Genomic DNA, 72089 nt, shown 5'->3' on the forward strand with positions numbered 1-72089 from the left:
ACTGTGTGGCCTGTACCGGTTGGTGTCACCTTTCGTTTGTTTATTTGTCCTCCCGCTCGGTTCGAAGTCTGTCATGAATATGTAATAGTTTTTGCAACACAAAAAATAAAATAGAAACACAGCATTGAATTGTACAGTTTTTTTGAGGACGCATGTAGGGACTGTTTGTGCACTGAAAAACAAAATGAATATAGTACTTTCTGTTATTTATCTTTTCACTGTCTAACCCGTCTTGGGCTTGTTTTCCTTCGTTTTGTATCATTGTTCTCAAATAGTTGATAACTGCTGTTAGTTGTTCTGTTGTCAGTTACATCAGTTATTTCATATTTGAAATTTATTCATAACTAGCATGTTTTCCTTTGCTTGTATTTACAACAGTATATAACTGTTCGGCAACGAATGATCTTAACTAATACTACTGTTCCTAATTAGAACTCGTTACGTTATTCTAGGCATTTTAAACAGAAAACAAAAACAACAGATAATAATAAAAAAAAAAAAAAAAAACAGACACGATGTCCGTTCTGTGAGCTGTGTTATCTGTCCTTCTTAGAAACCATGCCAACCTTCTTTCTATCTCCACCCTATTAACCAGATGCTCCTGCATCAGGCTCCCGGGGTAAAAGATTTTCCTGGCTCCGTTCCATGAGGTCCTCCACCGAATAACCAGCCTTTTGTATCTGTGCCGCGTCGAGCCATGAGCTGTCCTCCATTGGACGGTCTCTCCACTTGACGAGGTAACACAGATATTCCTTCCTGCGCGTCTTCTTGGCTACCTGGGTGCTGAGGATCCCTTCAATCTCATGGGTCCAGGTCGAAGGTAACTGTTTCTTCCAAGAACTGCCTCCAAATTTGGTGTCCCGTTCTGGCTGTACCGCACTATCATCCTCTGCTTGGGTATTATATGGGAATAGATCCGCCACATTAAAAATAGGTGATATGCCTATGTCCGGTGGCAGTTGAATCTCGTAATCGTTGGCTGAAAACTTCCGTAGGATCTTGCATGGACCAATTTTCTTATATTTTAACTTATTATATGTGCCCTTAGGAAACCGTTCCCGGCGCAGATGCGCAAGGACCTCGTCTCCAACATTAAAATGCACCTCTTGGCGCTTTGAGTCTGCTTGCTGCTTGTATTTTTGTACGCTGTCCCGCAACCTTAGTTTGACTTTCTCATGAAGCTCGCTCATTGCTTCTGCAAAATCTTCCCCATCCGCGCTTCTCCGTTCCAGCTTTCCCAAATCTCACAGTTCATGTATTCCCTGAGGATGCATGCCATACAAAATCTGAAATGGACTAAGTCCGGTACTACGATTGGGTGAATCGTTATAAGCGAATTCTTCCTGGGCAAGAGCTCGATCCCATAATCGTGAATTTTCTCTAGTCAAACTCCGTAATAAATTCCCCAAGCTCATGTTCACCACTTTCGTTTGTCCATCAGTCTCCGGATGATACGCAGAGCTGAAATTCAATTGCGTGCCCAACTTTTTCCACAGGGTGCGCCAAAAGTGCCCCGTGAACTTTACATCCCTGTCTAAAATGATAGTTCTGGGTAGGCCATGTAATCTAACAACCTCTGTGAAAAACAGGTGTGCCACATACGTGGCGTCACTAGTTTTTCGGCAAGGTATAAATGAGCCATCTTCGAAAGTCTGTCTACCACCACCTTTACCGAATCATACCCCCACTGTGTTCTAGGCAGTCCGAGAAAAAAGTCAATGCTGACCGAGTCCCATGGCCTGCTTGGAACAGGTAGTGGTGTGTAAAGTCCAGTATTCTGACTGTGTCCTTTTGACAGTTGGCAGACTTTACACCTGTTTACAAATCTTTGTACATCCTTGCTCATTTTAGGCTAATAATAATAATGTCCGAGTTGCTCCAAAGTTTTGTTGATGCCAAAATGTCCCCCTAATCCACCACTATGCTTCTCCCGTGATATATTCTCCCTCATTGAACAGTCCGGGATACATAACTGCCCACCTCAGAACAATAATCCTTCCTGTAAATTATAATCTAACAATGGGCTTGCATTCCTCAACACGGGATTTTGGCAGGCTTCAAAAGCTTCCTTGAAATCTGTGTCCATCCGGTACAAATCCTTCAGATGTTCGAATCTCATCACTTGTATGCTACTTTCCTGTAAGAGCAAGGCTCTTCTGCTCAAAGCATCTGCCACTTTGTTGGCTTGCCCACTTATGTGCTTTAACACGAAAGTAAAACTCTGCAAGTATTCTACCCACTTGGCGTGCTTATGGTTTAACTTGTGCTGCTGCATTACATATTGTAATGCCGAATTATCAGAAAACAAAACGAACTCATTGCCCAGTAGGTAGTGTCTCCAATGTTTTAAAGCTTGGACCACTGCATAAAATTCCTTGTCATATGAGGAATATTTCTGCCGACTCTCATTTAGTTTTTCACTAAAAAATGCCACTGGTCTGTCTTCCTGACTGAGCACAGCGCCAATAGCTGTCCCACTTGCATCACATCGAACCTGAAAAAGTTTATTAAAATCGGGCAGCCTCAAGATTGGCCTCTCCGTGATCTTCCGCTTCAAAAGCTGAAAACTGTCTTCTGCCGCCTTGGTCCAACAAAAAGGTTGACTCGCCTTTTTGATGGTCTCTAACATTGGTGCGCAGATTTCACTGAAATTTCTAATAAATTTCCGATAAAAACTTGCCAGTCCGTGAAAACTACGTACCTCAAATAAGCTCTTTGGTGACGGCCAATTTATAATTGCTGCAATCTTTTCTGGGTCCATCTTCAATTCATTTTCTGCAACTACAAACCCCAAATAGACCAGCTCCTTCTGTAGGAAAGTGCATTTCTTCAAGTTTATGAGCAGTTTGTTCTGCTGTAACTTCTCTAACACCTTTCGAACATGTTGAAGATGTTCTCCTTTCGTTCTGCTGAAAATCAAGATATCATCAAGATAAACTATCACGAACTTGCCAATAAATTCCTTTAACATCTCGTTCATCAATCTCATGAAGGTACTAGGAGCATTGCTTAATCCAAATGGCATGACCAGCCATTCGTATTGTCCTTCGTTGGTTTTAAACGTTGTCTTCCACTCATCTCCTTCCCTAATCCTGATCCGATGATAACCACTCTTTAGATCTATTTTTGTAAAATAAGCTGCCCCACTCTTTAGTCCATCATGTCGTCCATCCTGGGTAAGGGAAATCTGTATCGAATCGTGATTTTATTAATAGCCCGCAAATCTGTACACATTTGCCATTCTCCACCCTTCTTAGGTGCAAGTACTGTTGGTACTGCACAAGGGCTCAAACTTTCTCTAATCAGTCCCTTATCCAGCAACTCCTGCACTTGTTTACGAATTTCTTCATTGTCTTTCGGACTCATCCTATACACTGCCTTGTTTGGCAAGCTTGCTCCAGGTATAAAATCAATATGATGGCTGATACTCCTCTTGGGAGGCAACTTATCTGGTAGATCGTCGACTACAATGTCTTGGAATTCGTTCAACAAATTCTGAATTTCTATAGGCAGCTCTGATTTTTCTGTGTTCAGCAACATTGGTCTTGTCCTCCTTATAATTGCATAATTGACCTCATTTTCCTCAATCTGCTTCACAAACTGTTTCCCTCCAATTAACAGTGCCTTTGTTCCACTCGATTCCGCTGCATCCTCCTCCTTGATGGGTACAAGCGTATGTTTGATCCCATCTTTCACAAATTTATAACAATTTGTCTTCCCATCGTGTGTCACCTTTCGATCATACTGCCACGGTCTCCCAAGCAGTATATGGCACAATCCCACTTTCTGTCTGCTTGGACACTATCCCACCATAGGGCAGTGTGTCCTTTTAACTTGGTCGCAGCAAATCTAACTCTTTTGTCTTCACTGATCTCCTCATTTTCAAAATACTTGTCTAATTCACTTACCGAATCCAGCAAGACATCTGCGGACAGACTACCATCATAGTTAGGGATCTTCGGTTTGGGTTTGCTGCTGGCTAACAGAACTTATCGCAACAACCTCAACTCTGGGGCTTCTTCCTCTGACCCATCTGTAACAGTTGCTGCCTCATCTTCACTGTCGTCCCCAAGTTCCGGGTCTCTTCGCCTACCCGCCTCTACTGCTTCCAAGCGAGCAGTAAGGGTTCTCAGTTGTTCTCTCAATCTTTCATCTGCTCCTTTGCATGCACCTCTCCCATGTCCTCGTCTTTGTACTTCCATCTTCCTCTACTTCCTCAAAATGCTGCTCTGATACCACTTGATGGGGACAGCCCACGTGGTCCCGCCGTTCCAAAGCATACGTGTAACACTCTTATGAACCGGACAGTATTACAATTGATTTGGCAATAAATTTGGTTTGATTTACAATCACCTTGGGTTACGACATGGGTACTGGGATGGTCTATCGGGCGGACAACTGTCCCTCCTCGAGATCTGGGAAAGTTTCCTCGGCTTGAGTTTTACCCTATTCGCACCCTCTGGGTAGTCATTGTTACCCTAGTCGTTCAGCTCTGCAGTCTCTGGCGATTTTCTTTGTGACTGTTGTAATGTCCGCGGTGAGGTATGCGAACCTTGCCTGCTCGGTCGACTATGTAGCAAGCGTTTGGTTGCGGTTGTGGTTTCTGTTGTTCCAAGTCTGGGCCTGTATATTTTCAACAGTCTGGTGTCACTTTGGTAAGGTTCGAGCTACGGTACTGTTTATATATATGTTTCCTCTGTCGTTGTGGTGTATTTTCCGGCTTTGATGTTTGTCACGGTACTTTTAGTTCATTGTCTGTTCGTTTCTCTCAAGAGTCCATGGTTATTCGAGAACTGTAAAGTTAATGGAACATTGGTTACAGTCCCGGTTTGTCAGCCTCCAAGTTCGATGGTTGCGCAGCTTGCTCTGTTCGACCCTCTGCTATCTTAGCTGGTAAGCTCCCATTCTTTGCTGGACTTTGTTTTCACTGTTTGTTTTGGGACTAATGGCCCGGCTCCTCTGTGAGCAGGGGTTCGTCCATTTGAGGGGTTTGTTCTGCAGCTGCGACTCACCTTCAAGTAATGTTCCTTGTTTACTCTCTCAATAATCCCTTTCAATTTCTCAGCTTCTTGGTTTTCTTCGATGGATGGTAACTGACCCTTTCTCTATTCGTCCCTATGCAGGTGGAGCCGTTCGTTGGGTCGAACGCTTTGGGCTTCCGGCCAACCTGGATAGCATACAGGTAGAATTGTTCTTTACTTCGACTGTACTAGGTTGGATTCTTGTATGGACTGTTGGTTTGTTTGTTGGGTACTGTGTTGGGTAACTTCTTACTGTGGGCTTTTGATCATAACCCTGTCAATCCCTATGCCTGTGAACTGGGTAGGGTTTGAAGTTACGTTGAACAATAATTTGTAATGCTGAGATAGACTTTTAATAATTATATTTATCCCGTGAATTTATGTGGAAAGAAAATCTTGAATCGCCCTTATGGTTTCGTTTGCATACCTTTGAAAATGTATTTGCCTGAGACACTGTAACTGCGTGGCCTGTACCGGTTGGTGTCACCTTTCGTTTGTTTATTTGTCCTCCCGCTCGGTTCGAAGTCTGTCATGAATATGTAATAGTTTTTGCAACATAAAAAATAAAATAGGAACACAGCATTGAATTGTACAATTTTTTTGAGGACGCACGTAGGGACTGTTTGTGCACTGAAAAACAAAATGAATATAGTACTTTCTGTTATTTATCTTTTCACTGTCTAACCCGTCTTGGGCTTGTTTTCCTCCGTTTTGTATCATTGTTCTCAAACAGTTGGATAACTGTTGTTAGTTGTTCTGTTGTCAGTTACATCAGTTATTTCATATTTGAAATTTATTCATAACTAGCATGTTTTCCTTTGCTTGTATTTACAACAGTATATAACTGTTCGGCGACGAATGATCCTAACTAATACTATTGTTCCTAATTAGAACTCGTTACGTTATTCTAGGCATTTTAAACAGAAAACAATAACAACAGATAATAATAAAAATAAATAAAAAAACAGACATGCTGTCCGTTCTGTGAGCTGTGTTCTCTGTCCTTCTCAGAAACCATGCCAACCTTCTTTCTATCTCCGCCCTGTTAACCAGATGCTCCTGCATCAGGTACAATATGACCTTAAATGCTTACAAGATCTTGATACCAATGTAGAGGAAGATAGGTGTGAATAGAGATGTTAAGTTCAAGGAGAACTTAACATCTAGGAAGTCTAATGACTCACCACTATTATTGACCGAGGACAAGTAGCATGAGGCTTTGATGGTGGAGAATCATGCAATATCTCGTTTTAGTTTTGTCAAGAGATTTAGGTGGTTTGAGTAGACATTGAGGGATGTTCATGAGCATATGTATGTTCATAGGAGCACATTCAAGGAGTGCATACTTTTAAGGAAGTTTCTAAACTACATAGCACTAATGAGAAACATCATCCAAGAGAAAATATACTTGGATATTGTTGGAGGAAATCCGTCATAAAGGAGGATGCATAGGACATTGTGTCAAGAACAAAAAGACAACAAGTTTGAGGAAGAAGTACCTTCAAGAAGTACATTTAGGAAGCTCCTTAGGAAGTACCTTCCTCATAATTAGGAGGGAAGTGTTGATGATCAAAGTAGTTTGGGCAGATACTTTCACATAGGCTTAAGTTCCTAGGCATGTAGAAGTCACATAATTAACCCTTAACCTTTGCAATTACTTTAATTATTAATGTAATTGACCTTTATTAAAAAATGACTTACTCCAATAAAATGTAGAGGTTATTTGTATTAGTTAATTAGAAGGGTTTCAACCATTTATATGAGGTGATGATGAAATCTAATAGCAAGAATCAATGACTTCGGTGATTAAAATTGAGGTTATAGTCAACAACTCAATTTTATAAAAAAAATAATTGTCCAGGCTACTAGAGTTAGAAATTAAGAAACCAATGATTAAAATAACTCCATGTTGCAGCTTTCATAGGACATAATTTTCTGTGAGCTACCTTCTGGAGCATTCTGTACTACAAAAGAATGCTTTGACATAATCAAAGCCATTCGAAACCAGTAAAAATTAAATTTTCTGGGAATTTGAATGCTTTAGCTTACACTACTTACGAAGGACGATTTCAGGCTAAATTGTTTCACCTGCTCGTAAATATTCAATATCCAACTTTTAACGATTTGACAATTTTTCAAAAGCTGCGAGTTGTCCGGCTACAAAATTCAAATAAACTATGGTATTCACACAACCATATCACGATATGGATGAAATTCCCTGTGCACTATATTATGAGTATCAACTATTAAACTTAAACTGTATAATAAATAAGAGAGAAATGTCTACCTGTTTGGCCTGATGAGGGTGTCACATTTGCAGCAGATGATTGGACAGAAACTGAATGCCTTGCTGCCGGTTGTGGAAGAGAAACTGATTGCGTAGCTGCTGATTCAGAAATTGCAGTCGTTTGTTGAACAGAAACTGATTGCGTGGCGCCTGATTCAGAAATTGCAGTCGTTTGTTGAACAGAAACTGATTGCGTAGCTGCTGATTCAGAAATTGCAGTCGTTTGTTGAACAGAAACTGAATGCGTAGCTTCTGATTCAGAAATTGCAGTCGTTTGTTGAACAGAAACTGGATGCGTTGCAGCCGATGGTTGAACAGAATCCGAATATGTTGCAGCCGGTATTTGAACAGGAACTGAAGCCGTAGCTGCTGATTCAGATGTTGGGCTTATAGTCGAGGAAGTTGCTCCAGAGGGTCTTCGATTGGCGCAAGCATCCTTAAATTTCTGTGAAATGAGAACCAACTGTGCGGAATTGTGTGAATATATTACATCGTTTTGTTTGTGTGAATATTTTACATCGTTTTGTTCGGGATTAGCCTGCAGAATATAAATATTCAGAAAGAAATTATATTAGAGTAGAATCCAAATATGTGAGGGAGCTCTTAAATCATTTCCAGTAGAAGGTTGCGAGATAGGAACGCAGAATAGGTGCATATATAAATAATTCTCAGACTGGTAAATATTAGAAATTCATTAGGTAAAAAGTCTGTTCCTATATAGCATGTACCCTCGGGAAGAGAAGCTCACTGCTATTATTGCCAGCAGAATACACAATATAAATATTGAAAATGAAACTGATATTTGCAAGGTCTTACCGCATTATATATCGAAAAAAATTCTGGAAGATTTCGAGGGGAAATTATTGATAAAGAAACACCACACTGACATAGAAGTACAACAACATTAGCATGTACAAGTAAATGGGCATGAATTAATTAAAGATATTTCACAAATTCTAAAAGCATAATGTGAATCAAAGGTACTTCAAAAATTCTAAAAGCATAATGTTACCATATCACTAAATGTTGTTAGAAAGACTAATACATGGACATCCCATCAACATACCTCACCAAATGCCTTGGCAATTGTTTCTAGATCAACCTTCCACGCCTGTATTACTGGTTCTTCATTTTCATTCTGCTGAGTTACGGGTTCTTCATTTTCATTCTGCTGAGTTAAACAAGCTGGCCGAGTAATTACCATTGGAAGTGGAAATGGCTTAGATGCTGCAACGAGCACACAATGCATTTTTACTGTATGTGTCGTTTGAGTTGCAGTTTGGCCATAAGGACAGATCTGATAATCCCGAAACATTGAGCACATTTCAGAAATTACATAAACCAAATAAATGTGTTAGAAAGTAAACATTTGAACATTACAGAAAACCCATAAAGACTCTATGTTTTAAGTAGCATCATTTTGAAAAAAAACATAAATGAATTTGTTGATGGACATCATTTTCAAGCTCTACTATTTTTCTAAAATGAACATTTCTAAAGCAGTTGCCTATAATGCGATTTTTTGGAAGCTTTTCCGGTGGGTTTTTCCAATCAAAATCCGGCAGCAATTTATTGGAATCGCAAGTTTGATAGCTAGTTTCTGCACCATCAAAGCGTCCTAGGATTTTCCAGGGTGCTGAATCGAAATATACAATTTAAAATTTAACCTCAATTTCTTCGGCAAAATTCTATCACCAAAATCTCCAAAAAAAAATTCCATTATAAACAACTCCTTTCTGAAATAAAGCACTTACTGCTCATGCAATTTCACCATTCATAAATTAATACCGTACTAATAAAATGGTTTTTTTAATGTGTTACTGGATATAGTTCCGACAGTATCGAGATATAAGTTGATTAAAGCCCACTCTTCTGGGCATATAATGGTTGGGAAGTTAAACTTTTGATCAGCTAGACAAGGAAATAAAGAATCAATGCTTTCATATATAAACCTTTTGGGATTTAAACAATATCCTTAACTTTTCCAAAAATAACAATTTTTTTTAGTATTCTTAAATGAACATTTACATCTCTAACTGATAGTTCTGAACCTATACCTCTCATGAAAATCTTTGTAACTCTTAAAAAAAGTCATTTTGAGTTTCATTTAATTTTTAAAAAGTCATTTTGAGTTTCATGTAAGTCGGTAGCTGAATTTCATTTAATTTTTAAAATAATATTTTGTGGAATAATTTTATAGTTGAGTATTTTATATATATATATGGTTGTGGCTATTACTTGGACTTTGGCTTTTGTCAAAGTTCTTTATTTTATAAATCTATATTGTATTATGTTTGGTACCGCTATAAATTTTGAAGGTTTCGTAAAAGAGGGTACCATAAGTTATTTTGGATATTTTTGTATAGTAAATATATTTATGAAGAACTTTACTCACATTAATTTATGTATTGTGTATAAATTTGTTAAGAGTAAAAATGTATTTTTTAAATTTAGAGTGTATCAAATTTATGTAAGTATTTGTAAAAAATTTAGTAAGATTATGATTGATGTTCTTAATTTGAATGTCATTTTAAAATTTGATGGTGAGTATTCAATGAGATGATGATTATTGAATGCATCCCCATCATTCAATCCTGAAGCTCTTTTTCAATGGAAAAATATACATGCCTATTTTCATGATAATAATATAATAACCTTCATAATAATAATATAATGCCTATACCTATACATTCCTATGTTTGGCATCAACATGGAACTCCATATGTAAACTTTATTTCCACTCTACTAGTTTTTCAAATAGTTCTCATCCTCCTATGATATGCCACGTGGCCCCACTGTCTAGTAGCCACATACCAATCGGTATGATACTCAAGGGAAGGTAGGAAACAAGTCATAATTATGTCTTAAACTTTTGTCCCATCCTGTTTCTTTGGAAAATAAAAATGAACATGTACAAATGAAGACAACTTTAGTAAAGTGCTTCTTTTGTGACTATGGAGCTGACTCCTCACTCTCTCTTGAACCTTTTCCCTCAAGTCTACAAGGTAGGGATTAAATGTATGTCATAGTTGATAGGATGACTACATTCACACTTTTCTTTAAAATTCAAATAGATTATAAGTCCACATAAGTAGTAGAACTATTCCTTAAGGAGTTGTTTAAAGTCCATGGGCTACCTAAAAATATAGTTAGTAATTGAGATAGTGGATTTATAAGAAAATTTTGGTAGGAATTGTTCAAATTGGTTGGTATGGAATTAAACCCTATTACTAGCTATCATCCTCAAATGAATGGACACACAAATATTGTGAATTAAAGGATTTAGAGGTATCTTCACAATTGTGTCATGGCAATGAAAGGCGTGGATCAAATCGTTACATATTTAGGGGTACACCTACAATATCACTTATAATATATCTATTGGGATGATCCAATTCATGGCATTGTATGGATACAATGCCCCATCATTTTTTGATTTGGAATTTAAGGATAGTAAGGATTAAATATCCAAAGATTGGATACATGAAAGCCCAATTATCCTCATGGAACTTAAGGAGAATTTGCAGATTTCCCAAAATCAATAAAGGATGTATATAGACATAAATAGAGTAGAGTGCAACATTGAGGTGGGAGACTTAGTTTTCCTAATATTGCATCCATATAGACAATCTCTACAAAATAAAAATAATATAGAGATTAGTTAAGTGGAATATGGGATAAAGTTTCTAGAGGGATGAAGAATCCACAATGTCTTCCATGTATCATTACCTAAGGAGACTTTTGATCAACATTTTACTACTTTAGATAAGCTATCCCATTTGGATGAGGATGGGTTGTTAAAATTTATTTGATAATCTATTATGGTTTTCCAAGAGAGGAGACTCAGAGGAATAATGATCCCAAATCTCATTAGGTAGAATGATTTACCTGAAGAAGACACTATGTGGGAAGGAGAGTGGACCGTGCAACACTTAAATTTTTAATTTCTTGAGCACATGCAATGTTTCGAAGGGGGGAATATAATGTCCTATTCTAATTACATCACACAAGCAATGACTTACTAGCCTATTTAACCCCATAGGTTATCATTTCTAAAGGGGCAACCCATTATTCTATGTTACTAAGCTAGAATGAGATAAATTGGTGCAAATGGAGGGAAACTAGATATATAATTCAAATTTGGGGAAACTACAGGGAAACTCGTTAGGCATTGAAAACTAAAATTAGGAGGAAAAACACCAAAGGGAATATATTAAAATGAGAGAGGAGATCCATTTTAAACATCAGGGATTGTTGATCCTTCTATTTTTGGGTTGAAGTTGTTGGACTGTTCAAAGACCCCTTTAGTATGATTGATTTCTTTTGTTGAAAATTCCACCCTACCCAATCCTCCTATTCCTCTTACTACAAGAGAAAAATATCCTTGGTATAATTATCTCAGGAAATTTATCCATTTTTCAATAGTGAGGGTTCTTGAAAAAGCATCCTATGGAGCTGAGGATTCTCGTTGAAGTATTATGTGGAAACAAGGGTTTTTGAGGAAACATTCAATGGCCTTGATAGGGTCCCTTCTTGAGCCTTGAGCCTTGAAGCATCCCAAGTCTACCTAAATTTGTCTTGTCATTCACACCACATGAAGGGGTTTGACCCCAAGGTCAAATCCACCTTCTCACAAATATAAATTGGTAGTCATTGGACCTCATTCGAAATCACATTAACGATATTGGAAACCCATTTTTGATACAAGGGATTGTGTTTAGGATTGCATGAGACCTATACAAGTCTATCTCAGGTAGAGGATAACTATGAAGTAATCACGTGTAATAGCATATGATAAAAAAACTAATTCTAAGGTTGTGGGTAGAAAAAAAAAAGTGAAATGAGTACTGAATGATTGGAGTTTGAGACAACTAGTGCTATTAATAGTGTGGAGCAACCAACAAGATTGACTAGTGTGGTTATGACAAGGGGGATGGCACGGGTCTCTAATTGGTGACACTTAGATGTAATTTTTGTAAAATCAAAAGGCATCCATATATTAGGGAAATCTCTAGCAAACATTTCTGTGTAGAAATCAATTACAAATACCAATGTAAGAATGAACCTTTTTCTCACAAAATGTATTATTCTTGATACTCACATTGTTTAGATTAGGGTTCTTAAATCAATGGAAGCTTCAACACACTCCTTCCTTGTTATTTATAAATATCTAACATGGAAGGTAGGCTTGGTATTTTGGGACGTATTGTTGATGATTTTCTTCTAGAAGAAATAATTATGTTTTTCAACATCAAGATAAACCTAATTTATCCAAAATTATGGAACAAAATTTAGCCTCCATTTGGAAATAATGTTTTTTTTCTTCTAATTAGATAAGTTTTCATTACCAATGGAGGTTGACATGGGAATGGTTTTCTCATGCTATTTATAGTTTGAACATCATAATTAGAGAGAAAGTATATGAAATTTCATGGGCTTATAATAAATTTATAGGTTTGTATAGAGAAAAAGATGGATATCAAGCCATCATGGAAGGCCTTGTACTTCATTTGGTTAGATGTAACATCATTGTGTCACCCTTGTTTACAACATCAAAGATGAGCCCCTATTATATCTCATGCATTATGTTTAGAACAACACATAGTCTTGTTATAATATGTCTTCCCCTCAGTGTATGATACCCATCGTGTATTGCTACAGTTTGACCTTTAGATGCCTTATTGGTTTACTAATATGTAGTTGAAAAGACTCTATGTAAGGTTGGAGGTTTCTTCAAGGAGATGGGGGCTTCCTGTTATAGACATTTTTGTGCCTTACAGCATTGAGCATGAAATTTCCATAATCTAAGGGATCCAAAGTCCCTAAACATGTTGTTCCTACCCCTAGAGGAACAAGGCTAACAAACCACAGCAATTCACAGAAGTTCTTCACTAGAAACTGCTCAAAAACAAGTCAATTCAGGATCAATTCAGTGGCTCCACTAGTTGTCTGCACTGAATGTCAAAGTCAACACTGGCTACCTGCACTGCAACACAGGTAGAAGCACTACCAGGGCGCGCTGAGCGAGAGTTGACAAGTGGCAAGTTCATTCATCAAGGTGTCAAGACCCAGGAAGCTTCCAAAATCTTCCTCAATGACACTTGCCTCAGTGAATTCGACTATGATGAGTAAGAGGTTCCAAATCTCCAAGTGGAAGCAAGAACTTCCAAGTGGAATCAAGAACTGACAGAGGGAGAGGACACTAGTCAGATCTCAAGTTGACTCATCCTCTCTCCAAACATCTATATATGGATCTCCCCTCCATGAGATCTGGGGGCTGGAATTTTGTTATTGCAAAGAATTGTTGTTGGTTTGAGATTGGAATCATTGGGTGCTTAATGCTTTGAAGGGAGGCGAAGATAGGAATTCCATTTTGCTGGGAAGGAGATGCTGGATTGGAGCCCTCTGGGTTGTATCTCTTCCTGAACCTTGTTATTCATCAATAAAGCTATCTTGGTTTCTCCTATATACTGATGCATCTTTGATGTATGATTGCATTAGTATGTTTAGTTTATTTCTAATCCTGAACTAGTTATGAGTATGAATCTATGTCTTTGTGTAGTGTTCTTCTCTTGTGATCTTGCAGAGACCTGTTGAAGCTGGGCGAGCAAGAAGGCAAGTAGCTGGGAACTCCCAAAGAGAAGAGAAGCCGGATCGAGGGACAAACGTAAGACACCGGTTAGTCCATCCATCTCTCTTCATTCTTAATTCATAAAGGAAGAATACTAGAATAGATGTCTCTGTTTGTTGCTAAGGCACTGTCACACCTTAGGTGGATAGGATCGTCCTGCATAGGCATTTTTCCCCACAACAAGTTGGCGACTCCACTGGGGAGATCTGTTTAGTCATTTTATTTGTGTCTCTATCATTGTTTGTTTCATAGACTCAACAGCAACAATCGAACTGCATCTGCTATTCTCAGATGCAAAGTAGACAGCTGCTGCTTTGATCCAATCACTGGATTTGTCTATGATCTGAACAATGGACTCACAAATGATTTGATGATCCTTTGTGATAGATCTTAGTACTCCCTCAAAGCATCCCTTTGATTATACCTTGCTTGTTGCTTTTATTTGGCCTGAAACCGTTGATTAATCAGCAAACTGTGACCCAGAACCCAGTGAGAAACTTTCGTTTCTCCTTCAGCGCGAACCCTGTGAAGAGGTTCTACATTTCAACGCAGGTCCCGTGAAGGCTACCTGCGCTGAATGTCAAAACCCCTGTGTTGAGGTTGCGCTGATCCAGTTAGGCCTTGTGCAGCTGGGGTTCTCTGCTCTGTTTTGCCTTGTTTTGATCTCTGTTTTTTGCAGCCTGTAACCAGCATAGGTACCAGTCTGATAACTCCTTTTCTCTGCTTAAATTCCGCCTCCTTTTGTACAAAAATAATGTGAGTGCTTTTATGTGTTTGTGGCGTCATTTACAGTTTTCCTTTGCATGAGTGAAATAATCATACTGTAGCCCTTGATTCAGATCTGCTGATTGTGATCTTAGGAGAGAGTTCATTGGCTGTTTACAGTTGATTATACATTTGCTTTTGCTTTTGGTTTGAGTTTGTCTCTTTTAAGTGTCGAAACAAGTGTTCATTTCGAAAGTCGTAAAGTGTTGTATTCTCTTCTACCCTTTCTGATTTCGAAAAAGTAAACTTGTTTGTATTTGTCATTTAAAAGCAAATTCAAAGTTGTACAAAAAGCTTTCTTTGTAGGTGTCAATACTAAGAAAGCGGAAAACAAACACCTGCATTGTGCATTTGCATCTTGATAGTTTGCATGCTTGATTTAGGAAAAGTGCATTAGAGTGTGCTGATTGCTCTTTGAGAAAAGATGGTGTCTTTCTTTTCCCTTTGTAGCTAGGATTTTCATAGTTGAAAAGATATAAAGCTTGCTTATCATCTTTAGAGTGCATTTAGGAATTGTATCATACATCTCGTGGTGATCCAGAAAGGCAAATTGCTAAAAAGATCAACTTAAAATAAACTGAATGAACTTAACAACGCTTTGCAACATAACGCACAACATAGAGGTCTAGGCTAGAGACGTGTTCCAGCGTCGTAAAGCCTGGTGACTGTCGATCTCATTGAAGGTGGGTGATTCCTCCTGAGGGACGATAGCGCCAGTACGGATTGTGCTCCCACGTACCGTCGCGTATATATTGGGAGACCCCTATAGGAATATAACCTTTATCCTTAGGAAGCCGTGTCGACCGCCCTACTGATCGCAATGCACTGAACACAGCATTCAGGAAGATCGACCACTCGTACCCTAAAAGGTATTCTGCGGTTTTGCGAAAAGTTTGGCACACCCTCTGCCTAGAACTCCAGAGCAGTTCCTTTTGGCCTTTTTCAGACTCTATAACGGAAAAAGTCCATCCAAGCATTTGTCACTTCGGGATCGTTAAAACATCGAAGGAGACTAGAGTCATCTTTAGCTTTTTCTCGACTCTTTAAAAGTGAAAAAGCAAGTTGTGTCTAAAGCGTCTAAAAATTCATTCAATTCAGAAACACACTTTCCCCTTTTTTGTATTTTGGTTGATCGAGTAATCCGCAATCGTGGAAGAAATTCAATTGAAACCCCGTCATTCGCGGAGGCTTACGAGTCAACCGTCTTTGTCTCCGGAATCGAAAACAGTACGGACAAAGCGAACTCGTTTAACCGGTTCGAAATCTCCTATCAAAGTTAGAACAAGTGTTCCAACAATGAGATTCCGGTTACTCCAAACATTTCTGGAAACCCTGCCTCTATAGAAGAAGTTCAACAGCCACAGAGGGACAGTGACACTGATCCTAGTCTGAGAGCAAATACTTGCGTTACTAAACCAGTTCCATCTGCGACTGGTTCACAGAATCTTGCTCCTCAGACAACTGTCGCTGTCGAAGCAACCCCTTCTTCGGCACCATAAATATTTTATGGACCTGACGGTCTTCCTCTTCCACCTGGTTTGATTGCGATAGAGGAAATTGTAGAAGATCCGCAAGCAAGTACTCCAACACATTTTGGAGTAGGGGTCACTCTATTTCCTTGTACATCAGAAGTTAGTCTATCACCAGTGGAAGTTCCTGTAGAATCGCTAGGCAATCTATTGGATAGACTCAAAATGTCTGAACAACCGTCAACATCTAGGACTGTGTCGAATGACACAGCGACATCAGAACTCCCTGCCGTCACTCCGACAATGTTTGCCGGCGTACCATCTGTCCCAACTAGCTCGCAACCGCTAGAAGGAGTCCACCCAGGGACTATTTCAACAGTGTGGTCCGTTCCAGTTTTTTCCTCCGGAATAATATCCAGCAACTCTTATGTTGAAACTCGCCAGATTGATCCCTTTGGAGGTCAATTTGGGCAATCCAGTCCCCAAGGTCAAACAATCCCCTGGAGTACCGGATTGCCACCGTATGGGGGGCAGTATGCCCTTTCATTACCCCCTCTGGGAGGATATCCATACGGGAGTTCTCAACAGTATTCAGGTTATACTGGAATTACGACAAGTGGTTGGGTACCTATACTACCCCAACAACCAAGAGTTGTGTATTCTATGCAGCAATGTGTACCTATGTCGAACATCCCGACAAGACCAGCTATTGTAACAGTGTCACAAGTTCAAACGATGCCTGTTGTATGTCAACCTCAGATTTCTCAGGTTGTAATGCAACAGCCCCTTGACCCTGTGACTCAACCACAATCGCCAACTGGTGGGGCGACACAGGTCCAAACGGGTACAATTACCCCACATCTTGGTCCGTCGGTTAGTATAGCGCAACAGAACATGGCTTCACAACCATGGCTGGTGCAATACCAACAACCACAATTCCAGCAAGTGTACCAAGGTTCTGAGCAGCAGATCTTTGCGAACAATGGACAACCGTACATTCAAAACGGTCAAAACCAACCGCTTTACAGTGGTCAAGTCCACCAACCGTATCAGTCATACCAGCATCAATTACATTATGCTGGTATGCAAAGGCCAACTGCTCAGGCAATTCCGTTGTACCCTGGGTATGCTTCACCCAACCTGAATCAACAGTTACCATTCGTGGCAACTTTAGAGTTACCCGATTTACACCGGTTAACAAATGATCCAATTGCTTACGCCCCTTGGTGGCCAGCGATCCCTCACAAACTTCCATCGGACATTCCTAAATTTAATGGAAATCCAGGCGAAGACCCATCGAATCACGTGATGACATTTCATCTGTGGTGTTCATCAAACACCCTGAACGATGATTCGATAAGGCTTCGCCTTTTCCAGAGGACGTTAACGGGTCCACTGGCAAAATGGTATATTGAATTACCTAGAGCCTCGTTCGACAATTTCAGCTCCCTAGCCATGACTTTCTTAACCCATTTTCAATTACCGATAAGGTATGAAACGGGAACGGAAATCTTAACCAACTTCAAACAGACAACGGCCACTCATATATCCGATCATATACATGAGTGTCGTCATCGTCGTAGGATGGTGAAAACGTACGTTCCCAATCAGCTATTAGCTGAATGGTTTATCAAGTCGTTACTTCCTGCCATAAAGGAAGATGTGGCCAAGGGGGGAGTCGTAATGGAGGAGCAAGTTATTGCTCATGCACAATATCTAGACTTAGTCTACACTCAGTCTGGCACGCTCTACGACAAAATACCTGACGCCCCTAGACCGGAATTCTCAATTCCTCCTCCTCCTAAATCAAATAGTGACTCTCATGTCGGCGATGGTGTGATTGGCACGACAAACGCGAAATCGACAAAGGCTTCGTCTAAGAAAGCCCGTAAGAATTCAGATCAAAATGCAAAAGAAGAAATTCTTGCTTCGGAAGCAAATGTCGTATCAGCAGATAAAGGCAAAGAAACCAATCAACCAGGAAGCAAGAAGAAACAAAACAAAGGGAATAAGAAGAAACAAGGTGAGTCATATCCCGGAAAAACTTCTTCAAACCCTCCTCGGAAAGGGAAACCAAAAATTCCATGCATGATATGTGACGAGGATCATTGGACAGCCGATTGTCCATACAAAGCTGAGCTGAAAAGGTTCTTCAAAAGTTCGCAAACCTCAGCTGTGTTAACTGATCTGTTTCCCAATCCAGGTCAAAATCTGGTTGATAGTGGGAATGCTTCCTCGTCGCAAGTGCTAATGTTGTCGATCTCCAAGCAACAAAATGATGCTTGGATTTCGACAAGGAACAAAGATTACGGGAATCTGCAGCTGTCGAACGACAAAGGTAAAGATCAACCAAGTAGTTCGACAACAACAACTTCGACAGAAGTTGTACCGCCCATCATTCCTGAATTAACAATAAAACCACCAAAGGGAGTAGTACACAAGTCGACATTTAATCCTCGCGCCAGAGCGGCGCAACATTATAACATAGTGGAAGATTTGGCCCAATCGCCATCCGCTATGTCGACTCTTGAAGTGCTACAAAATTGTCCATCCCAAAGGCAGGCTTTGTTATCGGCTATTGGTGGGGTTGATCCTAAGGATTCCAATCTTGTATCCTTCGACCACAAAGGATACGATCCTCAGTTACCTGCTCAACTAGCTTTCCTTATTCAAGTGAAAGCCCTCAACAAAATTGTTCACCGAACAATTATTGATGAGGGGGCATCTACATGTATTATGTCGATGAGTTGCTGGAAAACTTTAGGGTCTCCAACCTTGTCGCGATCTTCGACGACATTAAAAGCATTCGACGGAAGGGCGTACACTCCGTACGGCATCCTAAATAACTTGAAGGTTGAACTGGGGGGAAAAACAGTAGAAATAGATGTTGAAGTCATCGATGGGAATCTTGATTACAACATCCTACTGGGAAGACCATGGATATATGCCATGGCAGCTGTAGTGTCGACCTATTTTAGAAAGATCGCATTCCCTTTTCAAGGGGGGATTACGATCGTCGACCAACAAGACTTCCTCCCTAATGGTTCACAAGTTACAGGAAGCATTCCCATGATCCATGGAAGCAACCATTCGCTTCAAGATATCGGAGTAGGCCTACTGAAAGACCCCACATTAATGGGAACTTTCGCACTCCCACCTCCAATCTACATAGGAGAAGTAGCGTTGGTAGGAGCCTGCAACATGATATCTTCCACGAAGATCTCAAAAGACGATATCAACATGGATCATGGAATGGTTTTGCCCCCAAGCCCAATAGAAATATTGTAGCAATCAATGTTTCGGGCATGGGAGGCGAACCCAAATCAACGCTCATCAAGCGTTTAGGTAGATAGGTCTAGAGAATATGGTACCCCATTAGATCCTTGGTCGAAAGTGCATGGGACTGACAAAGGAATCCTACAATCAATGTTGATTGAGGGGGCACCATGGAATGATTGCCACCATCATTCCCTTCTTCCAGATTATGAAGAAGATACCCAACATGACCTTTATCACCCTTCAGTTTTTGAATTCCTATCAAATACTGTAAATACGGTGGATTCCGAGCGAAACTTATCCAATATTGAAGAGACTATAGCCATAAATATCTCGACTAAAACAAATGTTGTAGAGAATATTTATGTTGGCAAAGGTTGTTCTCCTTCAGAACTGGAAATATATAACGCTCTTTTTCGCGAGTTCAGAGATGTCTTTGCTTGGTCATATGATGAAATGCCAGGCATTGACTCGAGTATCATTGAAAATGAAATTAAAATGTATCCTGATGTCAAACCAGTAAGACAACGGCTTCGGCAGGTGCACCCCAAGAAAGCCGCTGCCATTAAGGCAGAAGTTGAAAAGCTTCTCCATGCTGGTTTCATCTACCCAGTTCCTCTAACCGATTGGGTATCAAATATTGTCCCTGTTATGAAGAAACAAGGGACAATTAGAGTGTGTGTCGATTATAGGGATGTAAACCAAGCTTGTCCGAAAGACAACTACCCTACACCCTTCATCGACCAGATAATTGATGAATGCGCCGGATGTGAAATCTTTTCATTCATGGATGGATTTTCCGGGTATAATCAAATAAATATCCGCCCACAGGACCAGTCAAAGACTGCATTCATTTGTCTGTGGGGCACATTCGCTTATCGAAAATTACCCTTTGGTTTAAAGAACGCAGGGGCGACGTTTCAGAGGGCGATGAATTATGCCTTCCTTGACGTCAAGAACATCGTTCAACCATATCTCGACGACCTTCTGGCTCATTCGCGAAAGCAGACTGATCATCCGCAGCATTTAAGAGCGATATTTCTACGTTGCCGACACTACAAGATAAGACTCAATCCGCACAAATGTGTATTTTGCGTCGGTTCTGGTCGTTTACTTGGTTTTGTAGTCTCTAAGGATGGGATTCATCTCGACCCTTGCAAGGTTCAGGCAATCATTAATTTGCCTCCACCTTCAAATTTGCTTCAGATTCTGAAACTCCAAGGGAAAGCAAACTTTCTGAGGAGGTTCATTCCAAATTATGCAGAACTTGCTAAAGGTTATACTCGTCTTTTGAAAAAGGATGTACCTTTTGTCTGGGATCAGGTGGCGCAAGCTTCCTTTGACGCTCTGAAAGATTCTCTAGTAAAAGCATCATTAATGTATGCCCCGGACTATCAAAGATATTTTAACCTGTATCTGGCTGCAGCAGATACGACCATTGCGATGGTTTTAGTTCAAGAAGTCGATGGAATTGAACATCCTATATATTATTTAAGTAAAAACTTGAATGATACGGAAAGAAAATATTCTTATGTTGAAAAACTAGCGCTTGCAGCTGTTCAGGCGATTCAAAGATTTCGACATTATGTCCTCTTTCGGAAAACTACCATTTTATCAGATTGCAACCCCATGACTTATATATTGTCGCGACAGTTGCTGGGGGGCAAATATTCAAAATGGATAGCGATCCTTCAAGAGTTTGATATGGAATTTGTAAAATCCAAATCAAAGAAAGCTCTAGTTTTCGCAGAATTATTGTGCGATCTCCCATCGTCGTCCAACGATGAAACATCCAAAGAATCAATCGTGGACGAGAATTTGTTTCTGATATATACAAGCAATGAGTGGTATGGAGATATAATAATTTATCTCCAAACCCAAAAGTTCAGGCCTAACACCTCGCACTCTAAACAAAAACGTATACGATACCAAGCAAAAGACTAAATGATCGTCGGTGATACGCTTTACCGTCGTGGTATCGATACAGTTCTAAGGAGGTGCCTCACGCATGAGGAGGCCGAAAAAGCCCTGAATGAGTGTCATTCGGGTGCGTGTGGGGGGGCATCAATCTGGATATGCAACAGCACAAAAAATCTTACGAGCAGGATACTTCTGGCCAACCATGTTCAAAGATTGCATAACCGCAGTCAGAAGTTGCCATGCTTGTCAAATTTTTGATAGCAAAACCAAAAGACCACCCGCACCTTTACAGCCAATATTTGTTGTTGGGCCTTTTGCCAAATGGGGCATCGATTTCATGACATGTAACCCCACCTCGACCGGGGGGCATGGGTATATCATAGTCGCCGTTGACTATTTTACCAAATGGGCCGAGGCGATGCCTACATTAGATAACACTGGTGAAACAGCTGCCCTTTTTTTTTCAATCATGTAGTCGCCAGGTTCGGCATACCACAGGCCATAGTTATAGATCATGGATCGCATTTTCGCAATCACATGATGGTTGAATTAGCTGCCAAGCTAGGGCTATCTCACGACAGCTCTACCCCGTATTATCCGCAAGCCAACGGACAAGTTGAAGCGATCAACAAAGTCCTGAAGCGTATGTTGCAAAGGATGATCGGAGTTCACAAAAGAAGGTGGCACCTAATCCTGTACTCAGCCTTGTGGGCTTACCGAACATCAGTAAGAAATGCGACCGGGTTCACACCTTTCCAACTGGTGTATGGCCTGGAGGCAGTCTTACCAGTCCAGTGTGAAATTTCGTCTCTTAAACTCGCAATTGATCTCCTCCCCGGAACTTCAGAAGAAGAGGCCCGTTTCTTGGAATTAATCCAATTGGATGAAACCCGCCGTGACGCTGCTTTGGCTAACGAAGCCCATAAGAAACGAGTCAAGGCGCAGTTCGACAAGAATGTCAAACCCCGTGTCTTCTCAGAAGGTGACTTGGTCTTGCTTTACGACCAAGAATCCGATAAATTGGGAGCAGGTAAATTTATTTCTTTATGGATGGGCCCCTATATTGTTAAACGAGTGTTAGCAAAAGGAGCTTACAAGTTAATGGATTACGACGGAATTCCACTGGCGCAACCTCGTAATGGGTTGTACCTCAAGCGTTACTACGCCTAGTAGTAACTAATCGAGCAGTTTTAGCACACAGTTCATGCTCGTTAAAAAATAAACGCAAGATTCGAGCAGTTTTAGCACACAGTTCATGCTCGTTAAAAAATAAACGCAAGATCTGAGCAGTTTTAACGTGGACTTCATGCTCGTTAAAAAATAAACATAAGCAATGAGCAAGTGTTTCCACCAGCGTTTAAGCTCATTTTAAAATAAAAAATGAACCAAATTTCCGGTAAATAACCACTGTGAATGTAAATTATCAGCCATTAAAGCCTTGGTCGTGTTTGCACCGTCACCTCCACTTTTCATTTGGCCGATCGTTCACCTCCATATGATTGTTTACCCATTTTGAGGAACAGCTGCGAAGAGTGATTTCACCTAGCCATCCTTGTGACACTGCCGTGATTGGAAAATTCCAACCTGTACCTGGAATCAGCTGCTAACCCATTTTATCACTCGTTCCTCAAAAGACGAGTCTTCTTTAAGCTCTTTTCATCTGACTCGTAAAATATGAAAAGATTGCCGAGTCCTTGGCCTTCCAGCTTGTTAAAGGGACAGGAAGTGCTATCCCTCCTCTAGATTTTAATCTTTTTGGACCTGAGGGATTATTGCACAAAACGATCGAGCGCTTGTTTTGTTCGGCTTGTTAAAACTATCGAAAACTCATCCCTTCTGTATTGTTTTATACTTTTTCGGACTTAAGGGATTAGATGACGAAAAAGGACCTTTGGAGTTAACTTTATGTACCTTTTCAGACTCTCTAAAAATGAAAAGGACCGAGTTATCTTTGTTGTTAGACTCGTTAAAATCATTAAATAGCGAAAAACTTGTATTTAGACGAGAACGAGTTTCACTATCGCTAGGCTCGTTAAAACATAGCGATGGGCTTGCCCGAAGGGCAGGTTATAGAACAAGCATATGTTATCCTCCTCAAGCTTGACAAAAATAAAGAGGTACTGGTCAGCAATGACTGGGGAAAAATTGGGAGAAACTCAAGAAAACTTTGATGGTAGCAAGTCGCTCTTGAACATGACACTTTTCCTCCGTACCACAATCGGGTTGGGTTGTTTCATTCACCGGTCACATCACCATGGTCTCGCCATACCATCCATATTTGGGGTAATGCTACCGATCCATCACATCAGTGTTGCCATATGTTCAAGAGAAGTCATTCAGAGAAGTCAACCGTGTCCCATCCACTGCCGTACATTATCCTTCATCCTTTCATGACCGCCACCCTGAATCATATGTCACAGATCGTTTTCACCTCCATAAAAATCATTAGCTCCGTTCCGTGTCATTGATGTGGGATTCATTAAGGCCCTCCTTTGACGGATTGCTTCTTTTCGACATCAGCTCATTATCCAAGAAGTTGATCTAGGAACACCCCCTTCAGTACTTTGAAGCTTGCATGCCTCAATGGCAAGTTTCTCACTTCCGGCGACAGGTATACATCAATGACCTTCGACCGAAATATTTTGCATGGTGTTCGACGCCAGGTCCTTTATTCACACCACGTGAATTGTACTGCAGTACCTTGAGGGTCATTATCATTATCGGTGATTCCTCTCGCGCTTGTTAACGGTTTACCTCATTGACCGGTAATCAAGCGATGTCTTTCCATGTTCGACTTCAGAACATTTCTCACATGGATCGACTTGTACTTAGAGTGAAGATCGAACGAGTTTGAAGACCCCGGATCTAGTTTCATCCATCCGGGCTGCGATATATATTCAGGAAAGATAAAGACATTGACATGTACATCATTGCAGCAGATAATCATCCTACCCAAAGGATGATAATTTCATCAAAAATTATCAGTCTATCATCAGACGATTGTCTGTTCTATGTACAGAGAAATGAATTTATAAAGCTGAGCATGGGAATGCCCGCCTCAGCTAGATCATGAAAGCAGTATGAAAAATAATGTATTGTATTATATCTTATTACAGGTCTCCTCCCAGCATTGGATGAACTTCGGACCCTCCTGGATAAAGCATTTCACCCGATAAACGGCCTCATACTTTAGGGGGCAACTGTTATAGACATTTTTGTGCCTTACAGCATTGAGCATGAAATGTCCATAATCTAAGGGATCCAAAGTCCCTAAACATGTTGTTCCTACCCCTAGAGGAACAAGGCTAACAAACCACAGCAATTCACAGAAGTTCTCCACCAGAAACTGCTCAAAAACAAGTCAATTCAGGATCAATTCAGTGGCTCCACTAGCTGTCTACGTTGAATGTCAAATTCAACACTGGCTACCTGCACTGCAACGCAGGTAGAAGCACTACCAGGGCGCGCTGAGCGAGAGTTGATAAGTGGCAAGTTCATTCATCAAGGTGTCAAGACCCAGGAAGCTTCCAAAATCTTACTCAATGACACTTGCCTCAGTGAATTCGACTATGATGAGTAAGAGGTTCCAAATCTCCAAGTGGAATCAAGAACTGACAGAGGGAGAGGACACTATTCAGATCTCAAGCTGACTCATCCTCTCTCCAAACATCTATATATGGATCTCTCCTCCATGAGATCTGGGGGCTGGAATTTTGTTATTGCAAAGAATTGTTGTTAGTTTGAGATTGGAATCATTGGGTGCTTGATGCTTTGAAGGGAGGCGAAGATAGGAATTCCATTTTGCTGGGAAGGAGATGCTGGATTGGAGCCCTCTGGGTTGTATCTCTTCCTAAACCTTGTTATTCATCAATAAAGCTATCTTGGTTTCTCCTATATACTGATGTATCTTTGATGTATGATTGCATTAGTATGTTTAGTTTATTTCTAATCCTGAACTAGTTATGAGTATGAATCTATGTCTTTGTGTAGTGTTCTTCTCTTGTGATCTTACAGAGACCTGTTGAAGCTGGGCGAGCAAGAAGGCAAGTAGCTGGGAACTCCCAAAGAGAACAGAAGCCGGATCGAGGGACAAACGGAAGACACCGGTTAGTCCATCCATCTCTCTTCATTCTTAATTCATAAAGGAAGAATACTAGAATAGTTGTCTCTGTTTGTTGCTAAGGCACTGTCACACCTTAGGTGGATAGGATCGTCCTGCATAGGCATTTTTCCCCACAACACTTCCAAAAGGACAAATCATCAAGTATATATAAGAGGTCAATGGAAAGGCATAAGGAGATACTCATATGGACAAGATGTGATGGATTCATATTAATTAAACTTTGAAATTTACTAAGAAAGCGACAAACTTGCAACTAGAGAAACAAGGGTTTTGGAGAAGAGAATTTAAATTATGGGAAGGGCTTTTTTTTCTTTTTGTTTCGAGGTGGGAGGGCTAGAAGAGACCTAGACATAAGCTAAAAAATAATTTCATGCCCTTAGGAAGGGTCAACAAGATGAAAAGATGAATTCAAGCCCTAGTTGTAGGGTTAGTTACTCTATCTACAACTAAGAAAGGAAGCTACATGTGATACAAATAAGTCTAAGGGGTAGAGGAGAAAGTTGCAGGTGTGAAAAGGTAGGTCAAAGGTCTGAAATACTATTTTAGACTTGGTAATGGAAGACCATAGCCAAAAATAAGGTGGCCAAGGTCTATAGTGTAGGCAATAGTTAAGGAAGGGATAAGCCATGTCCTATTTATAATACAAAAATAAAACCTCAATAACAAGGGAAGATAAACATAGGATGACGCCTATGTTAGGCCTTGTTTCCTTACCCACAACAAGGATGAGTGAGACCATAGTCTTGTGGTGGATAGTCGAGGATTATTGTAGGAAGAAATAGTTTACATAGAGATGTAAGGTTCTTTGAAGTGTAAAGGAGTTAGACATAGGCTTGAATGAATATTGTGGTGTTTAAGGGTGTTGTGTTTTCTAACGAAAACATACAACTAACTTGGGGTGCATGGATTTCTAGCAATTTTGACATTATGAGCATCAAGGGATGTGGTTTGCAAGGAATTGAATAGGTTTCTGGCCTAGGGTTTATTTTGCGTCTGACTAAACATTTTCACTAACCTTCAAACTTTATGCCAAAAATGGGACTAATTGATACATGAAGTTGTTATCCCCTACAATTTCCTAAGCTGAGGAGGAGATTGAAAGAGGTAACCCAAACCACTTTCAGTTCAGTAGCTAGCCCTACTGAACCAGAGAGGGATCTCTCTAAGGATTTTCCAATGAATAACTATAAAGAAAATGGTTTTATGCTAGATATGCAAGTTCATTTTTAGTATTTGTGAATTTAGGGTTTTTAGTTTGTGCACTTAGAGTGTTTTTCAATGTAGTGTAGATTTATGAGTTTAAGAGAACCTAATGAGCACGTGAAAGCATGAATTGAAGATTTGTGTCTATATAACAACAAGGAAATTCATAGGAAAAAGATAAAGCATGTAAAGTGATGTGATTTATCAATGAGAAATTGATAGGAAAATAAAAAAACATCATAGACTCATTGAACTAGAATTCCTGAAATATAGCTGCAATTGCTCCTATATTAGTTGAAAAAGAACATAAGATACAAGCCTTCTCCAAAAAAGTCCAAACCTCCTCTCTGAATTAGAAATGATACATTTAGACTAAATTGAACCACTTCCCCACCTTCAGGAGTCGAATTCCTAGGTGGTGGAACTGCTTCCAAGATTCTCTCAATCAATAGGTGAGAGTGAGAAGGTCAAATACAAACACTTCTTTTAGACTTTGTTTTGGATTTTGCTTCTTTAATGAGGCCTAATAATCCATAAAAAAAATCTATCATGTCTATTTATTTCATGATTAGATCATCTAACCTTGAACTACTTCAATTACATCTTGAGTTTTGACTTTGACCAAGTCAAATTGAAAACTAGGAAATTACATAGTGAAATTTAAAATGAAAAACACAGAAATTTGCAGAAGCGCAACACCAACTTTGAGCCCACTTTAAGGTGCCTTCCTGAAGTCCAAATTGAGATATGAGAGAACGGTCAACTAGCCTTGCCTGTTTGGTTTCCATAACACCTTGAATTTTTTAAAATGAACCATGGGAAGGGCTTCAGAAATTCATTCTCCCAAGGTGTCTCCAGAAGCACAACGCGTGTCAAAAAGAGGGGCAAAATGTTGAGTTTTGACCCCTTTTTCTCCTTTTTTCACAAAGTTTGGGCCCTCTCTAAGAAATCTGATGAAATTGGTTTTGAGAGGAGGCCATGATCTTTCTAAAACTGCAAACCATTTTTCATTTGGAGGCCTGAGGAAAAAGCGCAATGTCAAGGGGCTACGCTTTTGTGATTAGCGCATTTTTTGCATTAGGCACCAAAATAGTCAAAAAACTAAAAATGCTCAGAAATCCTTAAAAATTGGTCATGAGCTTAAAAATGATGTATTTGAAGCCCTCATGGATGCTTCAAAAATAATATCCAATTTATGCCTCTCATTTTTGTCCTTTAGGGTTTCCTTTTGCTTGTTTTTCAACTACTTGATCTTGATGTTACATATTATATTTCTGGTTTGATAGTGATGTGCCATGTGCCTTAATAGCTAGTTATCTCTGTTGGCTTTGTCAAGAATCTTTTCTAAGTGGTCATTGACGTTATTTAGCCAATACTCTCTATCCTCATTGATCTCCAAGGAAATTATGTCCCCCATGTCTAGGTCTTCATTTATCAAACTATGTCCTTTCTCCTCCTTCAATGCCTTTTTGAGTCCCTTGGTCCTTGCCTCTTTTTCCTGACTTTATTTTCCATTTCCTCATGCTCACTAGGCTCCAACATTGCTTAGCCTTTGTCGCCTTGCTGCAACATCTTAGATTGGTCATTTTCCATCATGAGATGTCTAGCCTTAAGCTGACTATTTTCTTGTTCAAGGAAGGAGATAACAAACCTTTCTCTTGCCATGTTATCCATGAGTTATTTGATCTGAGAATCCTTCTCTTTAATGATTTGTTGCATGTTTGAAGGCTCATTTGCTGCTTCTAAGTCCACCAATTCAAATTCATGCTCAATTAAGTCTTCATCCTATACATGTGATCCCTGTTTGTTGATGTAGATGGCTTGGACCTTTTCTCAACTTGAGAAGTAAACACAAGCCTTTTTCCTCTTTGATACATTCTAGTCACCTCAGGTTTAGGTGCCTTAGAAACCTTTGTTGACTTGCTTGATGATCCTACTTCCATCTGTTGAGTTGGTAAGTCTTGATGCTTAACTAAAACAGTAGTCTCATGCCATTGCAAAGCTGTTTCTATGAATGAATCCCATGTCATTTTCTTCTTTGCTAGCTGATGGAGAACTATAATCTTTATCAAGCTATGATTAAAAAGACTAGCATAGTGTTCTTTTTCTTTCACCTATACCTTCTCAGACATTTTAATAAGGCTTCTGCATAGATAATTACACATGTTGAGAGGTTTTTGAGCTGTAAAGTGCATTAGAAGCTAGATGTGATATGCATATAATCTAGAAAACCTTCCCTCACAGGTGAAAACTTCATTACAAACTTCATTAATGGTGCATACTTCTACAGCAAGTACCTAAATGGAATGATGCGTGTATGGTTCTCTCTGTAGGGAGATTCCGAGAAAGACCTGTAATGTTCAAGGTCTAAATTCATACCTTTAAACCAGTATTCTCCATGATCAAGTATCCTTGTAGCAAGTGAAATGGAAACCACTAAAAGTATAAAATCATCCCCTACTATGATGGCCCTTTCCCCTTTTACTTGAGTGGCAATCCAATCAATCAATTGTTCATGGAAACCTCTTCATATATCCTCTTACAAAACTCTAGACAATTTACATCTTCAAAACACTGCTTGATGAAAGGTGATGAGTTGGTTTCATTGCATTTGGTAGGCTCATATCTGAGTATTTTTCCTCCTTTATGGTGTTTCTTCCTCTCTGGCGAAGAATATCCCTTCCATGATGGTAGAAACCCTAAAGCTAGAATGTAAAATAGTTTTTTATTTATATCTATACATTTGTTTAAAGAATGCAAAAATTGAATTCATTGTGACTATGTGTGTCATTCCTTTTATGTGCTGAGTGATTCGTAATTGGGAATTTATGGTTTCTCTGTGATAAACCATGATGAATGAATTCAAGTTGAATTTTTGAAATTCTTTCTAAGTGACAAAAGACTTATCGTCCGGGTAGAATCCGTGTGATTCCAGTTTGGATTTAATAGATGTATGTACAAGTCAAGTAAAGAATGAATTACGAAATCTGGAAGAAGGAAAATAACACAGAGAGTATTATGTAATCTAGTTCGAAGTGGTGTTAAAGAAACAGAGGTATAACTGCAAGGCAAAGTAAAGAAATCAGAGAAATCTTAGCACACTATTTCTAAGCAGAGAAAGGAGTTGGCAGAGTTGAATTTGGTATCAAGTCGATCTGGAGGTGAGAAAGAAATTTAGTGGAAGTGCCAAGTTTGGTGGAAAAGTGAAACAAGCCAAAGTGAAATGCATAATTGTGGAGGTTAGGAGTCTACGGGTGTCTTGATTAAGGTTGAAGCGCCGTACTCAATCCTAACCATCGATCACATTTTCAACCGCTTACGTCAGAGTCAACTGCAGGGGTTAAGTTGTTTTTAACCCGTGTGTTAGTTGAAGAGACATAGAGCGTAGGATTTGATGGTCTCCGTTATCCAATGGATATCTAGCCATAAAAAGATCGGACTTTAACTTCAAAGGCAGACCCGAAATTTTATAGATTGAGGATTTATAATCCTTATCAACTTCGTAAAGGTGGTTAATTGTTGCGCAAGTTTCTTGTGTGATATCGTTGTCGACCGTTAGATCACTTCTGATGCTAACCATTGGATTAATATCACATCACATCATTCATGAGTGAATGAACCCTGGTTGGGAGAAATTGCAATATGTAATGTGTGATGATCAGGTGACTATCAACTGTCAGATTGGAGGGTTTTGATCAACAACGTAGAGTGAAGCACCTGTGAAAAAAGGGAAAGTCAATGTGGGAAGTCAACAAGGGACCGGTCACTCTTCAATTGTTGTTCAATAGCTATTCAACTGCTGAGCGGACCCGAGAAGTGTATGGATGTGAGTTTATTTTATTTGGAGTCTGGTTTTGTGCATTCAGGCGGGACCGTAGTTCATTGACAAATTACGTGTAGAAACATTGTTTGGTGATTGGTCGGGTTTGTGTTAAAAACCACCAATGTAGATGCTTCTGAATTGTATAGGTGGGCCGTAACCCACAAGTTCACAGTAAGGTGATTATGAAAACCAGGGAAATTTCCTTTTGGAAATTTTTCCTGCATCATAAAGGTGAGGCAATCTAATCTTTGATAAGTTATTTAGTGAATCAAGAGTGTTTTAAACATGTACAAAACTAACCAAACCATTAGTTACACTAGCTTGCAGCATGAAATTTTCACCTAAACCCTAGATGAAGAGAGCTTTCATTTACATTCATCTTGCCAAAGGAAAAAGGTAAGAAAAATATTTATACTTGTGGACAAGCTTAGGATGGAAAGAAATTAGATTGCAAGCTTAAAATCGAAATTTTGGTGAATTTGGATGAGTTTCAGGTTGCTTTTGCACAAGCATAGCGTAGTCTCTAAAAGCATAGCACCAAAGTGCAGCACAGTGTCTAGAAGCGCAGAACCAACCTCAAAAGTGCAACGCGGTCTATGGAAGCACAATGACACCAAATTTTGACCAATTTAACTCAGGAAACCCATGTTTTTTCACTAATGGAGGGGAGTGCTCAATGAACAAAGGAGGTTATGAAGCAAATGAAATGAGTTTAGGACCTTTTCAGTTTTTATAGGAAAAATATGAATCTCTTTTGAATAAAAATGGGCCTCGCATACCTTCCCAAAACATGATTTTTCACCTTTTAAACAGAGGTCACTTTGGAGAGCTGAAACTTGAGTTTCTCTTTATCTTTTTGAACAGAGAGACTTCTTCTTCTGTGTCAGGCCAGGGTAACTCCAGAATGAGCGGAAGAAAAACTGATATGTAATTTCATTAGAGAACTATTGATTATATACAAAAAGGAGACAGAACAGTTCATCTTCTTGATGACTGTTCACGTTCCAGTTCACCCATCCATTGAGGATTAGGTGTCAACATTCCCCCCCTTAATCTGAAGGGATGTTGGTGAGTCCAAGCATCGTTCTGAATCTTTCAAGCTTTTCTCTTCCAAGCGCTTTGGTGAAGATGTCTGCAATTTGCTCGTTTGTGGAACAATGACGGAGATGGATTGTTTTGGCCTCAACATGATGTCGGATCAGATAATATTTAGTATTGATGTGCTTAGTACGATCATGGAACTTTGGGTTCTTGGCCAACTTTATTGCAGAGGTGTTATCAATCATGAGTGGAGTTGATTGTATTTGTTTTACCTGCAAATCTTCAAGAATTTTCCTGAGCCACACAATTTCTTTCATTGCTTCAGCTGCTGCCACGTATTCTGCTTCTGTTGTGGAATCTGCTGGTACTGATTGTTTGCATGATCTCCAAGAGACAGCTCCTGATCTAAGACTCATAGCATATCCTGAAGTAGATACCCCAGTTTCTTTGTCTCCATCGAAGTCTGAATCAGAGTATCCAATCAAGTTGAAGTCGTCCACCTGTGTATACTTGATTCCAAGGTCTTGAGTTCCCTTCAAGTACCTTAGAACTCTTTTTGCAGCAGACCAATGTCCCTCACAAGGCTTTTGCATAAACCTGGAGAGGATTCCAACAGCAAATGAAATGTCTGGTCTGGTAGTAGTGAGGTAGATGAGACTTCCTACAAGCTGTCTATACTTTGTTGCATCCTCAAATTCCTTTCCTTCAATAGATGTGAGCTTCAAGTTTTGTTCCATTGGAGTAGAAAGAGGATTGCACTCTGTCATGCCAAATCTGTTTAACAAATCTCCAATGTATTTCTTTTGAGAAAGAAATATGGATTTTGGATGTTGGGTTACTTCAATGCCAAGATAGTAATGAACATAGCCAAAATCAGTCATTTCAAAACTTTTTCCTAATTCTTTCTTTATGGATGCAATATAGCTTTCATTGTTCCTTGCCATTAAAAGATCATCTACATATACCACAAGATATACAACTGTTTTGCCAACTTTCTTGACAAATAAGTTGCATCATCAAGATCAAAATGTTTGAAGTTGAGTTTCAGAAGATGCTCAGTTAGTTTTTCATACCAGGCTCGTGGTGCTTGTTTGAGGCCATACAAGGACTTCACAAGTTTGCATACTTTATGTTCATGTCCTTTCACAGCAAATCCTTCAGGCTGGGACATAAAAACATTCTCTTTTAGATCTCCATTCAAGAATGCAGTTTTTACATCCATTTGATGGACTTTCCAACCGTTCTGGGCAGCTAGTGCAAAGAGTGTCCGGATGGTGGCCCATTTTGCTGTGGGAGCAAAAGTTTCCTCATAATCGACCCCTTCCTTCTCTGTAAAACCTTTTGCCACAAGCCTAGCTTTGTGCTTGTCAAGTGAGCCATCAGCTTTGTACTTGTTCTTGTAGACCCACTTGCAGCCAATTGGTTTGGTTCCAAATGGAGGATCAACCAGCTTCCAAGTGCCATCTTTTATGAGGGAATCATACTCCTTCTGCATCGCTTCTTTCCATTCATCATGAGAAGCAACTTCTTTGAAGGAAGTTGGTTCAAAATCTGTAGACAAGTTCAATTCACAATCATAAGTAACATCCATATCAACAGGTGAATTAGAGTCATCTACATCACCTCCATCTTGTCGGTTTGTATTTCTGGTTCCTGTTTTTCCAATTTCATCAGGATGAACACTTTCAAGTGTCTTTGTCAGCCACTTTGGGGGACCTTTCTGAGATGGTCCAGGCTGCTCTGTTGATTGAGTTGGGACTGAATCAAGATTGTGTCTCCCAATTCTATCAATTACATCACTTAAAGGATCATCCGGTGTTGGAGTTTCATGCAAGGGAGATTGTTCTTCAGAAGAAGATTCCACATGTTGATCTATTATAGGAATCCCCCCTTCAAGATGTGGAATCTGATTATCAAACTCTTGAAATGATTTTGTTTTTGTGAATCTATCCAAGCGATCAAGTTGCCGCTCAACAACACTGTCAGATTTGGATGATTCAAGAAAAATGACATCTCTAGATACAACAAACTTTTTATTTACTTCATCATAGAGACGGTATGCTTTAGATGTGTTTGAATACCCTAGGAAGATACGCTTACGACTTCTAGCACCAAGTTTGTTTCTATGTACCTTTGGTATTAAAGCATAACAGGTGGAACCAAAGATCCTGAGATGTTTTATCGAAGGAACATGTCCATACCACAATTCATAAGGAGTCTTGTTTCTTATAGCACTAGATGGACATCTATTCTTTATATATGCAGCACATAGAACAGCATCAGCCCAAAACATTATCTTTACATTTTTGAAGAAAAGCATGGATCGTACCATATTCAAGATTGTTCTATTCATTCTTTCTGCTACACCATTCTGTTGGGGATTATAAGGTACAGTTGTTTGATGTTTGATCCCATGTTGGCGAAGATAGTTTTCAAATTCATTTGATGTATATTCTTTTCCATTATCAGTGCGAATAGACCCAATATGAGATTGTGCATCATTTTCAATCCACTTATGAAAATTCTTGAATATTTGAAAAGCATCAGATTTGTTCTTCAATAAATAAACCCAACACATTCTGGTGTAATCATCAATAAATGTCATGATATATTTATTTCCATTTGCAGAAGGAACAGGCATTGGACCACATAAATATGAATGAATGAGTTCAAGCTTCCTATGTGCTCTTGAATGTGAATCATGAAAAGACTGTTTGCTATGCTTTCTTAAAATGCAAGCATCACATTGCTTATGTTTTCTAGGAATGGTAGGCAACCCAGCAACACCATTTTTCTTCAACAAGCGGAGACTATCATAGTTTAAATGTCCAAATCTAGCATGCCATAATAAACTTGACGGAAGTGTACCTTCTTCATGATGAGAAATATATGAGAAATGTTGTGCATGAGAAGAGGTTCCTTGCAGTTTAAGAAGTCTTTCTTCTTCTATACCCCTCATGACAAGTGAGTGGTCAGATGCCTTTCTTACCTCAAGCTTTCCATCAAACATATGAATGGAGTGACCTTGCTGGCGGATATGGACCAGGGACAACAAGTTTCTCTTGAGCTATGGGAGATATAGAACATGATCCAGAAGAAAGTCTGGAAGACCAGGCAGTTTAAGCCTGATTGTGCCAAGCCCTGATGGCTTGATTTTTGACTGATCTGCAAAGTATACTGCTCCATCAACATTGTCAGTGAAATCTTCACAAAAATCTTTCCTATGAGTCATATGACAGGTTGCTCCTGAATCAAGCAACCAATCATTTTTCGAAGAAGCAAGTGAAGCATTAAACAAATCTTCATTTACTCCAATGTTACATTGTGCCTCAATATAGTGAGCGGATTCAGGTGCTTTACCTTTGTCTGTGTCATCAATTTTACCTTTCTGCTGGTTTCTTCTCTGCTCAATTTTGTCCTATGGTAGCTTTCATGTAGAAGCATCATGTGATCCATTTCGTTTGCAGCAAATGCAATGCAGATATGCCTTTTCTGCTTGAGAATGTCTGCCCCCCATGCCTCTGAAGTATCTTCCTCTTCCTCTTCGTCCACCTCTTCCTCTTGTAGAATCTTGAGAAGGATGCTTTTCTTTATGAGCAAGGCAAACAGTCTCTTCAGAAGATTCAGGGACTGTCTTCTTTCCAAAGGATTTCTCTCTTTCAGCAAACTTTTTCACAAGAGACTCAAAGGTTATGTCTTTAAGATTTCCATTTGCTTGTAAAGACTCAAGATAATTGGAGTAGGTAGGATAGAGTGCTTTGAGAAAGGCAATAAGAGAGATATCCAGCTCAACCTTAGTGGATTTAGTATCATGAATTATAGACTTTATTTCAGATGCAAGAGCAAGAGGATCATTATTTTTCAGTTCAAGAGTGAAGAGTTTAATCATGAGCTGAACAACTTCAAGTGCAGAATGTGAATCATAGAGTTCTTTCAACTTTTGTAAAGCTTCAAAGGCAGTGGAATAGGATGAAATATGACGACTTACTTCTTCATTTACAGATGTTGCGATCAATGCATAGGCTTTATTGTTCTTGTTTTCCCAAATGACAAGTTCTTTATCTGATGTACGCTGCACAGGGTCTTTGTCTTCTTCTCCGACACACACTCCTTTCCACAACTCATTGTAGATGAGGGTGTGTTTTACCATCCGAGACCATTCAGAATAGTTCTCCTTGCCAGTGTGAACTATTCCTACCATAGAGATGATTGAATGCATTCTGTAAAAAAAGATCTCTGCTGATAAAAAAAACTTTCCTTACGTTACAACCTTCAAATCCCTCTAATGTTTGCTAGAAGCATTAGCATTGAAATGATAACTTTTCAATGCAGCATTATCATTCAAAAGAAAACTGTGTAATAAATTGCGTAATATCAAACACTTTGATTGATATATATAAATACTTTGAAGAACATCGCAATACTCAGAATGATAAATAAACCCTTTGAAAACTGCTTACATAAGCCCTTTGAAAACTGCTTACAACGCAATACTCAGAATGATAAATAAACCCTTTGAAAACTGCTTACATAAGCCCTTTGAAAACTGCTTACAACGCAATACTCAAAACTACCATCATAAATATACATTGAAGTTAAAATCAACAGCACAACACTATACTTTCAACTATCCCAGCAGCTTCATGTCCACGAATGCATGAAAAATATCCTCGGGATGGCACTTGGGAAAGGGTACCCCCTATTCCTTGCGAAACACGATTTCTAGACTTTTGTGAGCTCGTTTCTGTAAAAAGGAAGCTCGTCCTGTTTGGACAATGTACTGACCAAATGGACGTGAGGCCGAGACCCTTCAAGGCTGTCTTCATTTATGATTTGCTGTCCAAAGAATGGCGCCGCGGAGCCGACATGCCCACTAGTCGTATCAGGTTCGCTTGTTCGGTTTCTTCTTCGACTGGACTTATCTACGTTGCTGGTGGCCTAGATGAGCATCGCAACACTCTGGCCACTGCGGAAGCTTACGATGTGGAAGAAGACAGGTAGCAAATATTGCCTCCCATGACCCAAAACCGCGAAAGTCCTGTGGGTGTTTACCTAGAGCGGAAATTCATAAGTGGAAACAATCACAATTTCTTGCCTAGGGTTTTAAGAAGCGCAGAGCGTTTTGATGAGGAGACGGGCATTTGGAACATGCTGGAAAACATGTGGGGATCAGAGGCGCCTATCAACCTGAAGGCGGTAGATGCTAATGCTATCGATGATTATGCCATAGGGAAGCTCAAGGGAGTACGATACCTGAGAACAACGATTCTGCAAGTCGGCGTCGGTTTCCTTTGAAATCTCCTCAACGGAAGGATTTCAGAGCCGGTGCATCAGGTGTGGACAGAGGCAATCAATGCGCAGAGAATCAATGTCAGACCATGTCAGGCCAGGCAGAGGCAGAGCAGCTCAGCGCAGTGCTCAGGGCAGAGGCAGGAGTTACAACTAATTTTAGATCCTGGGACCTGTGCTCTGATACCATGTCAGGCCAGGGTAACTCCAGAATGAGCGGAAGAAAAACTGATATGTAATTTCATTAGAGAACTATTGATTATATACAAAAAGGAGATGGAACAGTTCATCTTCTTGATGACTGTTCACGTTCCGTTTCACCCATCCGTTGAGGATTAGGTGTCAACATTCTGAAACCTTGAGATTGCAACCATGAAGCACTTATGAAAATTTATCAAACTTATACAAAGAGTTGCTTATCACAACTCATTTAATGTTGGATTTATGCATGGAATGAGGATGGACCTTGAAACCCTAATGACTTAATGAAGACATGAAACTGAGTGAAATGGTAATGAAAATGACTGATATAATGAAAACATCCTTTTTATGATGATTCCTTCATCTGAGTGAAGTAGGAGATCAATATGTGTGATTTTTCCAAAATAATGGAGACATTCCTAGACAAACTAGCCAATGACCAAATTTTACTCTGAAAACCTAATGACATGATAAAATTTGACCTTGAGACTCCTAACAAACTTGATAAAAGCATATTTGATCACTGGTGACAGGCAAACAAGACTAACACTAACGAAAGGTACAACTCTCTTTGATAGGATTTAGGAATCCCTTTCAAGGGTTTCACCTTATGCTCTTATTGAAGGAACCTATAGAATATACATTTAATTGAATTTGAATGTAAAAGAACATTTTTTTCTTTGGGAAAAAAAGGAAAGAACCATAAATTAAATAACATCACCTCAAAATAATACAAATCAACATGAAAGTCAAGTATTAAATATAAATGATATTTTATGTTATAACTAAAAGAAAATTAGATGACTATGTTAGTTCATATAGGCCTAGCCCAATCCAAATAGAGGGATGAGGACTATTTAGATTATTAAAAAGCATATGTTCAATCCAAGATAGATATTTCTTTAATTAACATTCAAAATAAGTGGTTAGTGATATACCGTTAACGCTTCAGCAAGTCCTCCTACTATGTCAGACTCCCCTCCATAACCACCTCCAGAAAATTCTATTTGTGAAAGCCACTCCATGAAGAGTGGCAAACTATTTGTCCAGGAGCTCCGCCTTGCCCCTCCCACTACAAAAAAAAATGGAAATGTCATTTCATATATGTATAAAATGTTGAAGACATGTTAGCTCAAAAAAGAAGTATTTCATAGAAATAATATGCATAATCAAATATGAAATATTGTTATATTCAAGTATGCTTAATTTTGTAAAGAGTATGGAATCTATTTATGTTTAAAAATACTAACTTTTCAAACTAGTGAATTGCAAATACACGTAAACCTATGTCAAAATATAAAATATTACAAAATAAAATAAATATAAATATAAATAATTCACATGCCATTTACATACCACTATCACGTCCATGTGTATAGAATACAATTAGTGCCATTTGAACATTTGGTGTTTGAGAAACCCCCTGCAATTAAATACATCTATGTAAAAACATTTAAATTATCCAACATTACATACATAACTAAAACAAAAATTGACCAAATATTAAGATCAAATAATAATAACAATATCAAAATTCTTTCCACAATTTTCATTTTTTCTCTAATAATTTAGCCTAAGTGTATTATATTTATACACAAAATCTATAATAGTATTATTTCAAATTTTATGTTCAATCTACTTTTACTCAAATATAATTAATCCACTTTGTTTTTTTTTGTTGTATATATATATATATAAAACATATCATAAAAGCAAATTAGAGGTACAACCTTCAGTTAAATTGAACTGTGGTATAATACACTTATTTGTTCGTATTTCACTTTCAGAGACACGTGAATAACTATCCAACCACTAATATTTGAAAGAAAGAAAATCTATATAATGTTTCATGATGATCTTTCCCAACATCAGAATCTATAAATTGGTGCTATGAAAATTTTGTAATTTTTAGTATTGAGACTTATTTAATGTTAATTAAAGTTCTTATATAACTTTCTCTACCAAGACCACACTTATACAATGTCTTTTAAGTATTACAGTCACATCTTTCTATCTTTTGATCGAGTAGAAGAATAGCATTCTAGTAAGTGTTTAAGAAAATGATTCTTCTAACTTTATTATTTAAGAATCCATAAAAAAAAAATGAATATGGTGTAGTAAAAATACCATATATAACAAACTCAACTAAAAAACTCATTTTTGTAAATTCACAAACTGAACTAAAAAAACTCATTTTTGTAAATTCATGTTCCTACTAAGGTACGAGCATTCTTGTGTCAATTTGGAGATACCTTTTTCTCTTGATCGTGAGGTACTATGATATTTAAGGAATTTTCAATCAACTTTATGGAATTTGCAATCAAAATAAATTCAAGAGTAAAGCATTACATAAATTCAAGCCAAACTTTAATGATCACCTTTTAATGCTTATAGTTTTCTTCTATATTGGATGTTGTAATATAATCATTTCAAAATTTAAACAAAATCTAGGATGCTATTGTTCTTCACAAATTTAGGTACATGGGTGGCAAACAATTATGAGACACTCTAAGTTATCAAAAAGTTAATGATGTTCTTTGGAAAGAAACATAGACAAAATTTATTTAAATTATTGAAATGAACTTGATCAGCATTGACTCATTAAATGTTTTATAAACAATATCCCCCTAGTTACAATTCATGTATTTTACTTTTTTTTTACCTAGTTCATAAGCCTAAATCAGTATAAAGTGTTGCAGTCATTTCTTTCTATCTTTCCATCAAGTAGAAGAATCATATTCTAGTCAGTTTTTAAGCGAATGATTCTTCTAACCTTATTATTTAAACAAATGACTCTTCTAACATGCCAATTAGTATTTTAAATTTTAATGTGTACCCAAACATTCCCAAGATTATGATTATTTCTATTTGGACAAATAATCTCACAAACATCCCTACAACAAAATTAAAATTGTTTATCATTAAAAAGTTATAATAATTATACATGTCAATCAAATAACAGTGCATATTTCTTAACTATTACTTAGAAAATAGACACTACCCAAGTGAACAACAATTCTTTTTGACTAAAGTATATTTTCTTATTTTCCTTTTCCATCTCAACAAAGGTAATCAAGTTTGTTAATCCATATTGTTGTTCAACACCTGTCCATATTCTACCGCTAGTTAGGATGATCATAGATTAGTTGTAACGCTAGAATTTCAATGTATTGTGGTCAAAATTCATAAATTTCACTAGATGCTGTAAAATTTTCATAAAGCCTTGAACCTTAAGCCTCTCACCCTTCGACAAAAGACATTGAGCCACACTGACATGTGAGCATATCGATTTAACCATGCGACAGACAATATTGATTGAGTTCAACGGATTGATTGGGGGTGGTTGGTTGCCTAAACTTTAAAGGAGACAACAGCCAACAGATGGGATGGGATTTTATTACCTAGCAAGGACGCGGTGGAGCAGGCAGAGAAACCAGACCTGAGGCGTCCACCAAGAAGGAGCTCCTTGCCTTGGACGCAGCCGGCCCCACTACTTGGGAGAGGTGGGACGCTCGTTTGTGAAAAGGCTTAAAAAGGCTATACTCTTATATAATAGAATGGCACGGTGAGGTCCCGTGGGCTATGGAGATAGCGTAGCTTTCTCAGGGTGTAAAAAAGCTTAATAGCATGCAACTAAACTTCAAAACAATAAAAAAAATTAATATGGTGTACTAAAAATACCATACAAATAACAAACTCAACTCAAAACAAAAGCTTATTCCTCTAAATTCTAGTTCCCACAAGGGATGGGCATTTTTATGTAACTTATCAGATATCTTAGAATCTGATTGGGAGAGTTAAGAGAGGTTAAATAATTGACTTTTTATCTTGACAAATAAAAAAAGTCAAACAATTAACACTTTCTCCTTACAAACAAGCTCTAAAATATTCTGAGATCTAAAATATCCCTACAAACAAGCTCTAAAATATTCTGAGATCTAAAATATCCCTGAATAAATTCTAAAATATTCTGAAAATTTGCCATCAACATAAATTCAAAACCAAAACATTACCCTATAAAAACTCGCTGCCAAACCATTAAATTGATGAAGGGAATCGATCCATTAATAAAAACACATTCATCTTACAGTCAAGCAGCTTGAGAACTAAGAAATAAATAAGTTTTGCATTGATTAAGGGAATCGATCCATTAATAAAAAGGCATTCATCTTAGACTCAAGCAGCTTTAGAACTAGGGCTTAAATAACTGGACGTGTACCTGGTCATCCTCGTATTCCATAGTAAAAGCGCTGCACGCAACAGATAACATGCAGCCGGGTTAGAAGACAGAAGCATTCTGCAAGTATGATAACAAGCACAAGTATGATAACACGCAGCGACTCCTATATCTAAAGCAAAGTTAATGTGGTCTGATATGGTCGTTCTATATCCAGATATAACACGAGCCATAATGACTATGAAAAAAAGATATGTTATATCGGGCTATTGAGCATCATGTCAGGCGGCATTAATTTTGTTATAAAATTAGAAATAACATTTTCCCTAACAAGCTACCAAAGTGGTAAATAATTCTACTGTTCAGATAAACAACGTCACCTCAAAATTTTTTGAATGCAATCTGTTCGAAGATTGCGCCAGTATGGAGCGAGAGCTGCTGTTCCTTCCACCACAATGACCAAGTGTCGTTCATTTGATGTCACCTCCGAAGCCATCGATGGCACGAACGTCTAAAGCGATCTGATTGATGGATTTTTAGTAGTAATGGATTCGCCTCCGCAGTCAAGCTTCGCTCTGAAAGGCGCAAGATGGCTTTTAAGATATTTTAACCCAATAATGGATTCGCCTCCGCAGTTATACTTCGCTCCCAAAGAACATAAGAACGAACAGAATAATTGTCCAAATCGATCTGAGAGATAGGTTTGAGTATATATATTTGTGGGAGATTTCTTTTTAGGGTTGGGTTTACCCTAAAATGAATTTATATATTCAATTTTTTTTATAAAAGGGCAATTAACTCATTTTTAAATAATTTGACGGAGTATATGGTCGAGAAAATTGATTTTTTTTACGGGATCAAATATCTTCCAAGCCCATGGGGTTAGATTCCGTTAGTTTAGCTTGTGAGTAATGGTGGGGGCGGTTGGTTCTTGTTGAGTTGTGCAATAATGCTGCGGTTTATTCTGTCTCATGTGGTTGTAATATGATCTTTGATGTGATGACACATATATGTAAAAAAAAAGGTCCATGATGCTTCTAAACAAAATTAGTCCCTCCTATTTTTAAAATCTCTTCAAAATTTAAAAAATTAAAACTTGCTAAAATTGATTTACCTCGTTCACATTTAAAAAAACAAACCATTTAAGCTTAAAAATCATATTAATTATTTTAAATGAACTTAAAATTTCTAAAAAAATATTTTAACGGGAGGAAATCAAATATAAAAATATAATTGTGGTACATTGTCATGATTCGATCTACCTCGTTCACATTTAGAACAACAAACGATTTAGATTTAAAATTCCTCCACAATTATTTTAAATTGACTTAAAATTTCTAAAAATATAATTGTGGTACATTGTCCTAGAATCATGGGAGGCTCATTAAATTGTAACGACAAAGCCCAACATCCCACCACCTTTTTTTTAAGCAAAATAATTATTATAATACAAACCATTAACGACGCGCTCTTATCTTTCAATTTTTTTGGGGGCGGGTTATTTATTTGGTCTTGGTCTTAAAAGCATTGCGAGGGGCTAGAAGAAATTAATCATCGTAACGGGTCCACTCAGCGTCCGTTGAGGCATAAAAAAAAAGGGTTAACCCAATAAGCATATGTTATGTTCACCCTCAAGTGAGGAACCTAATTTTAAAATGTTTTTTTAGTAATATTGTTTTGATAGTGATTTTAATATTTGTTTTTTTTACTCTACATAGATTGGTTTTAATATTGAATATATTTATTTAATGTTTATATGGAAAAATATGTTTGTTTATTTGATAGTTTATATGAGTTTTAAGATGATTAGCACAACTAATTTATGGCTTGAGTTTACAACAGGGACATCTAAGTCTTTAAAATTAATCATCAATCATCAAAATAGCCTAAGCATGATTGGATGTTTTTCCCATTAAGTTTTGAACCAATAATCTTTATACCATTGAGTGTCTTAACAAAAGGCTCTATTACCATCTATTCTACACCAAGTAAGCTATATCAAAAAAATTATTACATGTTAGACATTACTTGAGAATTTTAAGTTATTATCTTTAACCATGTTAATTTTTTAAATAGATTACTTAAAAATTAAAATAACATTTCATTTTTACTATCATTTTAGTTGAGAAATTTACAAACGTTTTTATTAATTATTTAGAAATATATATAATTTAAGTGATCAGAGGTATCGATAATGGTTACACTGAGAGGCCCTCTACATCTATATGTAGGTGTAATATAATTCAAAATCGAAAGTGATATGGGGGATGAGTGTAAAAATTTAAATGTTGCCTCACTTATTAAAAAGTTAAAAGTAATAAATAAAAGGTTAAAAAGTAATAAATAAGGAGTTAAAAGTAATATAAACCCTAGTATGGTGGTGGGTGTAAACATTTAAATGTTAGCTCAATTAATAATAAAAAATTAAAGCAATAAAAATAATAAAATTCAATTTTTATATTTTTTGTTTTGTTATTAACTCATGAATAGGCTTTGTTACAATACCATGGGCTAATACCATGGATTATCAATATCACATGACCAAAAACCATAACTTATTTCACAATCAAAATATTTTATAACAATATGACAAGATTCTTAACCATGGATATTTGGCCCCACTTTGCTATTAATATTATGAACTTGTGAATATGCTTACTTATAATACCATGGATTATCTATAGCACATGCCCAAAAATCATAATGTATTTCACAATCCAAATATTTTATAACAATATGACAATATTCTTTACCATAGATATTCACCCCACTTTAACATGAATATTCTTAACTTGTAAATAGGATTTGTTACAATACCATGACTTATCAACCACATGCCGAAAACCATAACTTATTTCACAATCAAAATATTTTATAAATATTGTATTTTAATTTTATTTTATAACATTTTTTCATTAAATCTAAAAGAAAAAAGTGATAGTTGCTTTTGAGATATATCTAAACCCTTTATCCTCATGACTATTAAACATATTCCCATAGAAATTAAATCAAGGTTTTAATAAAATTTAAAATGAGAATATTTTATATATAAAGATGTGAAATTTATATAATATAAATATTATTATTAATAACCAACATAGATCCATCTTAAGTAAGGATCCAAGCAATTAGATCAAACAAAGTGACTAACAATAATAGAGAAAAGATAGTGCATGATTCTTTTAAGTTTTTCATTATTGTATTTTCTTTGACATGATTGATCCAAAATATAGGTTCAATATTTTACAACCAATTGAGTTTTTTTTTTTAATTTAGATGTTTTCTTAAACACAATATAATGGGATCAAATTTAAGAGAGAGAGAGAGTGGTGGGGAGAGGGGAGTAGAGTGTGACATAGTTGGTGGGCAGAGAGAGAGAGAGCGAAAGAGAGAGAGTGTGATGGGGCAAGAGAGATAGAGGGAGGTGAGAGTGAGGCAAAGAGAGCAAGGAAGAGATAGAGCAGAGGAGAGAAAGAGGGAGAGAGAGGAAGGAAGAAAAATATTAGGGGAGAGAGAGAGAGAGATATCAAGATGGAGGGGGAGAGAATGAGAGGAAAGAACAAAAACATAGAGAGATAGAGGTGGAGATAGAGAGGGATTGACAAGGGAGAGATGGAGAGAGAGAGTGTGTTGGGTTGTGTTATATCTTTTCCACGACTAGCCCACATACTTAACCGGGGGGTTAGAGGGGGGCAGAGCCCCCCCTTCATTGTGTCGATTGTGTAGCAGGGGGGGGAGGGTCACAGGGGGTTTGAGGTGTACCCGTAACACCACTTTATGGGGTCCGGGGCAACGCCCCGAAATTTTTTAGTTTTGGACCCTATGTTAGGATGGGCAGACCCACCTATGGTTTTGTGCATGATTTTCACACATGTTTTTTGGACACGATGGTTTTTATTCCATGGTATTGGATGCTTCGGCATGTATAAATATGTATTATAACATTGAAAGGAATAATAATGAAAAATCAAGCTGGTAGTCCCTGTTTTGGGATCCAGGCGAAAATCTTTGTGTGTATGTGTTTTATGTGTTATGCTCTCGCATTGTTTATTTTTTGTGTTTTAGAATTCGTATGCAGGTAATTTCTGTACGGGGTTAAAACCTACATTTGGTTTCAGAGCAGTTTTGGCTTCAAGGGGACGCCTTTGCTGCTGAGGGGTTTTGCTTGAGCCTATGGTAGACCTTGTTCAGTTGGAGATCTACGATATCGATTCTAGTGGTGAAATAAGATGACAAGCAGTGGAAAGATAGAGATCGAGAAATTTAATGGTCAGAGTTTTGAGTTGTGGAAACTCAAAATGGAGGATCTATTGGTGGATAAAGATCAGTGGATCGCGGTAGATTCGAGTACTAAACCAACGGGAGTGTCCGATGAAGAATGGAAGAAGTTGGATCGGAAGTCAAAGAGCACAATACGATTCTGTATCTTAGATTCAGTATTGCTAAATGTATTAGGGGAAGCTACGACGAAGGCTTTGTGGGACAAGTTAGGGACTTTGTACCAATCTAAGTCTCTAGTGAATAAATTGTTCTTGCGGAAAAAGCTGTATAACCTGAGGATGAAAGATGAAGACTCGGTGACAGATCATCTGAACGCATTTAGTACTGTGGTAAGTCAGTTAGCATCTATTGATATTAAGATTTCAGATGAAGATAAGTGCATCAATTGGTTATTGCAATAGGTAGCAATGCAACTGCCTTGTAGTTTGATGAAATAGGAGATGAGACAGAAAAATATGGAGATCCAGAATGGTGATGCTTGTCTGTTCGAGGGCGGTCCCAAAACAGAAACAAAAATAAGTCATCAAGTGGGAGATCTAAATCTAGAGGGAGATCTAAATCTCCACAAAAACCTGTAAAGGTCGTGTGCTAGAAATACGGAAAGGAAGGGCACTTCAAAAGGGATTGTAAATCTAAAGCTCTTGATAAAGGAAAGGAATCTGATGATGTTCCTTCTGTAGAGGCAAAAACCACCTCAGATGAAGGTGGGGATGTGTACTTGGCTTCTTCAAGTACACATGTAGAACATGAGGCTTCGTTGATTGACTTAGGTGCATCCTTTCACTTCACTCTCCATAGAGAGTGGTTCTGCGAGTATGAGAAATACGATGATGGTGATGTCTTCTTGGGGGATGACAGGAAGGCTAAAATTGTTGGTCGCGGAAAAGTAAAATTGAAGTTGCAAGGTGGAAGGGTTAGAACACTTCCGGGTATTCTATATATTCTTGCATTGGCTAGAAATCTGATTTCTGTAAGCAAGCTGGATGATGCAGGTGTAAAGACAGTGTTCGAGAAAGATACTTGCAAGATGGTTTGGGGAGCATTGGTATTGATTCGGGGAGTTCGAATTGGAACTCTGTACAAGCTACAAGGTATCACTGTTGTTGATGGGTACAACAGTTCTGAGGTTCCTAAAAGTGGAGCTAAAAATCTAGTGGTCTTTGGAGAGAAGACCATGCTGTGGCATCAAAGGCTTGGACATATTGGAGAGAAGGGCATTCGAATACTTCATGGTAAAGGTATGGTAGAAAGTATGAGTAATAGCTCTCTGGATTTTTATTTCTGTGAAAATTGTGTATATGGGAAGCAGAATCGGGTGAGTTTCCCCTCTGGTGGTAAGAGGGTGAAACATATATTAGAACTTGTGCATAGTGATGTGTTTGGACCTGTGAAGGTTCCATCACTGGGTAAGTCTGTGTACTATGTATCATTTATAGATGACTTCTCAAGGAATACATGGATATATTTCCTTAAGAATAAATTTGAAGCCTTTGACAGGTTTAAAGAATTTAAGGCTCTTGTGGAAAATCAGACAGAGAAGAATATAAAGGTGTTGAGGACAGATAATGGTCGAGAGTTTTGCAACAAGGAATTTGAAGAATTCTGTAAGGAGTGTGGTATATCATGGTAGAAGACTACTCCATATACACCTCAGAAAAATTGAGTTGCAGAAAGAATGAACAAGACATTGATGGAAAGGGCAAGAAGCATGCTCAATGGTGCTGGGTTAGGACAAGAATTCTGGGTAGAGGCAGTGGATACTGCATGTTACCTGGTCAACATGTCATCTTCATCAGCATTGGAGGATAAGACTCCACAAGAGGTATGGAATGGTAAGAAACCATCTCTTTCACATTTAAGAGTATTTGGATGTGATTCATATGTACATGTTCCAAAGGAGAAAAGAACCAAGTTGGATAGTAAATCTGAAAAATGCATCTTTATTGGGTATAAGGATGGTTTAAAGCATTATAAGCTTTGGAACCCAGTCACACGGAAGGTTTTGTACAACCGAGATGTGGTGTACAGAGAGGTAAAAGATGTTATTAAACATGAAGTCCAACCAAAGGAACCTGAGAAGATAGAGTTTGAACTTAAGGAGGAAGAATCAGACTCTACAGTAGAGGAGGAATCAAAAGATGAAAAGCCACAAACTCTGGGTGTGAGAATATCATTTCGAGAAAGAAGGAAGCCAGAAATGTATAGTCAATCTACTTTCTATTCAAATTTTGCTTTATGTATTACTAACGATGATCCCAGAACTGTGAAGGAACCAGTGGATTCAGAGGATGGAAAACTCTGGAAAGAGGCCATGGTTGATGAAATGGCATCTTTGCACAAAAATAAGGCTTGGGATCTGGTGGAGTTGCCGGCTGGAAGGAAACCCATTGGCAGCAAATGGGTGTTCTAAAAGAAGACAAATGCAGAAGGAAAGGTGGAGAAATACAAAGCTCAGTTGGTAGCAAAAGGTTATTCCCAGGTGCGAGGAATTGATTTTGGTGATATTTTTTCTCCTGTTGCCAAGGTAACTTCTATTAGATTACATTTATCTATTGCTACTGCTTTTTATTTTGAGGTAGAACAGATGGATGTGAAGACATCATTTCTTCACGGGGACCTGGAAGAGGAAATATACATGAAGCAACCTGAAGGCTTTGCGGTGATGGGTAAGGAAGAACTGGTATGCAAGTTAAAGAAGTCTTTGTATGGGTTAAAACAGTCACCAGGGATGTGGTATCATAAATTTGATACATTTATACGGGGACTTGGCTTCACCAGAAACAAAGCAGATCATTGTGTGTATTTTAAATCAATTGGTGACCGTGTTATTTATCTGGTCTTGTATGTGGATGATATGTTGTTGGTTGGAAATGACAAAGAAATTATCCAGGATTTGAGGACCCAATTGTCCTCCAAATTTGACATGAAAGATCTTTGTGCTACAAACTATATTTTTGGCATGGAAATTAAAAGATATCGGGCAAAGAGGAAGGTCTGGTTAAACCAGAGGAAGTATGTCGAGACAATACTATAGAGGTTTAACATGCAGGATAGTAAACCGGTGAAGGTTCCTATTCCTGCAAGTGTGAGGTTATCTGTTGAACAGTGTCCCAAGACACAAGAAGAGGAAGAGGACATGTCCCGTGTTCCATATGCAAGTGTAGTCGGTAACTTGATGTATGCAATGGTTTGTACTAGACCAGACATTGCACATGCAGTGGGATTATTGAGCAGGTTTATGTCAAAACCAGGGAAGGAGCACTTGACAGTAGTGAAGCGGGTTTTTAGGTATTTGCATGGCACTAGTGATTATGGTTTGTGCTACCATGGAAGACCAGGATTGGACAGAATGTTGGATATTCGTGGCTTTGTTGATGCAGACTGGGCTGGAGATTTGGATCAGAGAAGATCTACAAGTGGGTATGTGTTTAACCTATTTGGAGGTGTAGTCAGTTGGATGAGTAAGAAACAATCTGTAGTGGGACTATCAACTACAGAGACAGAATACATGGCAGCCACTCATGCAAGCAAGGAAGCAGTTTGGTTGCAGAGATTGTGTTCAAGTATGGGGTTAGTACAGGGAGCTATAAGGATAGACTGTGACAACCAAAGTGCAATTTTCTTGGTAAAGAACCCTGCATATCATTAAAAGACAAAGCACATTGATGTTCAGTATCACTTTGTGAGGGATATGATAGAAGACAAAAAGGTGTTGCTGGTAAAGGTGGACACTTTGAAGAATACTGCAGATGCATTGAAAAAATCTATGAGCTCTGAGAAGTTCTCTTGGTGTAGAGAAACAATGAGCACTACAGGGCTGGATAAATGACTAAACTCTCTTGTGGCCACCTGTGGAAAGGAAACAACAAGTGGGAGAATGTTGGGTTGTGTTATATTCTTTCCATGACTAGCCCACGTAGTTAACCGGGGGGATAAGGGGGGGGGAGCCCCTCCTTCCTTGCGCTGATTGTGTAGTGGGGGGGTCACAGGGGGTTTAAGGTGTACCCGTAACCCCACTCTATGGGGTCTGGGGCAACACCCTGGAAAATTTTGGTTTTGGACCCTATGTTAGGCTGGGCAGACCCACCTATGGTTTTGTGCATGATTTTCGCACATGTTTTTTAGACGCGATGGTTTTTGGTCCATGGTATTGGATGCGATGGTTTTCGGTCCGTGGCATTGGATGCTTCAACATGTATAAATATGTATTATAACATTGAAAGGAATAATAATGAAAAATCAAGTTAGTAGTCTTGGTTTTGCGATCTAGGGAAAAATCTCTGTGTGTATGTGTTTTATGTGTTATGCTCCCGCATTGTTTATTTTCTATGTTTTAGAATTCGTATGCAGGTAATTTCTGTACGGGGTTAAAACCTATAGTGGGGGAGAGAGGAGACGAGGGAAGAGAGATAAGAGGAGAGTAGATAGACAGGGAGAGAAGGGGAATAGAGAGAGAGGGATACACATAGATGGAGGGGACAGAGAGATGGAGAGAGGGAGGGAGATAATGATAGAGTTGGAGGGAAGAGAGAGGGTGAGAGTGATGGGTGGGGGGAGAGATAGAGGGAGGTGGGAGAGAAAAGGATAGAAAAAGGACTGAAGAGAGAGAAGTGGGGAGAGATACGGATAGGGGAAGAGAGGGAATTGGAGGGAGAGAGAGAGGGGAATAGAGGAAGTTGGAGGGAGAGAGAGAGGGAGAAAAGAAAGATACAGAGGGAGAAAGGTGGAGAGAGAGAGAGAGTGACAAGGGAGAGATGGAGAGAGAGTGAGGGAGAGAGGAGAGCGGGAGGGAAGAGAGAGAGGACAGAGAGAGAGGGAGAGAAGGGGAAGAGATAGAGATGAAGAGGGAGGGAGAGAGATAGATAGAAATGGAGAGAGAGAGTGTAGAGGGAATAAGAAAGAGACATATAGATAAAAGTATATATATGATATAATATTATATAATTATCCTAGATCCATCTTAACCCTAGATATATCAAGAACCAAGAGGGATCAAATATCTTGAGGTGAAAACCTTTTCTCAATTTTCGTACTCAAAAAATAGGTTTGCACCTCAAGGGACCCCAGATATATCAAGCGCCAAGAGGGATCAAATATCTTGAGGTGAAAATCTTTTCTCAAGTTTCGTACTCAAAAAATAGGTTTGCACCTCAACATATTTGATCTCTCTTAATGCTTGATAGATACAGGGTTAAGATGGATCTATGTTGGTTCATATTGTTGGATATTTCTAGAAGAGAATTGTGTAATTGATTTAGTGAGTCCAATGTTATGGATGGATACTCCATCCATCATGATGGACCAAAGAGCTTGAGATGATGGATGGAGTAACCATCCAAAACTTTGGATGGACTAAATCTATTACACAGTTCTCTTCTGGAAATCTCCAACAACATATATAATTTATTAAAAAAATTACAAAATAAAAATATTGATATCTATCAACCTAGTTATTTGAGATGTTTTCCTTATAAAAGAAAAAACTCATAATGAAAAATCTCGTCCATATAAAGATTCCATGTCTTCAAAAATCTATAATTTCAGATTAAAAATATCATTTTAACTCATTGATTTCTCCTTGAACATTGGAATGTTCTCAAATATATTTCTATAGTAAGTAGAGTATTTCTAAATTATTTTAATTAATTATAGATAAGGATAAGATATTCCAAAATATTTAAATGTCACTTTTTTTTAATTATTTAAGAAAATTAAATTGACATTATTTAATTGGTCGAGTCTCTAACGATTAAAGAAACTTTTCTATTGAGAAGTTAAGAGTTCAATTCTCTTGCTAGGGGTCATCTCTGTGGTTGAGTTAGATCTACTAAGTATGGAAATTCCATGGACATTGTGATCATCAATATCAAAGACCATAAACCACATTAAATAAAAACACACAAAAACTCAATTAACATTTAAATTATAATTATAATTATTATCTTTTTCAATTACAATTAATAACTTTTCAACTAAAAACCTTACTATTTACATATCAATATTTCAATTATTATATTTCAAAGTGATATTCATAATATTTGAAAAGGAAAGCCCCTTCTTTAATTTTTATTAATATATTTCTAAGTGTTGTTCATAACTATTTAAAAAAAAGCATTGTTATTTCACTTTTTCATATTTTGTTTTTTTAGGAGGTGAGAAAACCTATCATAACTCAGTTGTCAAACCAATAGTGAGGAAAACCATCTCTCGTTGCTAACTGCGAATGCAGACTGACTCATCCCCGTTAATCAAGGAAAACCATGCCACCTAGAATAACCCATTGGTGATCCATAAGGGGCACGCTTTCACTCCTGCATACTTTGTTATTATGATTATAATTTTTAAATAATATTAAATTAATGATAATTTTGATTTTTTTCTTAAAAAAGAAAATTTCATAATAAAACTCAATAATAAGTTATTTGATATTACACATCAATAAATGAGGAAGGAAATTAAATAAAAGTTTAAGTAAGATAAAATTCATATGGAAAAATGATACGAACGTTGAAGGGAAAGAAATAATTATATTTTTATTTTTCAAGGAAATAAAGTTAAATTTGTTATGATGTTGTATGATTTAACATTTCAATAAATTAATATATATACTAAGAATTCACATTATGTCCAATGGATTAGGGCCCTCAATATATGTTAGAAAAATCAAAATTGGCTTTTACCATTTCAACATCATTGATAAATGTTAACTAATTTACTTATCATGTGTGTGTTTTCTCATATGTTAGAGAGAAATATGGTTCAAGGTAAAAAAATATCATGAAATGCAACTTGATGTTTTAGTAATGACTTCTTGCAATGCATACAAAAATTTTGATGTCATATGATGTGTAATCAATAGACTTTCATTAAAAGGACTATATAGTTGAGGTGTATGAAAAGTTGTGTAGGATCATAAAATCTTAGGCCACAAATGATATGCACTATGTTATGGATTAATCTGTGATATAGGCTTGAGGTCAATACATAAAATAAGACAATATAATCAACTTAGATATTTCCATAAGTTGAGGAAGCTAAAGTAAGTAGAGGACTTGATTTTTTAGAAGGAAATATGAAATGAGCCCCAACAAGTAATTATACATAAAACTATTTGGATATAAAATCGTTGAGTCACTAAAACATATTTTCAAATACAACTACAATATCTAAAATTTAAAAATGCTTGATAATATAACTACTAATTTTGCAATTTGATTGATTTAGTAGGAAATGAAAGATGCCAAAATCCACACATTGGAATACAAAATTACAGGACATAGAGTTGACCAAGCTTACTTCAAATATATCAGTAATTATTAACGTATCCTATCTAGTTTCTTTGGAAAATCCTAAATACTACTCAGCTTTGGTTCACTTGTTCTTCTTTTAATTCAATTTGGGAAAATTCTACAATCGTTTTTTAATCGACTTGATTAAACCACATCCCAAATTTACCCTCATCTCCTATGTAAAACCCCTTTCTATTCCTTATCTTTTTACTGTGTGACTACGAATGGTATCAATGTTCCCATTCCCCTTAACTCTTGATAGGAGTTTTTCTTCCACATCCCATAATGATACATGCATAAATCCCAATCCTTACCAACACTCCACTCTCAACTCTTCATCATATGATCAAGGCTTTAGAACCAAGCCTTAAGTTGAGGTGCTAACCTTTTATCCCTTTCTTGTTAATCCTTATTGTTATAAGCATGAAGGCATTAAATTATCAAAACCATGCTCTATCCCCTCTAACCTCATTCTTGTTATTTCCATATACTTTGAAAGCCAAATTTATGATGCAAGGATATTCAAGTTTCTCTTAAGTTACTTCAAGGCCTAGATATGTGTGATGAAGCTAGATATATTGGGTCCATGTTGACCTTTACGGATCTGGATGATCTGGGGTCCAAGTCATTCTTGGTGTGCTGACTTATTCAAGGGCCAAATGTCATGTTGGTGTTCTTTTCTCAAAAGTGGGACCCATCCTAGAATACACTTCAATTTATTTGATCCTCTAGCCTAGGAGTTTTGACAAACACTTGGTAACATTCTCCTCGTCGAACCAGATATGCAATTAGTTTATATGGCTTCATTTGACAGAATTATTCACCAATCATATTTACGTCTTTGTCAACTGATGGGTTTGTTTATAGAATAAATCTTGGTACTACGCTACAAGCTAGGTATCTCTCCATTGTTCCCACATATTGATCCAAATATACCCGTTCTGCTTATACTTTGTGCCTTGGACTTAAGTGACTTGAGAACTCCTATTGAAAACATGCTCTACACACCTTAATCCTTAGTAGAATTAAAACCAATGACTTCAATATCGAAATCAAACATATAGGATAACCCCATTATTTTATGCTCAACTCTATCGATGTTGGACATGATGTTTTCATTGATTGGCACATGTGATTAACCTTGGAGATTGATGTATAGTCATTAATGTCAAGAGAAACATCAAGTTGGTTGTTTAGGTCATTGGTAGAGAACCATCATAGTAACAGAATAATTAAAGAATCCTTAAAAACATTATGATTTAAGATAGTGGATGAATGTTTTAATGTCCTATTGGTTGAAAGAACTCTTCTTACAAAACATCAAGTCAAATGTCCATGTAAATTGCATATTTTGATGACCATCAGAAAGACCTTTCAAATGGTATATGATAGTCCAAAATAATTCTAAGGGTTGAAGAGATGATGCAGGTTGAAGTTGAGAGGTCAACCTTTGTTGAAGAAGTTGAGAAGTTTGAGCTCTCTGTAAGGTAAAGAAGAAGCACGTGTAAACCCAGGGTATCTCAGTTGTTCAAGGTATTATAGTTGTCTTGACAAATCAAGTTATTCAAGAGCTCAGGTGTTTAGGATGTTCTTCTCTAGTTCAATCATGAGGAATGGTCTAAAACGAACCTTCTTCCTATCCATACAGGTTGATGATATGGAAGGAGTATGTGGTAAGTGAGGTGGCGCTAACTAGGCATGGATGATGGTATAAAAATTTGTACAAGTGGCATGTGGTATTTAGTTTTGGAGTTTTTAGATGGACAAGTGGTTAAATTTCATGTGTCATGTGGCACCACTTGATATTAGCCACATGGCAAGGATGATGTAAGCTTATAAATAGAATATGATGTGGAAAACAATCAAGATTTTTGCTAAAGTTTTGTGTTTGGAGCTAATATTTTGTGTTATAGAATTTCCAAATTTCTATGGGAATCAGATGATGCGCCTTGAATGAGATCCTTTTCCAGGTTGTTCAAAGTTCATAGCTCAAAGAAGAATAATGGTGGGACCACATGAAGTGGCTAGTGCTAGTTGATTTGGAGCAGAGACCAAGTGGGACTCGAACAAGAATTAGTTCAAAAACTCAACAATTTGGGAGTTCAAATTTTGGGTGGTTTTCTTGAGCATGACATAAAATAAGGCCCAAACTCGAATAGGAGCATAAGCATATTTTGGTTTAAATATTTGGTCACAATTGTTGTCTTATGGAATAAGGATCTCAAACTTTCAATAAATTGTATTATTAATAATTTGACATCGAGATGAGTTATGAAAGAGAAGAGTTTATTGAATAGTTAGACAATGAATGAAGGAAAAAACTAGGATATCTAATTAGCTAATTCAAATTGATGGATAACCTCTAGTAGAAATAATAACACTAGACTGAGTCTGCTAGCTGACACGATCTCAACTGAAGATTTAGAAGAATTAAGTAAAAAGCATTGTTGGTCGAATGAAATGGTGAGTTGTTTGAAATTATGAGAAAAGGAGCAAAGTGTCAAGGAGATGTAGAGAAAATTGCGACTGGAATGAATTGAAAAACTCCATGAGCCAAAAAATAATTAATTAGGGTATTTTTTCTTAAGCAATGTATAATTAGAGTGAATAGGAAGATAAACAGAGAAGTGAAGTGAGTGTGCAATATAGCTAGAGTGAGTGCACAAAGCAGAGTGAATGAAAATTGAGAGAAATAAAACCTGATAGTGAGTGAGTAACGTAAGAATAGTGTTGTATATAACATCTCTATGGGTGTATCTATAGAAGATGGAAGATATTGAGAGGGCATATGTGACTTGTAGATGTTGAAGTGACTACATGTGACTAGTGACAACAAATTGTAAACTACATCAAAGAACACTACAGGAGGTCTTAATTTCAAATTACCATGAAAGAGTAGATCTAACTTGTAAAAGCAGGGTGGTTCCTATGCAATGTGAGGTTGATTCCTTTAAATAAGTTGGTGTTTTCTAATCTAAGTGGTTTGTAGCCTCCTATGAGTGGGTGCTCACAAAATAATTGATGTTAATTAGTGAGTGCATTGAATTTACATCATGATAAAAACAAGTGTTGGTAGTTTTTCTCCTAGAAGGGTTTCCATGTTAAAATCACTCAATACAATTGTGTATGAATTTTATTGTGTGATTGTTCCACTTTTGTTTAAAAGAAAGAAAATTTCAAAATTACTAATTCACACTAGTAGAAAATGAGAAATTAGTAACTCGGTTACTTAAAAAGTTAGTCACTCCATCGTTTCCACGTGAAAACTTACCAAAAATGAGCAATCTTAAGGGACCCAACTAAGAACAACTAACATAAATGAATAATTTAGTCTTGGGTGAAAATATATGACTGGATAATAAGTAATCTAACTAAAATCACTAAAGTGAATGACTAATTTAATCTAGGAACAAAAATATGACTAGCTAAAACGTGCTACAATAATATGAATCATACATTTATATTAGTCATTTTAATTGTGTACAACAAGCACCATTTCAATGAATGTAAAGCCACTAGGTACCATGATCAACAAACTTTCCAAGCGCAACAAAAGACAATTTTCAACCAGATAATTATTTCCTGATGATTTTTACACAATATTTTATAGCACTAGTATCATTGAATAATTACATTCAATATTAATAGTAAATCTCGGAAACCCATCCTTTGGAGGAACCCCAATATTTTTTCTTAGGAGAAATTATTCTTCATCAAGTTTACAAATCAATAATTTGTTTAGAAATCGATGCCAATAATCTAAGTCAAATAATGATCCCATCAAACCTCATGAAAGAACAAGTCAATGTTGGTAAAACATCCAACCCACAGTCAAATTCGGCCCTATGGTCAACCCTCGATCTTGCGATAAAGAACACTCACATGCCCTATGGTCAACCCTCGATCTTGCGATCAAGAACCCTCACATGTTCGTCCTTTTCTGCAGCAAACACTCGCCAATTCTGTACAAAATGTGGTCAAATATGAAGTCAAATAGCTTGGTAAATGCATGTCAAAGTTTGATCAAACAGTTGAACTTCTCTCACACATGCAACTTCTCAAATTATTGGTCGAAATCAACCTATTCTTCTCACATGTGTGGTCATACAAGAGAGATAAAATGATGATGAAGAGAGAGAAAGAATTCCTCTTTCTTGGTATTCAAATGAGACATCACATCATCTTATTTATACATTTCAAAGGTGTATCATAGCCTAAGGGACACATCCCTTCACTGCCTAGATCGCTTGACTTCTTTTAGGGATGACTTGTATCATTGAATTTAATTCTTCTAGGTCAACTTGGAGACTCTTTAGTCATGCAGGAATACCTCCCGATGCTACACAAAATCAACACTCCTTATTAACAACATGTTTTATGATGATAGTTCAACTATTTGAGGTAACCTTTGCGGTTAATGCATTCTATTAACAAAATAAATCGTATAATTTAATTAATATATAGAAAATTAGAATTAAGTCTTAGTGCAGTGAGAAGGTTGGCACAACTTGCTAATTTATACAAGCAAAGCTTGTAAAAGCTTGAGTTTAATGAATCGTTGGGTGCGAAAAGGAATGGTTGCATTGGGGCGACCAACAAGGTAGTTGTAGAATGAATAGGGCCAAGACGAAGTCGTAGACCCAACGCCCTCACAGTCCGCTCCCACGATAGGCATATGAATATTTGCATAAACTAGCTCCTCAAGATGACCGCAATGACATCATAAACTTCATGAGTCATATGGAAAGAAATCAATGGGGGATGTATGAAAAATTGGTCAGACTCTAGAGAGGGCAGCACTGGACCATTTGGAGACTAGATTGGCACATATAGAGAAGCACATACATTATTGTTTCAAACCTCCTATGTTCCTGGCTCAGGTTTGGTCTTGGTAAATTTTGTTGATTTCGTCTTGGTAAATTTTGTTGATTTCTATTGATAATGGGTTGTATCTTGGTCTTACACGATTTTTGTATCTTGGTCTTACACGTTTTTTTGGCACTTCACGCCTTTTTAGTCTATGGTTATTTTTGTCATTTTGGAAATTTACTATGTATCTGGGTATGCATCTACTAGCCATTAAATCTAATAAGAATGACACTAACAAAATTTTGAGAAATGATAGCCATTAAATCTAGTAAAAGTGACACTAATAAAATTTTGAGAAATGATATAGTAAAATATAATATTTTGACTTAATAAAAAACCATTAATATATAACAAAAAACAAATTATTAATTAAAAACATTTGATATATGTCACTAGATATAATATATATATATATATGAAATGCCATAAGAAAAGAATATTAATAAATAAAAATATGGTTTAAATGTTCACAAAATGGACCATTATCCTAATTCATATGCAAAAACATTAATTAAAAAAAATTAATTTAAAAAAAAAACATAAACGTGAAAAGTTTACATCCAATTCATCGCAAAATACTGAATAGAGATCATATTAAAATATTGATATGCTATTTACGGAAAGGTCTACCGGTTTTTGTTTACGAATATTGATATGCTATTTACGGAAAGGTCTACCGGTTTTTGTATACGTCGATGAAGCCTTTGATGAATCACGTAGGCTCCTTTAAATTGATCAAGCTCTAGTAGGGGCGGATTCTATTCCCGTGAGTATTAGCTATAATTTATACCGGTGGGCCTATACTCAATACTAAGTCTTGCACAACTTTTTTGATACGTAATCTTTAAAAATATCCCACCCTTGATTGTTAAATAGATAATCGTGTGAAAGATTGTGCAAGCTTTTGCATTTAACAATTGGTGAATATTTCTTATATTTTTAAGAAATTATTATAAGACGTTGCTTTTACTCGGTCACATCTATCCCTTATTTGTTGAATGAATATGGAAATAATGAAGAAAAGAAACTAAACTCATTCAGTTATACATTGTCCAAGAAAGCACCATAACTAATTAGAAACCAAACATATAAATAGACACACAGGATTTATGTGGTATCAAGGAAACATCTACGGGGCAAGGGATTGGAATTTATTAATTCAACAATGATTCTCTTCACTTGCATTTCATAGGCATTCACTAGTTTTATATCATCGACCTCCGTTACATAACTGGACAATTCGGTATAAAACTGACTAATTACATTTTACCCAAAATTACTAATTCGTTGTCAAACTAACAAACTCCACCTTGACAACAAAAATTGCCCATGCCCATTCATCATCTTTTCTCTAAATGTTGTCAAACTAACAAACTCCACCTTGACAACAATTTTCCTAATCCCTTGCCCATGCCCATTCATCATCTTTTCTGCAAGCCAAGAGAAGCTAAATGCCACCGCAACTTCACTGTCACATAGTACAAAGTGAATAGCACTTTGACTGTCACATAGTACATTCACTTTCTTATGCGTGTACAAAGTGAATAGCACTTTGACTGTCACATAGTACATTCACTTTCTTCTGCGTTCTTCCAATTTCATTAGTCCAATTTCATTGGGGAGTTCTTCAATTTCATTTCTTCTGCGAGGAGTTCTTCCAATTTCATTGAGGAGATTTAAGCAGATTGGGTAGTGGACAACACAACTGTTTCTTGAAGTTTTGATACCAATTGTCGAATGCATATGGAAATAATGAAGAAAAGAAACCAAACTCATTCAGTGATACATTGACCAAGAAAACACCATAACTAACTGGAAACCAAACACACAAATAGACACACAGTTTCCAAACACACAAATAGACACACAGGATTTACATGGTAAAACCTCGACAGTGTGTCAAGGAAACATCCACAGGGCAAGGGATGGAATTTATTAATTCAACAATGATTATCCTCACTTACATTTCATGGGCATTCACTATTTTTATATCATTGACCTCCGTTACATAACTAACAATTTGGTATAAAACTGACTAATTACATTTTACCCAAAATTACTAATTCGTTGTCAAACTAACATTATTTAGTTAACTTGCTTGGCCCACAAAAACCAGGAACCACTTCATCCACTTTTTTAGGCCCACTACATTCAAAACCATGGGGTTTGCCTTCGGCCTAAGAACTTCATTTACCAGGAATTCGTTTTAGTCCATTCAAGAAGTACAACAATAGAATATGATTTTGATCAAACTAAAAATAACATCTCATGATAAGACATTAACAACTTAACAAAAATTCCAATCACTTGAACTACCTATTCAACTACCTATTATGAGAACTGGAAACTTCCCATATATCTTTAGACATCTCATGAGAGCTAAAAGCTTCCCTTATATATGCAAAGGCATTCAATCTTTTGAGTGGGAAAGGATAGGATGATTATATATGCAAAGACATTCAATCTTTTGAGTGGGAAAGGATAGGATGATTGCAGTCATTCAGAGTTCGATGCACGTGTGAATGAGCACGTGTGAATGAGAGTTGTTAGAGAAAAGATCATTTTGAATAACTATGGGTATTGATACGATATCAACAACTGCACAAAAATTCCAATCACTTGAACTATCTATTATTAGTATTGAAAACTTCTCATATATACAAAGACATCTCATGAGAGCTAAAAACTTCCCTTATATATGCAAAGACATTCAATCTTTTGAGTGGGAAAGGATAGGATGATTGTAGGCATTAAGAGTTCGATGCACCAATGTGAATGATACTTGTTAGAGAAAGATCATTTTGAATAACTATGGGTATTGATAGGATATCAACAACTTAACAAAAATTCCAGTGACTTGAACTACTTATTATCAGTAGTCGAAATTTCCCATATATGCAAAGACATCTCATGAGAGCTAGACATTCAATTTTTCGAGTGGAAATTTCCCATATATGCAAAGACATCTCATGAGAGCTAGACATTCAATTTTTCGAGTGGGAAAGGATGGGATGATTTCATGCATTGAGAGTTCGATGCACAGTGTAAATGATAGTGGTTAGAGAAAGATCATTTTGAATAATTATGGGTATTGATGGAGAAGATGCACCAATGTTTAGAGAAAGATCATTTTGAATAACTATGGATATTGATAGAAAATCAGTTCCTGTTCAATTTTTTTGAAAATTTGTTTTTTTTGAAAATGTAAATTATAATCAAATATAATCCACAATTTCACATGGATTGTCGACTAAATATTTTTCACCTTTTAAACAACAATCTCCCAATAAAAATAACACAATCAACTTATATATCTACCACATTTTTAATTTTCATAGAGTAATTATCAATATTAAAATTCTAAACTTCCCAACGATTTTTCATCGAAATCCTCTATAATGGAAAAGTAAAAGCGATTTCAGACTGCAAATTGCAGAGCCGTAATTCAATTTCAGGGGACGAAATGACTTCTCGAATGTCAAGTTTTCATCCTTTAAAAAAACATATCTTAAACTCGTACGACAAAATTTCCTCGAGAACATTTAAAATAGAACAATAAAACCAGTTTCAGACTACAAATTACAAAGCAATAGTCATAGCCATATTAGAGTTTAAGGCTTCATGTTCCTAAAACAAATTATAAGGATCCTCCTTAGACTTCATTTTTTGCCATTACAGTATTTCCTTAACTTTGGTACCCAGGTCCGGGCATGCTTCCAGGATCTTGATCTTGGGATTGGCCAGAGAAAGCTTGTCCCATTGTTGAAGGCATTCGTTGTGACGGTTGCTGTTGTGGCTGTTGCTGGCCAAGTAACCTTGACAGTGGTACAGTTTGATTTGGAAATTGAGATTGGGGAAATGCTGATCTAAATCCTGAAGGCATTTCTTGTGGCTGTTGTTGTTGCTGGTCAAGTGATATAGGGGTTATGGTTTGATTTGAAAATTGGGAAGGTAGAAATGGTTGCCCAGTTGCAAAGGGCAGTGTTTGTGACTGTGGATTTTGCTGCTGGTGTTGTCCCTGATTTGAAAATCGAGGAGGGAAAGCTTGTCCAGTTGCTAAAGGCATTCCTTGTGGCTGTGGCCTTCGCAGCTGGTAATCTCCCTCATTTGAAAATTGAGAAGGGGGGAAAGCTTGTCCAGTTGCTAGAGGCATTAGTCGTGGCTGTAAATTTTGCTGCTGGTGTTGTAGCTGAGTTGAAAATTGAGGAGGGAATCCTTGACCGGTTGCTAAAGGCATTTCTTGTGGCCGTGGGTTTTGCTGCTGGCGTTGTAACTGTTGGTGGCCACTTGACATAATTTGTGGTCTGCTCTGAGCTGGTAATTGAGATTGAGCAGGTGCTTGTCCAACAGCTGAAGGAAGTCTTTGTGGCTTTTGATGTTGCTGTGCTCTGGATTGACTTGGAAATTGACATTGGACAAATTCTATTTCAACTGCTGGAGCCACCCCTTTTGACTGTCGATCTTGCCGCTGTCGTTGTTGTTGCTTTTTCCGACGTGACTTCGTTTGGTCGGAAGGTTGAACTTGAGCAGGGGTGGAAAGCGGTGCTTGTGGCGTCTGCTTCTGCTCCTGTTGTCTCTGCTGCCCAGGCTGTTGTTGTTGTTGCCATGCTTGTTGTTGCAGTTGGTTGGGTTGTTGTTGTTGCTGCCATTGTTGTTGTTGCAGTTGGCTTGTTGTTGTTGCTGCCATTGTTGTGTTGATTGGCTTGGTTGGTTGCTGCTGTTGCTGTAAGGAAGATGTTGTGTGGCTTGTCTGGCTTTGTTGCTGCACCTGGCTTGGTTGCTGCCACTGTTGCTGATGCAGCTGTTGTTTTTGCAGATGTGATTGGATTGGTTGCTGCCACTGCTGTTGATTTTGCAGATATGGTTGGATTGGTTGTTGCTGCTGGAGAGTCTGGCTTGGTTGCTTCTGTTGTTGATGATGCATCTGGCTTTGTTGATGTTGCTGGTTTTGCAGATGCAACTGACTTGATTGTTGTTGCTGCTGCTGTTGCAGCAGCTGTTGTTTTTGCAGATCTGATTGGATTGGTTGCTGCCACTGGTGTTGATGCAGCTGTTGTTTTTGCAGAATTGGTTGGATTGGTTGTTGCTGCTGGAGGGTCTGGCTTGGTTGCTTCTGTTGTTGATGATGCATCTGGCTTTGTTGCTGCTGCTGTTTATGCAGATGCAACTGGTTTGATTGTTGCTGTTGTTGCAGCAGCTGTTGCATATGCATCTGGCTTAGTTGTTGCTGCTGTTGTTGCAGATGCATCCGCTTTGGTTGTTGCTGCTGTTGTTGCAGATGCATTTGGCTTTGTTGCTGCTGCTGGTTTTGCAAATGCAACTGGTTTGTCTGTTGTTGCACATGCATCTGGCTTGGTTGTTGTTGTTGCTGCATAAACATCTGCCTTTGCTGTTGTCGTTCCTGCACTTGCAACTGGCTTTGTTGCTGCTGCTGTTGCAGCTGCGGCTGACTTGGCAATTGTGGCTCGACATCAACAGCATCCTAAAGGTAAAAGTCAGAAAGTGTCATTTTGATTGTGGAAAGGAAATTAGACTCTCACTGCATATCTTAAAATTCCAACATACCCTTGGGAAAACCATGCCCTTCATTTGCTCTGGCGTGACAAAGTTTGATAGCAACAATAAGTGCCTTGGCAGGTTGATCATTACACACTGTAACAAAAATAAGAAACACAAGTTTAGGATATCCAAACTTTTAGATTATCCTACTTGCAGATTTATCCTAAAAATTCGTCGCTGGATCAAACCATGTAGCAAACAAACTGCCCACTGAAAAGAACGAAGCGCATAGATAGAAAATAAAACCTCGATGAACCACGAAGTACTGCAATGAAACAATTTATAAAACAGAACAAAGTATAGCAAATCTAGGGGTTGATCAACATTGACAATGGGGTTCTGAAAGGTTCCGTACTGATCGTTATTTGCAGCTACTGAATATCGTAGTTCCTTGCTTCCATGTTCAAATTGCCCATGCAGCGTTCTTCATCCTTTTTCGTTGGTTTACTCCTAATGTTTTTAACGGGATTTCTACTGCTTAATTGTCCCTTAGCCCTTGAAGGCTTAAGACTTCTGCAATGATTTTCCATATGAACAACTTTCCCATACACAGTGCCGTCAATGTCACTCCTACAGGATTTGAATATCGGTTGATGGGACCTAATACAGGATGATTAAATTTTATTCAAATTTGAGCAATCAATGCCATGCAAGTTGATCATTACGACGTCCGCGTTAGTGAATACAACTCAAAGTGATATAAGTTTTGGCTTTTTTGAGAATTTTTTTCCTGTTGATTTTAATTGAAATTTTGTTAAAGAAAAAATAGACTGCTATTTTTTAATGGTGTAATTTGTAGAAGTTTAAAGTTCAAGAAATAAATATACTTTTTAAATATCCAGAAATAAATATACTTTTTTAAACATCAAGAAATGAAAAAATTGGAGATAATATAATCTAACTAACCGACATTCTACGCTGTTTTTAGTTATGAGAATTCATATTCAGCTGACGAACTTTCAGAGTCTCCTGGATTTATTCCTTTGAGGCAAGAATCACTAAAATTCGAATAAACTAAATGGAAATCAAGACAGTAAATGGAAAGTTGAGCAAACTAGTGAATTGCCTTTAAGGATTACCGAGGGGATTTTTGTTAAGAAATATGCTGGAAAGTTGCAGAGTGATTTTTTGATAAGAAATTTAGGGGAAACAGTGATATGGACTATCATTCCACCAAATTAGATGTAAAAGTTACTTGGGGAAATGTATTAATTATAAGTAAAAGTCTACTCTTCTGAATATGACGATGATCACAGTGTTATTGCCATTGTAGTCTAATCTAACACAAGGCTTTAATTTAATTACTTTTAATAAATAAATTTTATATTTATATAAAAAATATTGATAAATAATAAAAGAAAGAGATAAATGGTTTTTATTATGAATATTATAAATTTTTTTATAATTAATTTAAATTGATTTTGGGGTTTATATTCAACTTTTTGAGGGCTCTCGATTGCCAGAGCTTGTGGATTCTCAGTCTACGAACTCCTCTCTCACCCATTTATGCAGCGATTAATTCGTTATCTCCCAAATTCTGTCTAAGATTAAGGGTTTGAGCCTCTAATGAGAACCACATATAAGGATGATGTTCATTTTCTTGGCCACTTCTATTTGTGACCTGGCACATTCATCTCACATATCTGAAGATTTGTATTCAATTTTTCTGTCAACGTGCTCACGTCCTCCAACACATTGGCTATCATCCCAGAAGGCTAGACATCTTGGTTGTCAACCCATCAACAATGCAACTATTCAAGATCATGAACTAGCACTAGCCAAACAATCACATTTAGGCCCAAATAACTTCCCACTCTTCTGAGGTTAACCGTGTATGCCCCATCGGAGGTCAAGGTTGGGTTCCAACTTGAGGTTAGAGGTTAGGCCATGGACATGATTAAGGGTCAACAACTATTCTAGCAACCACTTCTCCCTGCATCAAATTCATGTGGGTCCTGCGTGAGGTTGAGGTCGGGACCTTGGCTTGTTCCTCCCAAATAGTTCTCACCTTGAATGTTTTCTACCTCGGCCCAACGTTGACAAATCATGCAGCCTTTAGCTTTTTCGTTTCGGCCTCTCTTGAGTTCCATGCTCAGGCCTCTCCCCATCCCATATGGACATATCCCTCTATCAATCCAAATTGAGCAATGTCAATCCATGCTCAGCCAATCTATGGTCGGGTGGAACATGGTCATCCCATATTTAGTTGGTTCAGTGCATTGATTAATGAGAAATTCATTCGCTTGATTTTCATGTGAAAATGTACTGATGCATATATGGATTTTGATGGTTGACATGTTTATGGTATTTGTGTTCCTATTATGCTAGTTATATGTATATTTTGTGACAACAGCTCTGTATGGCTTTCCGCATGTTTTTACTTATAATTAAATGGATATGGTATATATGACCTAATAAGTGATAAGGGAGCGAAAGACATGAGGAAACAATGGTTCATAGCTATTCTCAGATAGGTATGAGATCGCTACACTTAATTTTGTTGTTTACACCTTTAAGTTACATGTGTATGATATGTTTGATGAAATGCTTGTGATGACTAGTAGGGGTTTGGTTAAGGTCTTGATCAAATACTTACTTTTGCATCATTTTTTCCCTATACTTTACCTGATTCTGAGCTTTCATTCCATTATGGGTAGTGACTTGGCCTCTCGGCCTGAAAAACTGGCTTAAATCCCAAGGTTGCTGGCACAAAACGGGAAATTTTGGTCCATAATCATTTGCATGTAGGCCTATGAGAGTGACTTTTGGTCTTTGGCCACTTCCTTTCCCATAGAATGAGAGCAACTATGGCCTCAAAGGTCCAGAACAACACTGGGACCCAGGGACAAGCTGTCTGAGTAGCTGACTTGTCTGATGAGGGTTTTGTTGATGATGTTGGATGATTGTATGTGATGTTCCATCGATTCAACTTCCTTAAGTTTGCATAGGAGGTTGAATCTGATCATAGTATTCTCTTGTCTCATGTTTACCTCAGTTGGCATGGTTACTTGGGTGGATGTGGGAGGAAGGTGTTACAGGAAGTAGATGCAAGTACAAAGAAGTGAAGATATCACTCTTGGGATGTTATCGGGCGAAATCGCTCTCCTTTTTCCCTCTCCCTATCCTTTACTAGCTACTCTACACATCCATGTCTAACTTGAATTCCACCTAAGTACTCAAATATGGGGTCATGATATTTTGTTTCTTATTATTTTCTTTTTTCTTTCTAGGTTGACCTTTACATACAATTTCCATCACTTCTCGTCCATATAAATGCTAATATTACAGTGGTTTGATTGGTTGGCAAGATCTTTGCATTGATGTGTTGTGGCTACTCACTTTTTGTCACACCCCAACCCCCCCCCCTTTTCACTCCCTTCCCCCCTTATAAGCTTCTTTGTTCTCTTTTTGCTTGGACAAACTTGATTTTCCATTATTTTGGCCTATGTTCTCCAAGTTCTTTGCCTATACACAAGCGTCATCCACCAATCTAAGCTTGAACACCTAGGTTCTTTGGGGAGGTATCAAACATTACGGTCATCTTTCTAAATTATGTGGTTTACTCATATACACTTTGCACCTGCTTCTACCTAAAGTAATGTCACTGGATCGATTCATCCTCTACATACCAAATACGACAAAATTGTAACTCTATGAGGGATTTGAAACCATCCCACTTAGTCACTAGAGGATCTCCCTCCAACCTCAAATTTTGAGCAAATACAAATTTTTGTTCTTCCTCCATATGATAAACACTAAATATACTTTTAATTGTTGAAACCAATGATGTATATTTAAAGCATGAATATTACCTTGATATATATTAATGTTGGCCTTCACCTCCATTATGAACTATGAAGGGTTAATGACATTCAAACTAGCTTGATCCTTTTCAGGCTCTTTCTTAGAGTGCCTCTTTGGTTCTTCATGATTTGCCAATTTCTCCTTTGATCCAACCACCATCTCCCCAAAAATAGCCCAAGGTTATTGGTCAGGTCTACCATGAGGAGGATACTAATATGGTTCTTATATGTGACTTTTGATTCGAGCCACGCAAACATATCCTTTCCACAATCTTAAGGGTTATTAGCAGATTTGTCGACCATTAATGGGATTTTTATCTTTCAGATTAACCATTATGGATCCCTACAACTCGATACAAGATACCCAAATAAACCTACTATGATACCAATATGACCCATGAACATCCACGAGTATTCCACAAGACAACAAATCTAATAAAATTTATTAGAAAATCTAGAAATTAACTATGAGGGGTTGTATGTATGCAAAATATAAATATGTATAAAATAAACAATAATGAAATAAAACTCACAAACTACAAGTTACGACAAGGAATAACAAGGGAATCATTTAAGAAGAAATCCTAGTGGAAAGGTGAGGTCACTCTACTCTTAATGGAAATAGATGCAAGTACAAAGAAGTGATGATATCTCTCGTGGGATGCTATAGTGGAAACCCACTCTCTTTTTTCTCTCTCCCCATCCTTTATTGGCTACTCTACACATCCATGGAACAAAATGCACTTGAATCAATGGAACTACTTTTTCTCCTAGTGGCCTGGTTACAACACAACCTCATAGTCTACTCATGGTTAAGTTTGACTCCAACCCTTAACTAAAGTCAATTTTGACTATTAGAAAGTATTATTCATCATGATCACATGGATATCTCCTTTTCCATGAGTAATCTTCTCGAATCATGGTGGTCAAAATAGGAAGCTCGACTTCCAATTGGCATATTTGTTTCATACGAACAAATTTAGGCAATTCTTGCACCATTGGAAAGATGATTGTTTGTAGAATAGTGCTAAAATATTTAGTTCTTATGTATAAAAGTTTCACCCCTAAGAAAATCCATTTGATTCCTCAAATTACTTACACAAAGAATAACTAGGGAACCCTTTAAGAAGAAATCCTAGTGGAAAGGTGAGGTCACTCTACTCTCTTTCTCTGAAAGGAAATATATGCAAGTACAAAGAAGTGAGGATATCTCTCGTGGGATATTATGGTGCAAAACCACTCTCTGTTTTCTCTCTCCCCATCCTTTATTCGCTAATCTACACATCCATGGAACAAAATGCACTTGAATCAATGGAACTACTTTTCCTCCTACTAGCCTTGTTATAACACAACCTCATAGTCTACTCATGGTTAAGTTTGACTCCAACCCTTAACTAAAGTCAAATTTGACTATTATAAAGTATTATACATCATGATCACATGGATATCCCCTTTTCCATGAGTAATCCTCTCGAATCATGGTGGTCAAAATAGGAAGCTTGACTTCCAAGTGGCATATTTTTTTCATACGAACAAATTTAGGCAATTATTGCACCATTGGAAAGATGATTGTGTGTAGAATAGTGCTAAAATATTTAGTTCTTATGTATAAAATTTCACCACTAAAAAAATCCATTTGATTCCTCCAATTACTTACACAAGGTTTTAAACACAAATTTTCCAAACTAGGTGTTGCTAGAGAAAACAATCCTATAAGCTCATTACTCCAATTTTTCTATTATGGAAGTATCAATATGGATGAAAAAATATGTAATGATCCAATGTTGATCAGAGTGTAATGATCGACCTTGGCACGTGCATCGAAAGTGTAAGATTGAGTTGTATACATCTTGCTTCCAAACTACTTTCCTAGATAACCAATGAGGATAATGCATGGAAACCATGTAGGAGATGGAACTAGGTCCATATGATGGTTGGTGACACAATCTTTGTGGTTAGATGATGTTTAGCATTGAAGTAAAATAAGTTTCTAGTAGATCTATGGAATGAACAATACAATCAATTTCTATGTTGTACAAGATAATAGTTCTTCATGTGAGTGTTGGATCGTGAACACTTTCCTAGTTCTTAGATGGAGGTGAGTTGCACTGTTCTCGCTTGTGAAAACCACTTGTTGATTGTGGACTAAATTTTTGGTTTGGAATGATGAGATTTCACTATGAAACACAAAGAGGTCCTAGATATAACAAATATATCTTTAGAGCTTGATCGATGCAATGTAGTTGATAGTATCTCCGAAAGAATTATGGAGACAAGGGATATTGGTTATGGAACCAACGAAGATTGGATGGTCATGGACAAATAAAATAAAATTGTGTATAACAAAATGTGATCTACACATTGTATTTGTAGGAATTTTATTTGTTACGTGTTAATGTGACATATTGGTCCTTGAATAGTTTTGTACTTGCTATCTCCAATAGTTGGAGTTTGTTATATTTTTATGTATCTATGTAACATGAAAATGGTGTACCGCTATAAGACCTAAAGGTATATACATATCCCTTTATCATGTTCCCCTAAGTCAATTTGTCTAATCTAGTTCAACAACATCTATTAAGAAGTTATTTAACACATGAAGGAGTGGGCAATGTGGTGGTTGTAGGATCTATGAGTGGAACATATTATTGGTTGTAAATATTGGAAGGTGAAGTTTCACATTGAGGGGGAGTTCGTAAATAAGTTAAATGAGCCATGTACACAAAGGACATCCAAGTAAACATGTAGTTGCAATAGTTAGTTACATGCAACATTATGGTGGATAATTGTCTCTTTATACGAACCTCGAAAGTTGGGTAATGTGTGCGTTATCGAGGTACAAAGTTAAAGAACTAGATTTTACTAGAGGTAAATTTTTCTATTGAGGGGGTTCTCCAAGTCACAGTGAAGTATTTGCTACATAGAATAAGTAATTGAATACCTTAATAGATGAAAGGTAGTTGATAAGGGCGAGTGTTGGAATATGTAACTCCTAATTCTCTTATGTGTGTGATCATATTTTATTTTTAGGAATATTGATCATTATTAGGTAGAGATAGTTCTCTATGAGAAGTTTTTGTTGCTAGTTTATAGCTGGTTGTTAGGACTAACCGTTAAGGGGGAGTGTTGGAGTATGTAGCTCCTACTTTTCATATTTGATATTTTAGATTATTGATCATTATTAAGTAGAGACAATTCTCTATGAGAAGAGTTTGTTGCTAGCTTCTAGTATTTTGTTCAACCTACTTGAATGTGAAATATTCTCTCCAACTAGTTAGATTCCTAGGTTGGTGTATGGTTTAGATATTCTCTTGGCTGATTAATTTCTTGTTCCCAATATGTTGAGTTTTTTCGTTGCAACAAAAACCTACAAGAATTAGTAATTTTCCAAACCCATAACATTAAATTGGGTGGGAAATGAATACCAAGTTCTCAGTGTATCCTAGTGAGCCCATTAATCCACATGATCGATTCCCAATGAGGTGATTGAAAATTACTCCAAGACCCCTGCTCATATTCAACTCAAGGAATCTTGGCCAAGGCTCTAATACTATGTTGAGGTTATCTATTACACCAGAACCTATAGGCATTAGTAAACTTCCAAACCATTACCATCATCTAGAGTATGCAATTTTCCCAAATTCCCATGGTGGATCATTGCAATCAGTGCTCTTGATACATTGAGAATGAGGTGAGTGTAACAATTACTCCAACAAAATATAATTTGTCTATCCTAAAACAACATTTGTGTATCTATATTTGTACTTATTAAAACTAATTACAATAAAGAGTCTTCAACTCATTTTTATTAGGTGTAATAAGATCTATTCTCTAAACCTTAACACAAGTATAAGATGCTCCTATTGCTGGATAAAAAGATGCAATAGCAAGTTAAAATGCTTTGATGAAATACACTATCAATTAATTATGATCAATATTTATAATAAACTATTATAATAATAAAAAAAATAAAAGATAAAAAAGTAAATTCAAAACCTAAAAAGCACTATAAAAAATATAAAAAATAAAAATACAAAATTCCAATTCAAAACTTATCATCTAATTCAGCTAAAAAACAGAGAATTCTGCATGCACATTTAATATGATAAAAACATTTGTTATTTCCCCATTCTGTCAAATACCTAGTATAATCCTTATTTACTTTATTTATATATGTTATTTCCATTCCTCAAAATGATTATAAAAGATAGCTCATTAAAACAGTTATTGAAAAAAGAAAGAGGAAAAGGCACCATGACTTCTATCTATTTGTGCTGAAACAAAAGGTAATCAGGACTGGCATCTCTGCTATACTTACATGTTTACGGTTAGTGAGCCTCTCCCAGAAATTACTACATTCATGTGCTCTGAATGATAGGAACACTGCTTTTCCTTCGTACATTCTGAAATCATGAAGTAGGTTAAGCGCAAATAGAAATAAAAAATAAGAATTTTTCATAGAATGCAAATATTAAGAAAGTATTTAAAACCATACTTCAGTATATTCTCCTCAAGAAGCCTTCCTAGGTCCATTGCAGGTGGCCAATCCGCAGCAATACTGCACAAGAAAAGTTTTGCATCATTAGGATGTGGTAGTATTGATGAGCTACATATCATAAGCAAGCAAAGAATGCTGATAAACTAATAAAAGCTTAAAGATCAAACCAGTAATGAGCATTCAAAATCCAGGAATTTGACAATTATAAATCAGATTTCCAAAAATTACTGCATAATTTTCTCAAAATCCTACTAAGATTTCCATTGTTTGTTTGCGGGGCAAAATATGAAAACATAACTAGTGAGAGAATATTTCGTTCAATGTTAACAATGTAACACAGCATCAATAAATTGTAGATCTCAATGTTGCCAATTTGATTTTCATTTAGGCACTATCTTTGCGAGCCTTGCGCTATAACATGGTCCTAGACATTTCAAAAGAATTTGGATGATATTGTTGTGTAGGACAGATCAGTCCTATTTTTTCTATACAGTTCATCTACAATTATAATCAAAGGATTTCGGATCATATTGTTGTACATGATAGATCTGTCATACATTTTAT

This window comes from Pinus tabuliformis, chromosome 8, assembly GCF_031772625.1.
Source record: "Pinus tabuliformis cultivar Carrire ecotype Pingquan chromosome 8, CPIR1, whole genome shotgun sequence".
NCBI lineage: Eukaryota > Viridiplantae > Streptophyta > Pinopsida > Pinales > Pinaceae > Pinus > Pinus tabuliformis.